The following is a 69,971-nucleotide window of genomic DNA, read 5'->3' as shown; positions in this document are numbered from 1 at the left end:
CTTCCCCTTTTCTTCCTACAGAACAAAAATGATGGGCTGTGTCAATCAGAATGTATTCATGTATTAACACCACTTAAGCAAAGCATAAGGGCCTGGTTTGACTTGGAAAGTGGGTGTGCTAATTATCTTAAATTTGCAAGAATTTGACTCAACAGGAACAACTTGACATTTAGTTTGAAAGGTCTAAATGTTTCTGCAGAGTTCAGATAACAATATTGCTGGTAAGATATTCCTTTTTTTTCTTTCCCAAATGACATTACAAATACAAAAAGTTCATTTGCAAATGTTTACCTAAAATAAAATGACTTACATGGAGGCCTATCAATGCTGCTGACAAGATCCCAATTAAGTCGAATGCCTGGCAATAGTCTGCCACAGAATTTGGGTTATTTGCTTTTCTTGAATCCTCCCTGGCTTTAGATGCTTTCAAATCTTTTCTAATCCTTGCTGAAGGGCACAGCTAATTAACCTGGGAATGGTGCTACGCTACTACTTTTGCAAACTACAATGACATACCTGCACAATATCAGATCACGTCTGTAGATATATCAAGTAGCTCAGGGAAAAATATGTTTGCAGCACGGCACAAAGCCGCCTTGCTCTCCCCTTTCTAAGACATACAAAGGCTCTGTCTCCGACGGCAAAGCATCAGACATGCTGTCTGCTGGGCTGTACCTACAACATCTGATTGATGACAACAATTATCAATTTATTTATTTCCACGCTTTATACTTCCAAAGCATGTTAGTTCTTCAAGACATTCATTGCCCTGTTTTCCTTTAGTGATCAAAGTGGTATTTGGCATCTCCTTTGCAGTGCAGTTTTCACATTTCTGTTAAAAAACTGTGCTTTGAAACACTCATTCCTCTGAAATTGTAGAATTATGATCTTGTGTTGACCACTGCTTCACTCTCAATATTTTTAATTCCCAGAATTAGAAATTGATTAGTTAATGGAGCTTAAGCTCCATGGCTTGCAGCACACCGCACCCTTTCATTAGCTGTGAATCCAAGATAAACACAGTGGTCTAGGTCCACTAAGCAAATCCATCAGCTATGTAGCACGACAGGTTGCTGCTGCTTTTGCTTTTGGATCTTCATTGAAACAGACTGCTAACAGCTACTATTTTTTTTTCCCATATTATATCAAAAAGCTTGTTTTACTCTTAATATGATGTGTTAGGGCACAGTGGAGGCGGCTGCTCCCTGGGGTCCAGGAGTAATGGGTGCTCCCCACGGGGCAGGGTCTCCCACCCAGGACCAAAGTGCCCTGGGGAGGGCTGGCAGGGGGTCCTGGGCTATGGGGTTGGGAGAAGAAAGACATCAGAAAGACAAGACAAAAGTATGTAAGTCCATCTGCTGTTTCCAGATGCCACTGCACCTTTTCTGATTTGAATTGTTAATTTAAATGATTTTTTGAAGCATTCCAGGTGACCTAAGACACTCTCATAAATCAGTGCTATCCATCTATCCATATATGTTCTCAAATAACCCAAGTTGTTGGGTGCTTAATTACAAATACACATTCATTTGAGTTTTCTATTGGTATTTTTAGAGGAAACCAAGTGACAAGCTGACTAACCAGCAGGAGATCATAAGTGTTGGCAGTGCAGACCTTACTCTGACTTGAAATTGTTGCATTTGAACATATGCTGGAAGGGCAATGTACTCCAAGCTACAGGTCTCAGTTGCATTTAGGGGTGGCCTGACCATCCGTGTCACTGTGTATGCCACAAGAGAGGAAGCAGTTTACACATAATTCTCCACATGCTACCATCTGTATATGTAGTTTTGGATTTATTTAGGAAAAGTCAGTTTTCAGAACAAAGTATGTGGTAAATAAGACTCCCTTTAATGCAATGCAGAGTTGCCCTCGTTTTATTCACTGCAGAATAAAAGAGCACAACTCATACCATTGCTGACACTGACATATCTGCTAATGTAATGCTGCTTGCTTTTACTTACAGCCATTTCAAATAATACAAAATATTCTCCTAAAATATATCTGATAATAAAAAGGACTTATTAATGAGATTACTGAAACATGAAGCCTTAAATAGGGATTTGTTTCAAAGTTTACCAGTGCTTTTCTGATCTTTAATTCTATTCACTATATGGAAAAAAATTAGGTGGAATGAGAATGAATGACGAAGAATTGTATTGCATGAAGCAATAGAATTACTAAGACAGAAGACTTTGGGGACAAAATGAATCAAAATGTCCATGTAAGTGTAAAATATATCATTATTTTATAATGAAATGTATGAAATGCGTAATGAAATACAGATTTTTCATTGGAAAATACAGAGATCAAAATTAGTTACTGATACTGATGAACACTGATGATTAACATTAATTAAGGTTTCATAGCTGGAAATTCCCTGGTCAGCAATGCATTGATACTGTCAGGAAACTCACGGCTCATCTTTGGTGCATAAAAACATGATAAACACAGTATTTCTATCATCTAAAATACCGATTGCTTGAATTACAAATGAGCGGATCACTCTATATGTGAGTTACTCCTTTAATGCAAAACATCTCTCGTCAGCCACTGCCGGGGACAGGATATTAGGCTAAAAAGGCTTTTGATATGATCCAACACTTTTTTCCTGTGTTCCTGTATTCTTATCTTGCGTTAAAAAGGAGACAACTCTATTTCTGCACCAAATGCTGCTTTCAAGTGCATCACCACAGCAGCATTGCCTTACGATAACAAGCATGGGTGACAGCGGCTGGGCCTGTATCGAAAAGAGATTTGGCATCCTGTCTTAATTCAAAGGAGATAAAAGGGCATTTTCTAGATATGTTTGTTCAAGAAGAAGCACCTATTAGGAACCCAACAGTAGAAACTATATTGCCAGTAGATAGATACAGCGATTGGGAAAAGTATATAACCTTGCCCTCCTCTTAAAAAAAAAAAATCTTCTCTTTAACGTTACATCATTCCATTTTATCTGGGCTGAGATTAAACAAGATTATATGTATGGAGGAAGTCAAACAGATTGGAAACAATAATGTAGTCCTACCACAAGCAGGATTTCATTTAAAGAAATTGTTTAAACAAATAGTGATTAATAGAAAAGCGCCTGCAAAGCTTTGAAATGACTGTCTTCTTTCATGAAACAAGTAATTTGCATTTAAACAAATTCCTCTGCATGTAGATAAAATAAAATGACAGGGTTAGTACAGAGGGAAAATTATTTGGCATCAAACCATCAATACTTCAATTTTATTGTTATCTCAAAGACAGAGATGGAAGATTACTTTGTAAACATATTTCTTAATAGGATAATTTTCTAATGAGCGATAGCAGTTTGTGACAAGATTTAATCTTACACAGTCTTTTTGCAAAATATATGTGATGCTCTGGGATCGAACAAAGTAGGGTGTTTTATCTACAAAAGACAACGGCTCTCTCCCAAGGAGGACACTTCACCTGATACACTTGCTCTCACCAAACCTCAGGAATCACGCTGTGCTTTTAGAAATATTCACAGGAAAATATTTTTTTGTGAAATAGTTAAGGATAAAAATATGTTTTAGTATAGATCAGAAAAAAAAAACACAACAAAAAAAACCCCTTGCAATTCTCACATTAAAAAAAAAAAGTAAACTGAGGAACTGACAGTTCAGGAACGCAGCTGATTTTCCACTTCCAAAAATGTCATGAAGCATATCAGTGTGACAAACAGGCAGCCTTTTGGAGATGGCAGACGGTGGAGTTAATTGTGATACTGAATGAAAGGTGAGGAAGAATTTAAACACTTTGATTTTGCAGCCTAAAAATTTTAAGACAGTGGTGCTGTCTTGTAGTGTGGAACGGGCGCGTCGTAGGACAGTTGTGGTGCAGCTGCGTTACGAATTACAGGAGAATGCAGTCAAGGCTGCAACTCTTTGCCTTCTCTTGGACTCCCACCTGCAAACTGATAGACGGATCAATGGAGCATGAATGGAAACTGTCTCACGGATTTCCTCAGCATCTTAGATTCAGTAGTGACAGAACTGGCATTTTTAGCTGATCTTGTACTTTTGGAAACACACAAAGGTCATGTGAAGGCTCTGGGTTTAGCAAGAGGTCCACAGGGCTCAGAGTGGGGTTTATATTGTTTTAGTAGTTCCTCGCTTTCCTTTCAGAAGTGCCCATGGCAAATAGGTTTACCTCTTGCTCTTCCACTTCAAAGAATTTCCTCTGAATCCCTCAGATTTTCACCCGTCTTCTTCAACATGAATGTGGAGTTAGTGAGGAACGTGAGATGCTTTGTTCTGCTATACTATTTGTATACTTGATCTCATGGCTTTTGCCTTCGCCTTTGTTTTTATGATACTGTATCTTTTAGAATCAAATTTATATTCTATCATTTCATTTCTTGCCCTTACTTTGGCTTGCTGTGACTGGGGAGAAAAGTCAGCTTGACTAAATCAACCAAGATAACAGAACCAGGGAGAAACACTTGAAGAAACTGGTGGATGATGGATATTTCCCTTATTCCCAAGGATTAAGAACAACCATTGCACTTATCCTATTTGTAGAGGAAAAAACCCCACTTTTCAGGCCCTTTCAGGTCAGCCAGGGGTACAGAATAAAGGTGAGGAGCCAGTGACAAGGGGGATAGGCATGAGCTTTAGTGCACGGACAACAAATGCGTGGACTCACAGCTAGAAAAGAAGGAGCAAAGGAATGTGCCCTTGTGGGAGACCTGAGCAAACGGGAAAACCTGCTGAATCTCTGGAATAATATAAATCAAACAAAAGGAAAGCACTGCCTAACCTAATAAATGCTTTGAAGATTCGAACTCAACATTTACTCAGTTGCTTTTCCAAAAAATCATGGGAAATAAGAATTGCTTGTGCATCACCTTTGGGTGAATCACCTTACCAATTGAACTGGGGCTTGTAATGGGATGTTAAATTACTGAAAGAGGGGTTGTATGGATCTGCCAAGCCAGTTATACTGATGCTTGCTATCACGAATAGACGTCTGCGTGAATGAGATGAGAGCTGTACCCATCTCATTTCGTTCCATGCATCTCTAGATGGGACTTTAAGTAGTAGAAAGAAAATTGTGAGAATGATGATGTAGGAAAACTGGAACGGAGCGAGTTTCTGTAATGTTCTGAAAAGCGGTAAAACTTGGAGGAATTCACTCAAACTGAAAACATACAGCTGCATCCTGGGCTGTACAGCCAAGAAATGGAGGCATCCAAAGGAAACCCAACGGCTTCAGAAAGATTTACTGGTTGTGGGCTATAAGTTTTTATTACTTTAGAAAATAAATACCCCTCCTTTCAGGAAGTCTGTAATAATGGAGTCTGAAACAGTAGACTGGTGGATACTGTGCAACAGGCATCACAATCCAGAAGAATATGGGATTAATTTGTAAAGGCTTCTAAGAACAGGTCAATTGCATAGGCAGGGAAAAAAATCACGGGTTCCCTTCCCGCTTCTTTACTTCCTTCTGTCTTTACTGGTTTTGTTTTCACTTGTATTTTTTAAAATATTTTAACTTTTTCTTTGTACTATAAAACTGTCTACGCTAGGAATATTAATGGGTGGAAGACAAACATTCAATAATCATCCCCCTCTTTTTTTTTAAATTTTTTGCTGTATAGCATTTTTATATATTCCTCAAGTTTATAATTTTCATGGCTCACTGTATGAAAAAATATCAAAGGTAACAAAAATAAAAGGAAACAGCATTCCTGATTTTCAAGAAAATATCCCAAGAAATAAAAAAGTGGAAAAAATCCCTGAAATACATACACAGACAGGCTCTTTGGCATTTTTTTTTCCCCAAGGACCAGCTGGTTTTTGCATACTAGCATGAGGGACATATTTGCAGATTCAGTTTATGGGAGCTTTGTTTATGCGCTGGGTGAGGATTAACAACTGATTTTAATTCATGTGGCAAAACCAAGTTCAAAGAAGATGAGAAATTTGTAAATCTCGTAAGCACTAATTCTGGCTGTGTTCTTAGATGCAGAAAAGGTGCTGCACAGAATTTTCCACAGCAACATTTTTACTAAGGTTTACACACTGTAATCCTTTCTGCATCACTATTTCACAAGGAACCTCCTGATTTAGCGGATCTTTAATTACACCCTGGTGCCTCCCAATCTTCAGCGTGTCTTTACAACCTTTCTGAAAAACAGACAAACACCATCGTTGTCATTTCAAGCGTTCATCAAGCAGGAAATCTGTGGAAGAGCAGGCAACTAAACCAAAGGGCTTGCTTTTTGGAGCAACTTACATCTATGCAACGCCAATGGCATCGATACGAAAAGAATGACATACACATTTTGATGGAAACAAGTAAATTAATAACAGGCAACTTGGATTTCACAAGAATAAATCACGTCAAACTGATCTAACTTTCCTCCGTGGCAGAATAATGAGCCTTGTGGAGACGTGAAGCAGTAAATGTTATATATCTTGACTTTAGCAAGGCTTTTGGCACGGTCAGATGTTCTTGTAGTGAAGTTGGGGAAAAAATGCCTCAGAGGTGACTGAGGAACTCTGCTCAGAAAACTGTTATTATAGTTTTCTGACAAAATGAAAGGAGTAAGTGGGGTTTTTGCTGTGGTCAGTCTTGAGCCTGAAGTTCAACAAATGTGTTCTGAGGGTTTCACTTATCAAAGATTCAGGAGGAACGTTAGCAGAAATTTCCTAACGGGAGGACGGTCAAGCACTAGAATAACTGCGGGGTTTTCAATATTGGATTCTCCCACACATTTTCCCAAGGACAAGTTCAACGCTGTTCTTTTTGGGGACAAAGGGAAAGACTGAATGACAAGGTGAGGTCCCTTTTTGGCTGATGCTGTATAACTACATGATCTAATGCCTTACAGCAATGTAACAGGCAAATTAACTCGTTTGAGATCAGGAAGCATCGCACCAACTTGCAACACAAATTGCTGGTGAAACGTTCTTGTGCTCCTTTCCACCCCGTTTTCACCGTTCCCTGAGACATCGCTGACTCTGTCAGGTCACCCTCAGGTCTGGCTTAGAGATTTTGTCCTTCAAGGCACTGCCAGAATAACGGCACAATGAATTGAGTGAAGCTGCCCCAAGAAAAGTTTCTGTTAAGTGGGTTGGTTTTGCCTCATTGGCTTTCTTAGTGTTTTCTAGATTCAACAGAAAGCCAAGAAATGGAAGTAGCAGCTGTTGATCTAAACCATATCGCCAAAATCATTCAGGTTCATCGCCCGGGGCTCACACAGCAGCTCCTCTCTCTGGGATGCTTCTGGGGCATCGTTACAGAGACCTCTTTTACTGGCACGATCTGTTAGAAATCTGAAATTGGTATGAACTGCTGGAAAAGGGGGAAGGTCTTGGGATGGGGGAGGAGACGAATTGTGGGATTTTACCGTTGGGTTCCTGACTGTCGAGTACGAAATAGGGCTCTTGACAGACTGCACACCCCATGTGGGGACAATGGGACAGCTGCACCCCGTGGCTGCCATTACGGCAGGGAATACCGACGCACAGCGCTTAGAAACCAGCACACGTACTTCCAAGAAATGCTTTCTCTGCCACGTAGAAGCAGTAACCCATACTGAGCTAAGTAACTAATAGTAAGCTGAGCTAATTAGTTTAATGAGCTAATACAAAGTAGCTACATCACAGAGTCTCGCTTTGATGCTAATTCCCTCATGTAAGGAGTCCTTTTATGTCCCGGGCTACTGTTTAAACCACTGGACCAATTTGCCAGCCCCTGTTAATTTAAATCTGTTATTAATGAACAAGAAAGCATGTGGATCTGGTTGCAGTAGAAGAATATTTGTTTTATTTCATCCTGCCATAGCGTTTCCCTCAAGGTTTGCCTCACTGAGAGGCAATACCAAGGAAGGAAGTTAATAGTACTCAGTTCTTTCTGGAGCTTGTCACTCCACTGCTGCAAACAGCAGCAGCTTTTTTAACTTATACGTTCAGTTTACTCTTCTACACTGTAAAGTACGTGCTGTTGAGTGCACCTCTTCTACCCCACTCCTACCACTACCATCAATATATTTTTTCACATTTCCTTTACCTCTTTTTTCTTTTCATATTCTGCTTGCTGGTTATAGACATTTCTGCTCAAGCTCTTAGTCTCACCTTTCATACTGAGACAAATCTCTGTTACTGTGATCTATAAATCTTTTATGTGGTCACAAGTCTGCATATTAGTTTCTTTGATAACTTAAATACATAGCTGATGTCTCCTTTAAGAACGATTCTATGACTTTTTGATATAAAATATAGAAAAAGCACCTGTGAGCCCATTGTTAGTTAGATGAGAGCCCTTGAAATATTACTTTATATTATTCAACATTTAAAAAGAGTTTAATAAGCTGTATTTTATCAAACACCACCGTATCTTTTTCAAAGGATTTTAGAAAGACTCTCTCACCATTTCTGTTTCCTAAGCCCCAGAAAATGTGAGAAGAAAACGTACCAAATTTCTCTGGACTCATTCCATCGCGAGTTCCAAAACAATATTTTCTATAAAAGCGGTGCAGGGTTTTTATGGTTGCTCTATTTAATTTTACAAGGTGAGTGTTGATGGCACACACAGAAAGGGAATGTATCTAGGGGAAGAAGCAGGATAATATAAGATTTAGGGTTTAAAATACGTGGACTACCTGTAAGAACCTGTCATTAAATTCAGGGTGTTTACTGCTATGTCTAATCCAATCCAATCGGGGGCTGCTACCCAAAGGGATTCCCCCTCCTCTTCCTCATCCTCACCTGCTTCCTCACGCTGGTTTTCTGTGGTGGATCGAGCAACTGTGCTGCAGCAGGCGAGATGTATCAATGAGCTGAGCCAGTGGGTAACCAACCCCACCCAGAAAATCACCACCTCTTCAGTTGGCCCACCTCATTGATCCAGTTCTCTCTGCACCACACGGTTACTGGGTGCGATACAAAGGAAATATCGTATCAATATGTCTGATGTAATACCCTGATGTGCTGGAGGTACGCAGAGCTCTCAACAGCAGCTACGCCAGGAGAGACAGGCGTCACCAGAGGAAGGCTGTCTTGGTCCGTCCTCTGCTTTATACAGCAGGAAAGCTAAAGTAGCGACTGGCACTTTGCTGAAACAATTCAAGTAATCGAAGATCTTTAGCTCACATTAAGCTTTATTTATTGATTTATTGACTTTTCCAGAAGGAAATGTAATTACAATGTGGACAGAACATGAACAACTGTTCAACTATTAAAGGATGCTCTAGAAGGAGGTACTTTATTTGTGGATGAGAGAACATTCAGCACCTCTTGCTGCTGCATGTAAAACCATAGACAAAACTTTAGGTGGCGAGAAACAGAGTTAAGTATGTCAGAAGTCAGTGTTGAAATTTTTAAACAATATAAACAACTTACTGTAATTCTAAAATAAACATACACATTGGCTGCTTTTCTCCTCCCTGCCTACAAATAACCAGTAGCAATTCTTTTATTTCAGTCCTGCAGAAACGTTTACCAGTAGTTCTGATGAAGGTCATTGCACAAAATTAATCGCCTGTTTTAATATTTTAGCATTGCGACTTACAGGACAAACCATTCAGGATAGGGACTTGGCAGATCTAGAGGCTTTCTAATTAACACAGCAAGGCCTCAAATCTGATTCAGACTTCTTAGTGCTTCTACAGCCGAGTCAACAAACAATGACTTTACACAATTTCTAGCACACCATCCGTCAGTACGGATGAGCAGTGCGGAACTTTCCGCTTGTTCATTGACTCGGTTTCCTTTCAGATGAGAAACCGACCCCGAGAGAGGCCTGGCATCGATGCACCTGGTTGTACTGCGGGCTCCCATAGTAACACAGCTTATGAGCGTGTAGTAGTTTGTGTTGTGGCGCTTGCACAACCACCAGCTCTGGCCAGGACACAGGCGAGGGGTCCAGCCTCCACGGGGGTACCCGCTCTGTGCTGCCCACCTGAAGAGACTGACTTTTCCTTTCTTCCCAGCCCAAACGCATTCACCCCAAGCAATAAAAAGTTTATTTCTTGACTGCCATAATGTTCACGTAATTGAAATGCTGATCCTTCGTGGAGCTTTTCAGATTTTACCAGATACACCTCGTCCGCCCAGAGCAGCACGATGAAAAGGCTGTAAAACACGGTACACTTTATTTAGCTGGCGATTCGCTATTTCTCTCTGAAAACGCCGGTATCGCTTTACACACGCACCGCCGGCATCCCCAAGGCGCCCGCCGCCACCCGCCCGCAGGCGGGGACGCCGGACGGCCCGAGGAGCTGGGGGTGCCTCAGGCCTCCAGGCAGGTGAGCGGGAGGGCGCCTCCGGAGGGGCCGCCCCGGGCTGAGGGCGGCGCGGCGGGGCCGCTCCCGGCGCCGGGGGAAGGGCCGGGTCCCGTCAGCGAGCACGGGGCTGTGCGCTGAGGGAGCGGCGGGGTGAGCCCCGCGGCTGAGGGGCTGCGGGGCAGCGCGGCGCCGCCTGCCCCCGCCCGGCGCCGTGGCGGCCCCGGCGCTGCGGCCGCCGCTCCCCGGCGCGGCCCCTCGGCCCGGCGCAGCCCGCACCGCGCCCCCCCGGGCGAGGGGCGGGGGCCGGCACTGTCCCGGCCGGCGCTGATCTCACGCTCCCATTGGCCGCTGTCTGCGCTGACGTCACGATCATGATGAGAATTAATGATCGGAGGCGCTGATTTCATTGTGTGACGCCGGGACCGACCCAGCCGAAACCGGCTGAATCCGGAGCCCCGAGCCCCCCGCGCCAGCCCCGCGCAGCACGGTAAGCCCGGCGCGCCGCGCAGGGGCGGTGGGCGGGCGCGAGTGAGTCCCGGGGGGGCGGCCGGGAGAGGCGCAGCGGGCGGGGAGGAGGAGGAGGAAGAGGGTGGTGGCGATGATGATGATGATGCCGGCGGTGGCCCTGGGCCGGCGGCCTGGCGGGGGGGGAGGGCGGCCGCGCGGGCTCGCGCTCGCAGACCCACCTCGGGCGCGCAGGCGCACTGCGCCTCCCCCGGCGGCCCCGCGCAGGCAGGCGCTGGGCGCCCGCCGCCGGGGCAGTACGCATGCGCGCGGCTGCTCAGCGGGTCGGCGGGGGGGCAGCGTGCGCCTGCGCTGCCTCGGCCGCACTGCGCCTGCGCACTGCTCTGCGGCCCTGGCGGCCTGCGGGGCGGCTGAGGCGCATGCGCTGGAGGGGCCCGCCCCGCCCGCCGGCCGGGTTGGGCCCCGGTGTCTCGTGTCCCTGTTTTCTCTTCCCCGAGCTCTGGACCCTGTTCTTACCTCTCGGGTCGGTGCCGGGGCAGCTCCCTGAGGCTGGGCTGGTACAGCTGAAGGCTTTGGGGGACAGTTGGGGAGGGGTAAGAGCAAATACTGCTCTTGCCTCGTGGTGTGAGGCCTGTGGGGCCCACACAGCAGCAGGTGGGGCAGGAGGACGCCAGCAGTAGGGGATTGTCACAGAACGACTCACACCTTGTTTCTCCTCAGGACTTCCGCCTCTCAAAGGCCGTATCGCCCCTGTTTTGGTACCAAACACAGCCAGTCGTGGTGGGAGTTGAACAGGGTGTCCTCTTGCTGTCAGATTTTAGCCCTGGAATATGCGGAAGGGAATGAGGAGGAAGAAGTGTGCTGGTTGTGCGGTCTGTGGTGTTCCAGAGGGATGATGGTGCCAGGGGAGGTCTTGCCTCTGGAGGTACTTGTGTGGCACATAGGCTTGCCCAGCTCCAGGGCATAACAAGCAATCCCCAACCCAGTCTCCCTGCATTCTCTTAGCCTGGGGCTTCTGGTATTATAGGTAAGACCGTATGTAACTAACCAAAAGTAGTTCTGTATCCTCCAAACTGGGGCCTTGAAGCAGCTCACATCTTCAGAGCAAAACTGCATTTTAGTATTCCTTTTTTTCTGACGTAGGTCGTGGACATGCTTAATTTAAAACATGTGGCTAATCCAATTGAAGTCAGAAGTCTCATTTGCATGAATAAAGTGGAATGGGATGCATAGACCTGCAGAATTGTGGTCATAGGCTATTATGTTATTAAGTTAGTGAGAGCTCTCTAATTTGTCCCTAATAAAGGGCTGAATTTTATAGGTAGAACTGCAATGCAATATTACAAATGCTGTACTTAGCAAAGAGGGAAGCAATTGTGCTGCGAGTCATGGATATTTAAAAGTAGTTTTATGAGCTGGTCTGTATATTACCCAACCATAAGCATAATCCACTGCACTTACAGTTGTGTAGTTGTAACTATTTTGGCCTGCGTAGGAAAGAGGTAGTAACCCAGAAATTCAGATTATTAAACACTGTTGCTTGATGTACATCCAGGATTTCCACACGTGGTGTGTAAGTTGGGGGGTTGGTCGGTTGATTGTTTTCTTTGCATTTGGGGTGTGCAAAAAATTGTGAGCTCTCGACAGAAATGGAAAGTGAATTAGGTGATTGCTGGTACAGTTCAGGTTTCTAAAGCTGTAATAATGTCCCTACTGCAGTCTTGCTTTATTTATGTGTATAGTAGCTTTTGTATTATAGTTGCAGTTTTGTCTCAGATTTATATTGGCGCCGAGTCTTATTATTTTGTACCACTAGAGCTCTGCAGAGGGAAAGAAAAAAAGGAATAAATTTAGGAGTGTGCTGATTTTCTTGTTGTACCTGGTATGGATGGACAGACTAAAACAGTAATAGGCTTACAGGCTTTTATAAGATAATTTTTTCCAAACAAATGCTTGTTTTGTGCTGAGGTTAAAAAAAAAAACCAACAACAAGTCTCAGAAACTTCTTGTTCTGTTTTATCACTACGTGTTAATCCCTGACAGTTTTATAGCGTTTTATACCATAAAGATTTTTACACTTAGTTACTTTGTGGTGGCTTGTACTCTGAGTGGATTTTTTTAATTAATTACAATTTCACATCCAACACTGGTTTCTGTTACTGTTTGAAATGAGAGGAGTATCGTGTTTATTTCCTATTTTTCAAATTAATTAGTATTAAGGTAGTATTCTATAAAGACTTACCTTGTAAGTAAGTTTATTTGGTTCAGCTATCTTACTGTTTAGAGACTTTTTGGCACTAAGACTATAATGCTATATGTTGTAGCATTATAGTTGTATGTAGCTATATGTTGTAGGCAGACTTTAGATCACAGAAATTTTTTTTCCTTCTTATGCTGCTGTTTTTTTTTCTTTTTTTTTGCCTCCAGATCTTTCAAGTACTCATTACAGAACAGCTGAGTAACTCGTGAATTTTTTTTTCTAACCAGGGGATCATTAATACAGGATTATTCCCATTTTCTTATTGTTGCTCTTCCTTTTGTGGTACTCCTTGGCACCAAGTTGTTTTCATTAGTTTCTAAAAATACATCTCTGGGCTTTTCCAGGTCTCCCTGAAGAGATTCTTAATTTTAGATGTTGAATAAAGTAACTAGAGTGGAAGGACTAGGCATTTGCAGCAAACCGTGTGGGATAATTGTTACATTAAGTCCCTGTTTCATGAAGCAAATGCACTACGACTTCAGAAGCAAACTCGGCTTAAGTTGTTGCTTGTTCTTCCCTCTCCACTTGTGCTCGCTCTTGCCACAGAAGGGGAAGGAAGGTGGATACTGTGGAAAAAGTTGCTCCAGCAGCTAAAGAAGTCGAAAGAAGTTCAGCTGTAAGAGTAGCCGTAATCTCATCTGACGAGGAGCCAGTGTGACAGGTCGCAGTGTGTTAGTAGGATTGTCCTTCGTGATGCTCATACTCAGCAGTCTTGGAGAAACTGAAGAGCATGGAGCTCCTGCCTTTGTTCTTATCACTTACCAGCCTTAAGATCTCTTGCATGTCCCCAGTGCCTGACTTAGCACTTGGACTACTTCTACCACCACATAGAAGAGGTTCTTCTGCTACTATGATAATTTTTTTTAATTAGTGTCAGTTTAGAAAGGAAATGAAGAACAACATCTTTATCTTGATGGGTTTACAGAAGGTTGAGGAGTGGGAGACCATCAAAGTGGAAAGCTGAATGTTAGTTGGCCTAGGACACATAGCAGGGGTGAAGGAGGTACTGCTTTTTCATTTGACGTAGATTATTCTCTGCTCTGTCGCATAGACAGCAACATACTTGGCCAAAGCTCCCTTATTTTATTAGCAGAACAGGCAGGTGTTGAATCCTTAAAAACACTGCTTTGCACCCCCTATCTTTTATTGAAGTGAAAAAGACATTCATGGAATTTCAGTTTGCTTATTGCTTTGCCTGAGTTTAATAAATTTCACAGAGTTCTTTTCTGGAACTAACTCTCTTTTCAGTGCCAATGTGTAGCCAAACAGCTGGACATCTGGCTTCCCAAAAGCTCAAATGCATATTTTCTGACCTTGGCAAGTCAAGATCAAAGTGAAACTGTGATAAAAATCCATGTGGATTTCTAATTTGGAGTCTGGGGTTCAAGACAAAGGTGAGAAATCCTGAAGAAACTGGAGTGCTTTGTAGGTGCACAAATTGGGAAAAGGAGTTTATTTCCTTTGAAGTTACTGTGATTGTTCTGAATAATACTGAGTCCATTATGAAGGGTATGACCTGCTGATTCCCTTGGTCCTAATGTGGCTGCCTTCATGCTTAGTCATGTCAGCACTTTGTAAGTTATTTCCCGTATTAAAGAAAACATAAGAATTAATATCTTGTTCTGTGTGACTATGAAAACTGATGCTAAACAGGTAATACTTCTCAAAAAAAAAAATCAGTGTAATCCCTTGGTGAATGTACCCTGTATTAATTTGTCTCAGAGACAGTAACATTATGTTCTTATAGATGTTTGAATACTCAGTGTACTTCGTGCAGATAAACTGCTAGGTCTGACAGGCATGGGAAGGGAGCAAAACTTGTTGCTTGTGAAGACCAGGTATGCAGAGGCAGCGCTTCATGGATTAACGTGGTGGCTTTGGACTTTGTGGCTTTCTAATGGAGCTTCCAAACATTCAGTAATTGGTTTATTCAACACAGGGTACTGGTTTAAATATTCTAAATAAGCACTTAAGAACTGCTGATAGCGAACCGATTTCCATCTGGACTTTACAGATGACATCCTATCAGTGGGCTTTTAACCTGCCAGAGAAGGAATATTGCCAGATGCCCTACACACAGTATGCCAGGTTTGTCCTATGGTATTCAGATTGACTGCTCAGAGATTGCTATTAGTAGTAGAAACAGTACTAATAATCTTGTGATCTTTTATACATGGTTACAAATTATTATGTAGGCAGTTAAAAAGAAAAAACCTTATGGTTCTTAATTTCCTTTCTCCTTTTCTGTGAAATCTAAGATCTTCATGCGAAGTCCTATTTCCTGCCCAGAGATGACCACAGCACGTGCCTTGTGAGCTTGCGCTGCATCTGCAACTCAAACAGCAAAACCCCCCTGCAGTTTCCTGGGGATGGGTTGGGCTCCTTGGGGCTTTAGTCCAGGCATTAGTGCTGTCTCTTGAGGTTGTCTGTCGCTGCTGCGCTGTCTGGAGCTTAACGTTAATAACCATGTTACACCAAACACCTGTAGCGAGGTTCAAAGTATTACTTGAACCAAGTTTTCTGTTGGGCAGGTGTAGCTGCCTGCACAGCCCTGCTGGACATCATGTGTGTGTTCTGGTTCATTCTGCAATTTTCTGTTGCCTCTGGTAAAGGCAGTTTTAAAAAAACATGGATGAATTAATTGGCAGAGCAGAATGAATAAGATTGATTTACAGAGCAGGACAGCTAATGAAGAATATTTTAATGTCCTTTCTGTAGTTTTGGTAAATATGTGTGTGGACAGGTAGGGCAGTGGGAAATGGTACAGAACTGTCTATTGGCTTAGGATTCGGTATATCCAAAGCGTGAATCAATTCTCAGCTGCTTATTTGAAAGTTTAGATGTTGGACTGTAAACTCAAGTTATGACTCAGCTTCCATAACTCTGTGTTTGTAGGGCTCTGCAATCTATTTATTTAAATCAATTTCTGATAGCCTCTGTGTGCTTACTCTGAGCTGTACGTGACTGGACTTCAAGGTAGAGGTTGCTAAGGAATCTCACCAGGGTTTTGATTGGCAGGTGTAGTTTACAAGTGATTAAAAGAAACTGCAAAAAAGAGTTGTTTATTAAACCAGACCATGATCTCTCTTGAGTTTAGCTAGGCAAAGTCTGTCATGCAATGCATAGAGGTTTATCTGAAGATGTCATCAAGATGCTCCACCCTGTCCTTATCTAAACTACAGCTGTCAAATACAAGGACAAAAGTATTTTAATGCAGAAGTTACTTTGGATACAGAAATCCACATAATTAAAAAATGTGTCAAGGACCTGATACAGGTCTTCGCTTGCAGGCCATCAGGTCTGATTCTAAAAATTTATCTTGCCATTGGAGGAGTCTTCATTGCAGTTGATGAACTATTTGGAAGGCACGCTTCTTTTGGAGGAGCCTATGTATAGAAATGCTGGAGCTATTGGATGACAGGCTTCGTCTGGATCTGGAAAGATAGAAGGTTCATAATTATTTCTGATGAGGTCATTTGTGGGAACTGATCTCAACTAAATAAAACAGGACCACTGGTACTGAGAGAGTAGTAGGCAGAAGTGTTAAGACAGATTGGGCCCTGCCAATCATGCAGGAGGAAAAAGAATCACAAAATTAACTCTGACATATTCTTTAAAAGTAACATAAATCAGTTGGTGGCTCCATCATCATGCATATCCACATGGGAGAGCTGAAGACAGTTCCTAACTTTATAAAGTAGATTTTTATGAACTTTATTGATTTGTTAATGGGCTACTAATTGTCTCCTCTGTTGCTTGCTATAAATTTCTTTAAACAGCGGAGTATTCAGAGCAAGAGTCTTCTTTGCCCAGCTCTGACTGTGACTGAATACACGTTCTGGGGGGGGCATAACTCAGGCAAAGCCTGACTTGGAATGCAGCTGGTAGTGCTGCCTTTAATAATGCTCTAGATTGAGAGGGTAGATAAGAATTGGGAACAGAGGTACAAATGTGATTGAAAAATCATCTTCCATTTTACGTATTATTGAAAGAAAACAGTAATTTTTACAAATTGTTAGTTAGTGATTTTTCTATTGTCTGTTGACGTATAGAGGAAAGTAAACTGAAGTCAAAGCTCTGGCCTACAGCATTTTACTCCAAATTCTAGATATTAATATTTTTCTTTATAGAGCCCTGTCGAACTCTAATATTCATTACCATTATATTGTATAATCATCTTGATTAATAGCGTGAAAGGAGTTGGGTGTCTGCTGATGCTTTTGAGCCCTTAGTAATTTTATTTGCTCTAAATTAGAAGCAGTTCTTGTGCAAAGATTCAGTATGTTGTTACTCTCCTCCTTTCCATGCAAAATTTCCAAAAACAGTAACTAAAAGCTTGGTAGCTAGAACGGGTTCCCTCTTCCCTTTTATTTTCCTACAAGATGATGGTACGGTTTCTTATTCTTTAGTTCTGCATTATTTTGATACATAATCAAAATGTACCTCAGGGTACAGTTTCACAGTAGCTTGAACCTTTCTAAAGGCAGGCAGTGATTTGGGTGGTCCCTCCTTCCTGTTAAATTAGGGCGTCAGCATTGCAGTGGGCTGGATCAGAACTGCCCAAAGCCCTTCACTTTGGGTTTTCTTTCCCCAAGTTGGTCTTCAGTTCTGGTCCTTGAGCTTTGTGCCTTTGCAGCTGGGAAGTGCCAGTGCTGACACGGGAGAAGGAGAAGCATGACCAGCCATAACGGAGTGTAGGATTTGCTGAAGTTGGAGATGGCTCAAACTTTACTCGTACCAAACTGTCACCTTTATTTTATCTCAGATTTTGTCTCTTTTTTTGGTAGGGTAGGGGAAACAGATCTGCCAATATTGGAGCTGCTGGTGTTGCCCTGTTTTGCCTAATGCTTTTTTTTTGTTTGTTTGTTTTTTTTTAAGGGAGAACCTTTTCCTTTGAAACTAGAGGCTCTTGGACCTAACAACACAATGTAATATTTATTTATTTATGAAAGGCTGTCAGTGTTGTTCCAAATATGTAGTTCACCTGTTCAACTTGAGTCCATCACGAAGGAATCTCTAATGCTGACTGTAACAGGTTTTTTTGGAAAGTAAGTAAAAGTGTTGGTAAAGGACTCTGTAAAGAAAACATGTCAACACTTAGAGTTATCACAACAAGCATAAATGAGAGCTTGTGCTTTCTGCAACTATTACAGTTTTTATTCCAACTTTCAGAGTATCTTCTTTTATTTTTAGATGAATCTGCGTTCTGTATTTACTGTAGAACAACAAAGGATATTACAGCGTTATTATGAAAATGGAATGACAAATCAAAGTAAAAATTGCTTTCAGCTCATATTACAGTGTGCACAAGAAACTAAACTGGACTTCAGTGTAGTCAGGGTAAGTACTGAGGCCTTCCAAATTTGTATGTTAAACTTATACACATTCATTTCTTTACATAGAGGACTGGAGTCTCTAACTTCATACTTGTCTTAAATCAGACTTCAGTACGTGTGTGACATGTTCATTTTTATCCAGTGAGCCTGTTTATAGTTTGTTTTCCCTGAAATGTCTTCACATGATTGCTGTATTTAGCAGGGGCCTGGATTGCACAGGGAGTGATTTTTGTTTGTTTTGTTTGTTTTGGTTTTTTTTAGTTGTTGTTTGTCTTTTGTTGATGGTGTTTTGGTTTGTGTTTTGTTTTTATTTGTTAAATTTCAAATTAGATTGCCCTATAGAAACATTGTGCAATGTATTGTATCAGAGAAAGGTCTTGTTATTAGGAAACTATTCTTAAACAAATTTCTATAACCTAATGTATTTGGGGGAATAATTCTGGAAATATTTATTTTGACGCACTCTTACGCACTTGTATTCCATGTCACAATCGTAAATATCATGGTTCCTCGTGGTTATTTACAGTGAGTACATTCTTCTCTTATAAAAGAAGAATGTCACTAGTGCTAACAGGAGCTCTTCCAGAGTCAATGAATTCCATAGGAAGGGAATTAATAATCCCTTTGTGTAACAGTAGACAACAAAATGGCTGTTGGCTCAGAGCAGAAATAGAAATCATGAAGCATGAGCTGAAAAGATAACAATGGTAGTGGAGCTACCAGGAGTTGCTGCAACACTGGACACTGAAGAGGAAGAAGTAAGACCAGTCTAGGTTTTTTTAAGTGGTGTACCAGTACTATATTGACAATAACAACCCCTCTGCTCCGTAATTCTTACCTGAATTCCCCTTCCTCAAAATACTCTGGAAATATTAAAACTTATTTTCTCAGCTCTAGGTGGTGGGAAGTTCTGAAAGTCAGCCAGAAATTCAGGCTCCCTGGAACAGACAAACAGTTGTAACAGGAATCTGGATGCTGATGATGCAGTCAGGGCTTGGTTTTCTATTTTTATTCTGATTGAAGGACCTAGAGAGCCAGTCTCTCCTCTGCTTGCAGTCCTCATTCACTCTCCATCTTCATGTTTTCCTTTCCCTCTCTGTTTCCCTTACTGCAATAATGTATCACAGCCTTTTTCCTTTAGTTTTCTTCCTTTACTGAGCCCTTATTTGCAATACTTAAACTTTCTTCCTACTTGTGAAGTGCAATGGAAACAGACCCAGCATTTGTCGTATTTTTTTATGATCTTAACCTTTCTCTTCTTTACACCCCTCCTTTCTGCTTCTCCTAATACCCTCCTTTTTTCTTTTTTTTTTTTCTCTAAAACTCTTGGACAGAGATTAGTACTTCTTTGCACAATGTCTAGCAAAACGATACTTGGGTTGCAGCTGGCACTTGCAGATGTGACTATAATAGGAACATGAATTCCCTAAATGTAACTGTTATAATTCAAATGTCATAACTCTATGAATATATTCTTTCTCCTAATCAGGATTTCTGTAGCCTTGTCCCATAGAACTACATCCAGTCTTTCTAATCTTGAGCTGGGTTGGAAAAAAGAAAAGTCCTATTTATGATTTGATGTAAACCTCTACGGATTTTATTACTGCAATACATAAAAATATGTTCTCCCTTTCAAAATTAGGAAATGTGCTAGAGTTACTCAAGGAAAAAACCCTAGCCCTCTTCAAATTTAACAGAGGTGTGTTTAGCTACGTCAGGCTTGAATGGCCTGGTTTTGTTCATTAATATTAGCATAATTCTGCTGGTTGCTTTTTATTTTACATGAAATGTGAGCAACGTGACTTGATAAAGTACAAAAGTTCTGAGTCTGTTTTTCACAGTATCAGTGAGTGCTGGGAGCACTGATCAGGGAGGTGGTGTGGGGTTTTGCCCATAGCACAACAGCAGATGTCAGACAGGTTACAGCTTCGTTATTCTTTCACACGTCTTGAAAGATTTCCTGAGGACACTTTATTTTCAGATTTAGGGTGGAACTTCTGGTCAAAACTAGTGGCCAAGCACCACTGACAGTCCCTCTTTGGTGTGTATCTGGATTGTGGGACAGTCTGAAGTTCCAGCTCTGCCTGATTCAAACTGGGAATGTAAAATCAGAGTCTCTTAAATCCCAGGTAAATTTCTTAGCATTGGATTTTTGATTTGTCATCTCTCTGTGAGCTTCTCATCCTGAATAAAAGTTAAGAATTTCAGTAATGCTTCCAGTGTTAGTGAAAGTGCTCCCCAAACTCACTAGCTGGGGAACTTGATTGAAACAAAGATTCATGTCCCTTTTCTTAGGATATTTTTTATGTAATGGCTGCTCTGTCACATCCCAGATTAATACCATAACCATGAAGCTAGTAACAATGTGGAGCTTCCCTTTCAGTTTAGGAGCATAGTTTCACATAATTCTTCTCAGTGCTTAGAATGGGAGGTTTTGTAGTCTTTCCCTTCTCCCAGCTGTGCAGTTCTTTCTCTCCCTGTGTCTTCTTGTGCTCATAATCTCTTGCATTCATTCCGTTTCAAAGTAATCCAGTTAAATTTACCAACTTTACCAAAGCTTTTGTTTGTTTGGTTGGTTGTTTTTTTCCAATTCAGTTTTATGCCTTTTGGGGGAGTTGCACTCACTGATCGTTCAGGTGTGTGCTTTTGGTTAAATAGTGGGAGCAAGATGCTGGTGGCGTGATCAGGAGAATGGGACTCTTTCAACAGTGGCAAATCTGACTTGGGCTCTCTCACAAAACTGTGCTTTAATCCCAAGTGAACAGCAGTGTTAGTAAGTTATTTGCATTACTTTGAATGCATTTCTTTTCAGGAAAACCATGAGGAAAAACTACAGATTTTAGTTTTGTACAGTTGGAAGAGTTGGAGGTGAAATCTCTTTTCCTGGTCCAAAATTTGCAGTGTCTCTAATTATAATTTCTGTCTTCAAAGTTTACTGACTGAGCAGAAATTACAAAAAAAAATAAATTTGATCTTCTAATTTTGTTTTATGGAATAAAGGAAAATAACTTGAGATCTGTGGCTATAATTTGTGTATTTAAACTTGCTTTTGAGAAGAAAAATTTTATCACTAGTAACTGAGATTTTATGGCATGCAACAAATCATGCCTCAAATGAGGCATTTTGTAAAATTTGACAACAAAAATGAGTAGAATGGAATGGAAACTTCAGCATGCTTCTGTATGGCAAGGATGTGTATTTTCCTGGAGAAAAATCTGTTTACTTCCTTAGCAGGTATCAGTATGTGAAGGAAGCTTTCCTTCTTTCACGTGATGAGATGGAATCCCAAGATAGGTACTCGGTGCAGTTTGCTTGCTATGGGGTGAGGGAGGTTATTGATTAAATCAACTGGTTTGGGTTGCTGAATGTTGAGGTGTTGCTTTGGTTTGGTTTGAAGTGTGCAGCAGCTGATATCCGGAGCGGTGCAGAAAACTGTCATCGTATCTGATCATTTTCATAATCAGCATAAACAGATGCAAAAGCTTCTTTTTCATTCTTTGGCACTTGTATCCTGCTTGCTTATGCCCTCACGTTCAGTACAGACATACTCTGGTGAAAGATTTGAGCAAGTCTTGTCTCTCTGATCATGAAAATTGTCAGGAATAGTTAGGTGGCACTTATTGTTAGAGCTGATACCTCCACCAGATTAACTCTCTTTATCTTGAAATGCTGAAGTTAATGTTTCCCCTTCAGTTCTTACAGCTAGATCTTAAAACCTGCAGGACGGGCTTTCCTGTGTGTTTAAAACAGCACCACTGCCATAGTACCTGCATTTTTCAAATATTTTTCTTCCTCTACTCTCTTTTACACAAAGCCATACACTGTCATTATCACTCTCAGAAATACCAGTAGCAAACTTCTGTTGGAAACTAATCCCAGTAGTCCTGATCTTGTCTATCAGTGTCTTTCAAAAGCAGGTTTTGACATCAGATCTTGACTTGCGCAGCTGGCAGAGGAGGAATTAGTCCATAGGTCTAAATACTTCACAAAATGGTTCTGTAATTGTCTAACAGAAAGAAAGAGTTGTTCTTTTTCTTCCTCTCATCGAAATTCAAGAATTGGCAGTTTCTGTTCAAGGCAGTTTTGAAGGTCGTATCTCTGTTACTTGGTTACAAAAGTTTAGCTACATACCTCAGTGATGGTTCTGCATCCCCAGGTGCTGAATACTACAAACTGAAATTTGGGGGAATTAGTCACAGCGGTGCCAATGAAATAAATCTTCAGGACAGGAGGCATAATACAGTCTCGGGATTTTTGAGAAACTGGGGCTTTGGAATTGCGACTGGGGTTCTCACATGAATTAGTGTATGAAGCCCAAGCACAAGAAACATGGATTTCTACTCTGTATTGTTCAGACTCTGCATAATCAGGAAACGATTTACATATTTGTAAACTTAGGTCTCAAGTTGAACACTTAGCATTTCATCAAATCCACTTAAAAATGGAATTGCCTGATTTTTCTGCTTATTTAATGGTTTGTTTTGTGTCTGTTGTCGTTGTTGTTTGTTGTTTGCAGACCTGGGTTGGCAATAAGCGAAGGAAGATGAGCAGCAAGAGTGCTGTAGAATCTGGAGGCACTCCCCCAGGGACTGTCCCTACTACTCCCTCAGTACCTCCAGAAGCAGCAGTTAGAAATGTGGTAAATATTGCTCGATCCCAAAGCCAGCAGTCTTCTTGGACCTCTTCTAATAACGATGTGATAGTTACTGGTATATACAGTCCTGCTAGTTCATCCGGTAGGCAAGGATCCACCAAACAAAATGCTTCAATGGCAGAAATACATAAAACCTCTATTCCACGACTGCCAGGAAAAAATGATACCGAGTTTCAGCAGCAGCACATCTCTATAGGACGACAAGTACCACATTGTAAAAATGCTTCCCTATTAGTAGGGGAAAAGACTATTATTTTATCTAGGCAAACAAGCGTACTGAATTCTGCAAACTCCATATATGGTCACACTAAAAAAAGCTATGGTGGTTCGTCGGTCCAGACTGCAGAGTTGGTGTTACCTCAGAAACCAATGATATGCCACAGACCCTGTAAAGCTGAACCCGTGGGATGTCACAGGTTACAAAAACCGGAGCATGCAGCTCTCGCGTCGCATGTGGCGCCTGGACAAAGGGCTAATGCCAGGGACCCTTCTTGTAGCACGCAAAACCTGGAAATCCGCGAAGTGTTTTCTCTGGCGGTTACAGATCAACCTCCAAGGACTGTGGGAGGAGGTGCAACGCAGAAGCATTGCTCAGTGGAAGGCAGCTGTCTGTCCATCGCGATGGAAACTGGAGACGTGGATGATGAATATGCTAGAGAAGAAGAACTCGCATCCATGGGAGCACAAATACAAAGCTATTCGAGATACTGTGAAAGCAGCAGTTCTGTTCGAGTAGAGAACCAAAGTGCAGCCTTGTCTGGGCCAGGAAGAAATGTGAGCTGTAGTTCACAGATGGTGAATGCCAGGGACGTGCCTGACAATATCCTGTATCATAACAGAGACTACCACTTGCCTGCACGGACCTCATTACATGCAACATCCAGTACATTATATAACAGTGCTAATCCATCAAGAAGTACCTTTTCTCCTCATTTTACATCTTCAAGTCAACTGAGGCTGTCACAAAACCAAAATAATTACCAGGTAATTTGTGAATTTATCTCTGTCTTCAAACCTTGAAGACAAGGTTGTAGATAAGTACTGTTTTCTTTGACAGCTGGTAGCTGGTAAGCGATAGGTTCACCTTTCAGCAGGCTGTGCTCCGTTTACATCTTTCAGTAGAGACAATTCCTTCTTAAACAAAAGTGCAGGTAGGACTATAGCATGGAAGCGCTCTTATCTGTGCAGCTGAGCCTGTGGCTGCAGGGAGTAGCTGTATATTGAAGATCCATGTGGGCTTGGTAGATTCAATAGATAACCTTTGGTTACGAGAGGATCATACCTCCAGCTGCTGATGCCTGCTCCAGGCTGTGTTGGCCTGACGTGGCTCACCAGCGCATGTCACAGCGATACCCTGGGGTGTTCCTCTGTAGACATACTTTGCACGTGGCACAGGGCAGAACATGGGATCACGCCGTCATTTGTGTGCGGTACAGTTGCTTGCCCTTGTTAATGTCAGCTTGGATTAGCTCTTCCATCAGCACTGCCTCTACCCCCTGTGCAGTTGCCAATCTCTTGGACCTGTTTTCTGTTAGGGATTAGGATCTCCTGCAAGCTAGTTAAGATGATAGGAGACACTAAGTAAGCAAATATTCTTCCTCTCCTGCAGCATCTAATTCAAGTATTGGTTTTACGTTCAATCCCATTATTTCCTTATCCTGTAATAAGAGTCCCTTCAGTGATACTGAGAGGGGAAAATTAAATGCAGCTAATTGAAGAACTAAAAGAAGTTCAGAAGAAACTACAACACTGACACACATTTTTTTGTTTTATGTTATAACTAGACGAGAGATAATTGTGCAGGAAACATCCAAATTGATTTTTTTTCATGGATTTTTATGCCATCTGGCATGACATAGTCTAGAGACAGAGATAAAAGTCTTAAGACTGACAGGATGTGATACTGTGTGTGTTACCTTTGTGCGTTTGCCTGTTAATACCTTTTTAATTTATCCTGAAAGTGAACCGTGTAAACAACACACCATCTTTTCCTGTGCATTGCTCACTGGTATTGGGAGCAATACTTTGTGAAGTGCTTTTGGGTTTTTTCTTTTTTTTTTCTGACTTGTTCCTATCTCATGGGAAGGATTTGAAAGAAAGCTTTTGAGTCTAAGTAAGTGCCACTTTTCACCAGAATTATTGCTTTTTGTGGTAAACTTGAGGTTCGAGGAGTGTATATGCTCTGGAGTGGGTTCTGTGTAGTAGATGGGACACCTGCAATTCTTATGGCCTTTTCTAAGCTGAGCACTTTAGACGAGCTGTTCTTTCCCTTTCTCCCATCTCTCAGTCTGTCAGTATTTGCTGTTACTGTTCTTACTTGAGTTATAAAATTAATTAAATGCTGCTTAGTTTTGACAGCCCATTTTCAAAGAAGAAAAGCTGTAAATGTGCACATCTATTCAATAAAGGGCTGGTGAAGCTGCAAAAGAGCATACAACAGAGTTAGAGAAATTTTTCTGAAGTTTCATGAAGTGAAATGCATTATTGATACCTCCAGCTGTGTGCTGTTGGTACTTCATTTCACTCTTGAAAAAGCATCAGAGAGATGTATTCCTTACTGCTTTTTTGAATTTTAAGATGAAACTTGAAATAACTTTGATTTATGATTTTTTTTTTTTTTTTGAGGTAGAGACAGAGTCTCTTTTAAACAGCTAGAACGGATTCATGGAAGGTGGCATTTTATCTGTCCGTGTGTGTGATATGGATCAGAACAAGATCTCTGTAACTTTGGGGTTTTTTTCCTTTTTTTTCCTCTGTTATAATAATGTACCTGTTTTTTTGGTAAGTGAGGAATTCATCTGCACCCCGTTTGACTTCCATGCCTGTCTCTCAGAGACCTTGTTCTGTGGATTTTGGAATGCATCTTGGATTGAGGGAGCTCCTGTTTCCCACTGACTCCCTTACCCTTCCACAGTTTTAAACCTTGGAAAAACTGGGCAGGTTGCTATGAATTCACTTACTGCTGTAAGCATTCATGCTGTGAACCTCTGAGATGACACTCTTCAGTATTAGAGAATGTATAAGGGAAGGCAAACGCTGTGTGGTTTGTAGTGTCATGGCTCTGTGGAAGCTGCAGAGAATAGTGTCCTACAGCCTGGCCGGGTGCTGGCCTTGAAGAAACGACGGTGCTGATTACTACAGGTCACTGCGTTCCTTGCTGAGAGTTTTTAGCACATTCCAGAACAATGCAAAAGTAAGTTCTGTTTCTTAAGAGGTGTTAGTGGATGACTGTGATGCTTCCAACACTCATTTGTCACGTTGACAAGAAAATTTCACCTACTGCTTTCAAAGTCATGTGCAACAAATAGTGTACCCCGCTAGGCTGATAACGTATTTTGTTGAAATCATCAGTTCTGCACTACTTTAACCCCGTCCTCCAAGTCCTCCCCTTAAAATTAAGTCCAGTGTGACTGCTATTTCATGTAGACACTCCTCGCTTAATAATTTTTATATATTAAACTTCCAGAGACATAGATTTTCTAACAGGTGCTGTCTGAATTCTTTTAGACTTATGCAGGATGACACTTCTTTTGTATGTAGTCAGTTTCTGTTAATTTTATTGCCTGTATTTAGCTAATTTATCCATCAGTGTAGAAATTAAAATCCTTAAACTTAGGGGAATCTTCCTAAATTTAAGAATAGATTAAACCCGAGCTACGTGATCATTGGAGTAGTGGAACATCCAAGCAGATGCTTCTTCAAAGTCAGGACTGTGTGATTTGTGTTTTGATGAAGTAATTACTGTTGTACATTGGTGGGGTATCTAATTAGCAATTAGTTATAGCTCTCTTACTAGTTCGTTTAATCAAATTCATGTTGATGTAAGTTAAGAGTAAATTTAATGAAGTTATCAATTTTAATGCCTGAGCAGTTTCAGTAAACAAATTGTTCAGCCTACTTACTTCTCTTAGTTTGGCTTTAAGCGTATTGACCTAGAGAGGCTCTTCTTGCTGGCCCTCAAGGCTGAATCATGAGTTAGTCTTGGTTTCCTCCCCCCAACCCTAAGGGACAAAAATACTGTTGAAAGTATGTGTATTTTTAATTACTTTGTTATACACACTGAGGCATAATTATCTAATTTAACCCTGTCTTCTTCAAGGGAAACTCCTAAGCCTGTAGCCAGTATGTCAGAATAGGATATAGATATAATATATATTTATTTATTTTTAAGATTCACTTTTAAGGATGTTCCTTTATATGAATGAGATGCACTTTTTCTTTATTTAAGGAAATGGGACTCCATTTGTATTTTGTGGGGTTTTTTTAATGTGTTGTAGTGATTTGTTTACTTCCCTAGAGACTTTTGAAGACAAGAGGAGGACTTTCTTGCCAACTTTGGGCAGCACAGCTTTTTCCTAGGGCAAGCAACATGGTCTTCTCTGAAGAGACTTGAACAAAGTGTTTCCTTTCTTGTAACAGAAGCGGAATTGTGTTTGTCACGGGAGATCCTCCACTTTATTTCTGGGATTAAATGCCTCCAGCTGCATGAGTGGGGAGAACCTGTGGGGCTCTGGGGAGGACAGCAGCAGCGAGCAGGCTGCAAAGACACTCTGTATGCCTTCAAGTAATGCTGGGACACACGGCAGCCAGGACGGGGTTGGGGCTTCTGGTTTGTTCAGTGCACTGAGTTTGACACAGTAAATCTACAGGTGAATTGGGAAAAGATTATGTAGGGACCTCATACAGTGTAACCAGTGTAATTGAGATGCAGCACTGGTGACACACAAGTGTTGCAGTGCCTTTGAACGTTCTCTAGCAAAGTTGCCATTTCTGAGACACATCTTTTCTGAGACAAGCATTTCAGGTTGTCATTTTTGCAGCTTATGGTAGCTGTCCCAGTTGGACTAGGACTGGAGTTAACCTGTGGGTGCAGGATAACTATGCATCTCACTCAAAAAATAAACCTCCCCAAAAACCCCCAACCCTTCTGCCTTTTTCCTAGAGCCATTTAGAGTGCTCCCATGCATGTTGTCCTTCAAGCAGGTATATTGAGATGAACTTGATTGTATTTGGCATCATACCTGTCAAAACTTGTGTGCAATTGTCTTCCAAGTAACCGTTAATGCTCTGCCAGACTGATTGCTTTATTCACATAGAAAAGCACTTTTTTTCTGTAGCCCCACTTCAAATTTGTGAAGAGAAGCCATCTGGGTGGCTACTGAGGACACATTTACAGTGGGTTCTGTGGTGTGAAGCTGTTGTGTGGGATATAGAATTGTAATAGATGTAACTTGTTTATACAGAATTTCTAAAATGTGCATGTGCAATTAAGAAATTAATATTTTAGACACACAAGCTGATGTAGCCTTGCCCTTAGGAGGGGAGGGTGTTCATTTCTAGCCCCCCTCAACCCTCCTTGTGCTGTAATGAGAAAGTGTCTGACCTTAGGTAACCTCCAAGCGCTTCCAACTAAAAGCTTTTAGAATAAAAGTATCTTATGTGCTTGTAGAGTAGACAAACCGTACCAGGTATTCTGTATTTGGTTATGCTCATGCTGCAAGACTCATTAGTAGAGCACTTCTCAAATACAAAAACTATTAGGGTAGTTTGATAGAGTCAGCAGAAGTGCGTAGATTTTTCTTTCTCACATATATAGTGTGTGTAATGACTTGAGATTGATTAATCTCTCAAGAGCTATGTTTAGTCTCTCAAGCATTGCTTGTCTGCAGCAGAAGATGAACATGGAATCCTAAATAAGCCTAAAATATTCCCGGCTATGACACATTTCAGATGGCCAGGAAAAACAGTCCAAGATCATTATTTATTAAAGTCTGACCTCTGGGAATGATGGAGAAGCAATGGGAATCAAGGCAGCTAACCTTTGCCTTCATACCCCTTCCTCTTCTTTCTCCAACCTGCTGCCCCTCGTTTTTCTGCTGATATGCAAATCCTCCACATCTGACTTTGCATAGCTCAGTTACTAATGTGATAGTAGTTTTTTCTGAGGGTTTAACTGATGTAATTGAAAAATACGTGACGGCAGTTCTGTCAGACATTAGCCCTTGTCTAACTCCTCCAGTCTGCTTAATCTTACCAGTTTTGTGAGAGATTGCAAGTGAAAACCTGTGTTCTGAAATATGAGTTTTGAGATAGAAAAAGTACAGAAACACCCAAGTTGCCATCGTGTTACCTTACCCTCACCCAAAGAAACACTGTTTGGTTTTTAGCCTTACAACAGTAAGGCAGAGTGTGACTTTCTTTTGCTTTTAAATCTTAACCTGCTCTAAAGACAGTCTTATCAGAATTGAATGTACAATATTGAAGTCTTGTGAAAGCTGCTCGGTATTAGCCATCGTAGCAACCTAAGCTGTTGTTGTTTTCTGTTCTGTTTCCTCCTTCCCCTCTGCAGATTTCAGGAAACCTTACTGTGCCTTGGATTACAGGTTGTTCCAGAAAAAGAGCAGTAAGTATATTTCCATTTCAGTAGCTAATGCATCAGGTGAAGGAATGGAGAGTTTATAAAAATGCACTTTTGAAAATTGTCAGTTCTGTTCACCTTGCATGGTTTTTTTTTTTCCCTTTATACTTTGTCTAATACAAACATTATCTGCAGGTAGAACGTTTCAGTTCACGTAAAGTTGGTGTATATCTTTAAAAGCAGGCCAAGGTCATAATCCTGTGTCAAGTAGTGTGACGAATTGTGCTCTTAGCTGAAATACAACATCTGAATTGATAAGGACTGAGAGTTTAGAGCTCAGAATACATTTTTTATATTGAAAGAGAAATGGTGGTTAATTGAGGCAACTCAACATTGAAGAGAGTAACTCCCTCTTCAGCTACACTGCACATGCACAGAATTACTCCGTGCTATCTGTAGTAACTTAAGTCTAATTTTATCCACATATATGTCATTTCACATTGGGCAGAATCAGCCAGGTTGGTGTCCCCAACTCACAAATGACTCCAAACCATAACACAAGGTATGAAACAGCTTTTGTCAGGAAGATACCTCTCTCCAACTCTTTTGTTTGGTCCCTGTTCAGCGTTTCTGTTCAAGAGTAGTCTGCTAGCTTCTCTTTGAAGAGCATGTCGGTTCTGCTTGCTTACCGTGAGAATACACCCTAAACCTGCAGGTTGGATGGTACAGCCAAGCTTTCAAGAGGACGTTACTTATTCACCCAGCTGTATCAGAAGCAATAACTAGCAAGATGGCTATCATGATAACCAAACTTATCCCATCAAACCCCCCAAACCACTGAGCTGTCAGTGCTTTGGCAATCATGGCTAGGTAATGGCAGAGCCTTTCCTTGCCTGCTCCTCCCAGCTGTACCCAGTACTTTTTTTATGATTTTCAGTTCTTCTGTTTAGTCTTCAAAAGGTGTGAGTTTGGTAGCGTTTCCTGTATAAGTCGGAATCTAAGGACCATCACATTAATTGTGTTTTCTCTCAGACTTTTGCTAGGTCTCAACTGTAGCACACTTACAGTTTCTGCAGACTTAGTAGTATCACTTACTTCTGTTTCTATAGAGAGCACTTTATAAGAGCATCTCCCAGAGGAACCAGTACTTTTATACAAATCCTGTTGTTGCTCATTCCATCTTTCCCCCCCCCCCCCCCAAGTCCTAGTTTTCTTGAGTAGGCTTTTTTAAATGTAGCCCTTTTCTGGAAGGCACCTTCCCTCTGTCACTTAATGACCTTTTAAAACCCCAAGCAGCTGGTGAGTGTCCTAGAGTACAGTTTCACTGTTTGGCTGAGCTGATTTCACAGCACATCACTGTCGAGAGGGAGAGGTTTTCCCCCCTCTCCCTACGGGTGTGCTGCCACCCCATCCGTAGCACTGGTGCTAGTATCTAATTGCAAGGTAATCCAGGTCAAGCATCTGACCTGTCAGATACAGACTTGTCTGCTGAGTTTGTCCTCAGTGAATTGAATGTATGTGCTGGGGATCAGAGGAGTGCCAGAGCCAGCTCAAAGTAGGCAGCAGGAGCATGTGGCTGGGAGCAGTGAAGAGAGTGGGGCATGATGCTGTACTTGGTAGGTTGTTGAGGCATGCTAGATATCCAACACAAGCTGTGGAAGAAATTCCTGCACTAAGTTTAAAACCTTCAAGGATGTGGAAGTGCCTGTTTATTAAGGATAGTTATTAGGGAGCTCTTTTTCCTTAGACCTTTACTCCTGTGTCTTTTTTAATCAATAAAATGCATAAAACCCGTTGGTTAATACAGTCCGGTTTGACAACGTCTGTTTCCAGATTTGTGGATGCACTTTCTCCAGTTTGAATGCACAATTAGCCTTCGTAAGGAGACAGGTTTAGGAGCTGGCACTCTGAAACTGCTGTATACACACAGGCGTAAGACAACAAAAAGCGAGAAAAAGCTCCTACTTCCTGGGAACCTTCAGTGTCAGATGTGAAGTTCTTTTGAAGAAGGAGCATGAGGGAACAGAAATAGAGTGGATAGAGTTGTAGAACTGCGATTATGGCAATTACTGCCATTCAAACAGGAAAAAGGCTAATCTGTGTTTTGTTTAAAATGGAGAAGATCATCTTTTAGATGCTCTGAATTTTTAATCTCTTGCCTTGATGTTTTGTTTTCTTTGCCCTGTCCTTCAACTGCATCAAGAGAGGAATAAAAACTGTGCAGTTCTGCAGAAACTCTTTGTAGTCTGCTCAGCTATGCTGTGAAATGACGTAATCCTGACTGATAATGAATATTAGTCTAGAAATATCACCCTCTCAGTTATTCATGAGAATGTCTTTGGAAATTACAGTGTTCTGTGTTCTGTCATGGTGCGCCTGCAATACATTGCTTTATGAATGTGTTGATCTGTGGTTTTTCACAGGATGGTGGAAGGATAACAGGGATTCAAAAATAGCAACGAAGATACGGGTTAAAGAGAATTAAAAGGGGAAAATATCTTCACTTTTGTCCTTGCGTTTATGTCTTGAGTGTGCTAACTGTGCTTAAGTCATGTGTCATCTGATGTCTTAGCAGAATGGCTGGTCTTTATAGTAGGTATAACTTAGCATGCTAACGATGAAAAACGTTTGTCACAGATGCTGACTCTAGGTAAGCTGTGCCTGGCTTGGTTGTGAAGTTTATTTTTTGAGGAGAGCAGGGATTTGGGTTTGCTTCTCTTTTTTCTTTTTTTTTTCTTTTACTTTCTAATTAAAAATAGTTTTAGTGGTCTTAATACCAAGTCTGAAACACAAAAGTCATTAAGATAACAGATTAAGGTCTTAAAATTATTTCTGCCCATCACCCTTCAGAAGCAGGCATAGTGATAGTATTTTGGATGGGATTTTAAATGAAACTTAAGTTGTCTTTCGTGTGGATGTCTGGGCTAGTTCATGCGAGGTTTCAAGGGAACGCTGCCCTCAGTGGAGACACGCTGGATTTTCCCCCACCTGGAGCAGCACTGCGTTGTAGTGATGGCCTTGTACCTTCCTCATAGTGTACTTCTGCGCTTTGGTGGAACCTCTGCCAGAGGTAGGTTAGCTGCATCTGCCTAGAGCTTCAGCTTGGGGTCTCTGGACTCTCAATCTGGCGTGTGTATTTTGGGAGAAAATATCTGAAATAAGTGGAGAGTTCCTGTACTACATTTTGTTTTTTAAATTGCTCTTTCAACATTGCCTATTTCAATACAATTCTGGAGATAGTGGCATTAAAGCGTTCCCCTCAGAGTCCTGCCTGTCACAGAAGGAGTACAGTAGATGCACTTTGAATCAGGTAAAGAAGCTGGTCTAACCCCAGGTCAGTGTGAGACCTGCCACCAGTTGTGCTGGCACCTCTTCACTACTCCCAACAGCAATCCTTCAGTTAATGCAAAGGGAAGGCAAGTCTTACCATAATTTCAGACAAAATACATCTTTTTATTATCTGCTATGCTGCACCTCAGTTCCACAGATCACCTGGGCTTATTGTATCCTGTGATCCTGCAGGCTGGAAGGAATGTCGTGGCTGGCCAGGAATAGGAGAAGCAGACTTTCTAGTCAAATATGAGGAAGACATCAATAGATTAAGTAAGACTCATGATAATTAGTGTCTAAAAATCAGTTTGCTTTGAGGCTAAACATTGATTATTTAACAGACTAGTTCAAAATCTCAAGAGGAAGGGTGAGTTGTCAGTTTGTGTGGATTGGAGGTTGGTTTTAGAAATTGCAGAGTGAGATGACTGGAGTTGAGAGTGTAATTTTTGGCTAGACTATTCTATTGCACTGATCTCTCTCTTTTTCTCTCTTCTTCTTAGCTGTGTGTGGTTTAGAAACATATTACCAGAATATATGTAATTTTGGCTGAGTGTTGACGCAGTTACAGCTCTTTTCAAGCTGTGGTACTATGAAATATTTATCAGTCCTGCTTCCATCGTAGCAAACTTCAAGCTTACCCAACCAATGGGAAAAGATGCAAAAAGTCTCTCTTCCAGAAATCTAACAGTTTGTGCATTAATAGTATGTTAGCAGTGATAGTTTAAGGGTGCCTTCAGATGCCGTTTGGCTTGCAGTCCATTTCCAAACACCTTTTTGCCTGAAGGCTGTGCAGCTTGCTGCCGTATCTTCTGCTCTGTGAGTGAAGTTGGCGGTAGCATCTCACTCCTAACCATTTGCTTTGCTAGGGCCCTTCAGGTACACTTCTTCATCCTAAGAAGATTGAAGGTATCTTGTGGTGGGTGCTTATCTGCTCATGGGATGAGAGAGGAGCTGTCAAGACTTGGGGAAATGCAGTGTCTAGAAACCAGCTCTCTGAATTGCTCTGGTAGTTACAGCTACCAGCTGCCTTTGATTTTTTTCCCCAGGGATAATCATCTGTGGCCTGGGGGTCGTTGGGGCTTTGCTGGGTGGGAGTGCATGCAGTGTGTCTGCCTGGAGAAAGCACAGTTCTTTCACAGATGCTTCTGATGGCAGTGTTCGTGCACGGGCAATTACCCTGTGTGTGCACATTAGTGTCTGGCCAAAGCAGTGGGATTGGTTCTGTAGCAGCAGACTGGGTGTCGCTGAAATGGGGCACAGCTTGTGACAGTTGTGAAACCTGAACCTAAAACCTCAAACTGAAGGAATGTGTAATCTGGCGTAGCTTTACTGAGGTTAAATATGCTGGTGGTGTTAAGGGAAAATACAGACCTTCAGAATTTGGGTATGGGAAATGAAATCAAGAAATAATAAACTGAAGAGTAAGAATAATATTAAATGGTGCATCTGGAAAAGGGGGAACGTATGTAGAATGATTGATTCAGAAATAACTATTATTACATACAAATACGATCTTGAGATATGAATTGATAATCCTCCAAAAAAAGCAGTTAGATGTTAAGTAATGTCAGTGTTCAGAGACCTGAATGCTGGCATCCTTAGGAATGGGGAACAAAGCAAAATGACATTATGCTCTTATAGAAGAATCTAAGATTTGTTCGTACTTTGAATGCTGCGTGCACTTCTGATCTTCCCATTCCTCCCAACAGAGAAGCAGTAACAGTGAGCAAAGGCATGGAACAGCCATATGGTGAACAACCAAATGGGCTATATCTCTTCAGACGTGAAAAGAGTTGACTGGGAGGGAGTGGAAGAGCATGATGGAGATCTTAAAAAATACTAAAAGTGTGGAGAAGCAGATCCAGACTCGTTTGTTCCAGTATAAGAGTGGGTGTCAAATGAAGCTAGCCTTGGATTGGCTCAAAAGGAGATTGGACCTGTTTATTTAGAGTAACTTAAAGTAAGAAGTGCCTCCAATTTATAAGATACTGAGGTTGCTAGAGAGTATTGGAGGGGGCTGTCACTGTTTGTCTATTCTACTTTTTACTAAACTTTAAAAAACCTTGAAAATGTGCAAAAGAAGTAGCACTCTGAGATTTCTTGCTGTTCCTCCATAGTAGAGTTTCTGAGCAGTAGTGACTAAAATTTATGAGAGGTTTGTTTGCTAGAAATAACCGTTACCTCTGAACATTTCATCACAGAGCATCCGAACTGTTGATTTAATGTAATTGCACTGCAATTTAAATAAACCTTTTTGTTAACAGCACACAGTGCTCAGCTGCAGCATAAATGCAGTAGTTATTGCATTTATATTAAAGCTCTAGTCCTTTCATTTTTTAACATATCTTTTATTAATAATCTGAAGATTGTGTATAGCTTTTGTGCATGTGGCCTGAAACATTTTCAACTGGTGCATAAAAACTGATGTACAAAAGCTGGCTCTAATAGAAGGCAGGATAAGGACACTCCACTGCAATGCAATTATTCATACCAATTATAGGCACTAGATTTGCACCACAAATATTGCATGCACAGTGGGAATTATGAAGGGCTCGGCAAACTGCCAGGAATGTCTATAATAAACTGGGTCATCTCTTATAAGAATGTTGTTATTACACTTGAGAGGTCAGGGGATAAGCAGGGTTTAACCCTCCGCTCAGCAGAACTGCTGATTCAATTTGCTCCCAAGGATTGCTTTTCATTGTGAGCTGATAGTCTATTTTCTGCTGGAGAAGCTTCTCTGCTTTTCAAACTATGGACAACAGGACTGGTAAATGTCAAGAATTCAGGAAACAGTTAATACTGCCGAGGATAAAGCTGAGCCTCAAATCAGCGAGCAAGGGATCTGAAGAGAGGAAATGAGAATTGTGTTCCTAATAGTTGTTGTTATGAAGTAAAAATTTGAACTGAATTACTGGCTTGTCTTCAGCTATGGAAAGTATTGTTCTAAATATGAAGCTTTTCAATATTATCTTTTGATATTTTTTTCTATGCTAACTGATGCATAACCATCAATGTTAATGATATTAACATGATGACTATGGGGTTTTTTCTCTTGTTTCCTTAGTTCCTCTGATGGTACTAAGCATGAGAAGGTTATTAACTAAATTGAGGGAAGTGTAGTTATATGTTCAATCTAGAAATTCTACCCTTTATTTTCTCTCAAAAGACATTGGCTTTTGTAAAAGCAGTGTGTAATTTTTGAGCAGCTTATAACGCAGGAGTCAAATTTACATATAATCTTTGTCAAGGGGATGATCCTGTAATTGAATTTATTTGTGATTTCCCTAAGAAATTGTTGAAAAGGCATATGGCACAGTCAGTTACACAAAGGTAGTTAGTCTGGATCTAAACTTTGTACAAGCTGATGTGTTATTTATGTCTAGAGAGTGTCGGGGTTGAGGCTGATCCTGTTACGGTGGTGCAGCAAGTGAGAGCAGTGGAAGTAACCAGAGTTCCCTTGCACTCCCTGAGGTACCATAAAGCAGCTCGTGTTCACTGTGCGCAGACAGCTCCTGCGGCTCACGTAGTACGCACTGACCTGCCAGCCTCTCAGCAACTTCTTTGTGAATCACAGAATCAACCAGGTTGGAAGAGACCTCTGGGATCATCGAGTCCAACCATTGCCCTGACACCACCATGGCAACTAGACCAGGGCACTAAGTGCCATGTCCAGTCTTTCCTTAAACCCCTCCAGAGATGGTGACTCCACCACCTCCCTGAGCAGCCCCTTCCAATGGCTAATGACCCTTGCTGAGAAGAAATGCTTCCTAATGTCCAACCTGAACCTCCCCTGGCGAAATCAGAGCCCATAAATGTCAAGAATCTTTCTTTTGGGGCACTGGTAAAATTTCAAGTCCAGTAACCTGATAGATTCTGCCTTTCACTGCTGCAAAGACCAACCAGCTGTATTACAGGCAACACTTACACCGCCAAAATGTACCTTTCTGAAGACCTTTCAGCTTTTCAGAGGCTCAGTTCCTACCTGCTTGGCTGTGTTCAGTAGGTTACTCCATGCTGATCTTGGAGGAGAAAATGGCAAAAATGAGATGCGGACTCCAAAGTGGAAAAGTTCAAGTAGGATGAGAAGTACTAGTTGGAGGATAGGCTGAGTTTGCTGGGGTGGATTGAGCCAGGCAGCTCAGTGAGTCTGCTCTCCTCAACCCAGAGGGGGACCTGACTTTTCATACCATCTTTTATTTACATGTGCTTTTTTCCCCCCTCAGTTTTGTTCCTGCTTTCTGGACTCTCATGGAGTGTGTGTTGTGGGATTTTTGTTTTTTCTTTCATATCATTTGACTGAAAAAGCTTCTTCTCCATTTCCTTCTCTGACCTGCGATTGGTATTGGCGTGATTCATGTGCTGCTGCACGAGCTCTTAATGAACGAGTGAAAGGATCAGGTACCTGGTGTCATGATAACTGCAACAGCAACAAAAAAAAAAAACAACAAACAAACAAAAAAACAACAAAAAACAAAAAACAAAAATACATATTGTCATCTGAAATGCTAGGAATTGTTTTTGATAAGGAGGAAAACAAAAAACTTTAAGTTCTTTCCCCCCCCCCCCTCCATTTCCACAGTAAGTGGCTGCAAAAGATTTCTTTGGGAACATAGCTACAGGAGAGTTCCCCTAACTTTAAAACATCTACTTTGATCTAAGATGTTGAGACTGACTCTACAACCCTGGTCTTGCAACAGTTGTGAGGTGAAAACCATTGAATAGTGATTTATCTAATAAGAATCGTATTAAAACATTCTCAGTAGATCATCAGAACTAATATACATCCAACTACAATGGAAAAGATATAACACTACTTTTTTTAAGTAAAATTTTTGAAGGCCAGGTGGTTTTGCTAAACATTGCTTTCTCCACTTAAAATCCTTGTATTTAGTCAGTAAAAGCTGAGCAGCCTCTGCACCCTTCCCGCAGTACCATCCCTTTGGTAACTCTCTAGTCAGTTATTGTGTGTCTTTTGCCTGAGGTGGGATCTTTTTGCATACTGCAAATATAAAGCTTTTGTATTAGCAGGTGTCCTTGCCCTGTATTCTTTCAGTAGAAGCAGCATTTTCTTAGATAACAGGAAAATCATGTGGCAAGCAGAAATCTGAACTTGCAACAGCATCAGCTCTATTTTCTTTGGGTTTTGTTCTAATTTGGCCGTTGCAACAAACTAGGTGAGTTTATTAGGTATATTTCCTTCGCTTCTCTCATTTCACCCCTCCACTGGGGAGGGGGTATTTTCACAGCATGTTCCAGGGGGTTTCTTTAAGCTGTGCATATTAAATATGAAGAAATTTTCTATTTTCTTTTCCCGATAAGTGCAGATCGCAGTAAGTTGTGTGAGTGGTGGCTTGTTCCAGCAGTGTTGTCAGTGTGAACTCTCCAGAACCAAGAGCAAACGTTACTTATTTATTTACGTTTTAAAAACACTCGATGTACTTTAGAGGGTGAAGCTGCCCTGCGCTACCGGCACGTTCAGGGAAGCAGGAGAGGCCAGAATGACATGGTTTCTCGTGTAGGTTGAGTTGCCATCGTGCTCCTTTCTGCCTTCTCCAGCACTTGGCTGCTGCTCCCCGACTGCAGAAAAAGAGCGAGCTCTTCCCATCATTTCAGAGGTTACAGTCTATTTTGCCAACAGCTATACAAGGAGATATTGCTGCAGCGATTCAGGAGATAACTACTTTTGTTCTTTGAAAATGGCTTGTCAGGTAGGAAGAGCTCAGGTCAGGCGTACAGGGAAGATGGGCGTCTGCTAAGGGTGAATGGGCGTCAGGGATATGGCGTTGTTCAGCAGGGTGCTCTGGAGGTGAAGCCACTTACTGCACTTTGCTACTCATCCTAGAGCCAAGAACGATAGCCAAGGAAAAATGAGTGTCTGGTAGCAGTGAAGAATGGACCATATTTGAATATAACTGGTACTTTTTTTTTTTACTGGACCACCTGGGATTATTTTAAGAAAACAAGGTTTTGATACCCCTATTTTATATTCATATGTTAAGGAGACTGAAGTGCTTCTAACATTTTGAGAAATAGTAATATTTAAGAGATGAAAATTGCAAGGATTGTCATATTCTGAAGATGAACAAAACTTAAAATTGATAACTGTGTAAGATTGTCAAATGACTTGAGTTCTGCTGAACTTCTTTTTATTCCATTTTCAAGTTATTTCATTCTGACTTTTAACAGTTTTTAAATGAGCAAACCCAGATTTCAGGTACTGAAATCATGACTGTCTTACAAATTCAGCTGTTGAAATAATGACAAATTTGGCACATGTGGCTACAACTTACTAGTGCAGACTTTATTGTTGCGTTTATGGGCTCCTAATAGCAGGAGAGATGACAAACATGGGTTGGTATAAAGAAACTGTAGATTTTTGTTAAAATTCTGGGCTAAAAGCTTTTGATAAAGCTTGTCAGGTCTCCTGGCAAATGATACTGTATGCCTACAACAGTTCAAGAAGTCGTAGGATGTCTAGGATTTGTTTCTCAGTGTTACTTCTTATATCAATAATCCACTATTACATATTTTGATAAATACACACAAAGAGTTAGGGAACTCGCAAAGAAACAGTGGGACCAATTTAAACTCTGAAGCTTACCAAATAAACATTAAAGTATTCCCTTTAGGAACTCAGAATCCTTTGAATTATACATGTATTGTAGTTTGCAGTGAGATAAAAGAACTTTAGGTGGGGGAGGGTGAGAAACTTGAAAAGCCTTAAGGAATAATTTGCATAAATTGAGTGGAGAGAGTAAACAGCACAAAGGGAAAAAAGTTATTTTCAGTAAGACCTTACAGAATGAGATAAAACAAATTCAAAAAATCAGGTGGAGTTGAAACAAAGCTGAAGTGCTTTAAATATGTGTTAGCACTACCATTGCCTTTAAAGCAAATCCCAGGGAACTCTGTACTGCCCTGGATAAAAAAAAAAACAAACAAACTTAAAAAAAATAAATTCTTAAGGAAGAGTTAAAAGAGAAGCAAAGCCATGGAGACAGTATAACATGTGTGTCTTACTGTATGCAAGACCCCTGGAAATTAAATGAACAGCATAAGCAGAATTTTAAAAAATCTAACAGTATTTTTTTTATCTTACAGTTACAGGACCGCACACAATTTAGTGACCGAGACTTAGCTACCCTAAAGAAATACTGGGACAATGGCATGACCAGCCTGGGCTCAGTCTGCAGAGAGAAAATTGAAGCTGTGGCTGCAGAATTAAATGTTGACTGTGAAATAGTGCGGGTAAGAAATCTAGAGTCTTCCCCTATCTTGTCACAGAAGCAAAAATAGGACAGATGAAAGCCTTTAAAAATTTCATGAGGAAGCTTGAAATAGATTTCACGTACTACATAATGAATGACCATGTTGGGAAGTGCTCTCTTGCTCTTTCTGCAGTCTATATATAGAAAAAAGCCCTCAGGTAAGAGTCTTATTGATCAGCAGCAGGAGTAGCACTACGAGCCGTTTGACATTCTCTTTAGACTTGAGTAAGATTTTAAGTAAAAGTGTTACGTTTTTTTAGGGATATCCTAGAAGACTGAAAAGTGCTATTTATATTGCTGTTAAGGTACGAAAAAGCCTTTCTACAGATACAGGGGAAATATCTCTCATTAATGCTTATAGGCCAGAATCACTGTAAACTTATGAAAGAAAATGCTCAGAAATAGGAAAAAAATATTTTACAGGACTGTCTCGATGCCAGGCTGAGATGTGATAGAGGGCAAAGGGTACTGCGAAGAATTCTGGGTCACTTCAAGTTGATAGTCCATATAGGTGTCATTGAGGAAGGATTGGTTTAGAAAGTACAGGTTTGGTGTAGGTAACCTGATTCCTGAGCACCACTCCCCACCATCTGTCCCAGAGACTGGGAAGTTTGGTACAGCACCAGTAGTCGCCACTGTATTCCCCATTATCAGACATACATCATCACTCTCAAACTGTGGGTGTCTCATTCGCTCAGTGTTTCCAGCCTTCAGAAAATGCTCCGACTCTTTGCAGTCAGTACAGAAACATGATTACAGTCTTCCTTTCCCTCATAACGGGCATGACATCTGTGACTAGTCCTTGCAGCCTTCATCCTCTTTTTCCACCTCTTTCTTAAAATTCTGACATTGCTACCAAAGCGGAACTAGGAGCCCTTCTTTGAAACTCTCCTTTTGTGGAGATCTCTCTTGGGTTAGTTTATCAAAATGGTGCCAAAGCTACTTTCAGTACTGAACACTAATCTGGGTATTTACTTGCTTGTTTTCCTGAGCACATGTGAATTATAAATTGTACTTTTAGAAGCTGAAAAGAGTTACTCTTTTCTCTGTATTTTCCCATATTTTCCAAGCTCTTCAGTTTGCTTTCTGAAAGGCGAAGCTCTTTCCACTGACAGCATCTCAAAATGGGTATGAAATACCTTATTCATGGGACAGCGAGACTGACACTCATGCTTCGCCTCCCTTACTTTGTTCCCTTAAGGACATCATTATTGTCACACACAGGATGACACTGAAGTTCTGTACGTGTCTTTCAATAGCATCTGCTTGAAATGGATTTGTTTTCAGGGCAGATGTACTAGGCTCTGATCAACTCCAGAAGACTCTGGCCTAACCTGTATTAGAACATACACGCACGAATGAACAAAAAGATTTATTTTCTTCATAGTAACTGGTGTTGTTACCAGTATCTGTCCTACCTCTGCCTCTGGTTTCTCTATATGGCAGACTTGAGAATTGTAGCAAGAATTAGGTGGAGGTTGGTCCTACACCACACTGCACGATTTTTTTTTTGTGGTTTGTAAGGGCTGAATTAATGCTACAGGACATGTGTGATCTTCAGTGCTTCCTCTTGTCCTTTCTCTAAGGCACATTGTGTGTCTCAGCTGTAGGACAGGTATTTTCCATCGTGTGCTCTAGAGAATCTGTCCTAAATTTATTTTGGGATCTATATAGGCACATTGTACTGTGCCTCTCTCCTGACCTGCCAACCTGCATTTTCTGCAGCAGGAAACCCGGGTGTCTCGAGGTTAGCGTGCAGCACGGTCTCTTTCTCACAAGGAGCCAGGACACAGCAATGATGCTGTCAGCTGTAAGGCATGAGGGAACCACAGCATCTCTGCCCTTTACTGCGTGCTCAGCCAAGAAGAGTTGGGCTGAGGGGCACTTCTGGAAAGAGCTCTCCACGTTCAATACTTTGTTGCCTTTGCGTTTCACTGTACCTTGAATTCTAGGTAGTGTCCAACTAGCAAATGTTTCTCCATTTGTGATGTAAAAAAAAATCGATGTAGCATATGTAATAACTATATATATATAAAACCAAGTAAATATATATCTCAAATAATACAACAAATATATGTAATATATTTTATAAATAATATATAATTTTATATAAATATATAAAAATATATTTCTGTAAAATATTTATATATACATGTCATATCACTTGTTTCAATCCAATTAAATACATGTCCCTACTTTTCCCTTTTAATAGCTTTTTAAATGGGAAGTCATGATCTGTCCAGATAAATGTTGCCATTCCAGAAGTACAAATGATTGATCCTTATGACCCATACTGGCTTGAAAGATCTCCAGTACAAAGAAAGTATCAAATCTGTTTTCCAGCACAAGGAAGGATAATGTTTGCCACTATGCATAGTTCCACTGGGTTTGATCTTTTAAGGTTGAGCAAGGCATTTTATTCCATAGTTTTGCACTTCTAGTAGGAGAGTGGACTTGCAAAGTGACTGCTGGTTGGACCTTCACATCATACACATTTGCACCCTCAAATGTCTTTCGTATGTTCCCAAGACACCAAAAATATCCTGTTATGCCATCTTTAATTATGTGAACTCTGGCCAATACTTCATTAAACTTACAATATTTCTTTTGCTTACATTATAATTGTTGCTGATTACATTTGTTTGGGGGGTTTTGTAGTTACCCGTTTTTGTTTGTATTTCTCTTGACTAATTTTATTCATTCATACCAAAATACCATCTGAAAGCAGAATAGCTTTGTTGGCAGTGAGGGACTAGATATTTGAGAAAGATGGATGACAGCTATCAAACTCCTCAGCAATATATGAGGAATATAAGAAAAATGCGTGACAGGTTGTTTTTTTTTTTTTAATAGAATGTAGAGCTTTCATTCATAAAAGGTCAGAAGCTGCTCCTGAGCACTTACCACAGGCTAAAGACCCCTCCTATTTCCCAGCAGCTCATCAGATTAAAGCTGGATTACTGAAGGTGGTGCTTCAGTCTGAGTTTAGCAATGAAATCAAGCAGTGGCAGCAGAAAGGCCGCTCATTCTTCACAGCTGACTAACAGCTCTTCTTGTCTGGGGGCTCTAAGCCTAGCCTAGACCCGGTTTATGATCAAGAGAGACATTGGAAAAACAACTCAGAATATTCCATCTTTATTTTTTCAGTTAAGTGGGATTCCTGAAGGTTCCAACCTAGAGTCTTTCTAGCATGTTGACACCCTAACCTCGATATCTGGAGAGCTGTAATCATGTTTTTAAGTGGCTCCCTGCCAGCCTGCTTACATATAAGCTGCCCGAGGGCAGACGGAGGCTGGCTCCTGCTGCCCGGACTCTGGCCTTTCTTCCCTAACTCTTGCTGGTCATCTGCGCAGTGGAAGCTGGGGAAGTTGCTGCCCAGTTCATTCCTGGCTGCAGTAGTAGGCTTAATGAGTCTGATCACATGCACTTTACGGGTGGTGTTTGATGGTTTTAAGGAGGTAATATTTTAGGGATATAATTTGAATTATTAAGCTGGTTTCCTACATAGAAATACTAGTCTGCTTTTCCACTCATCATTTCACTGCTCAGAATATTCACTGTTAAATGTAGCATGCAGGACATGGAAGCTTATTACTTTGCTTTCCCATTTTAATTTGAGTCACTATAAAAATATGTTCATCTTCTATGACATTCAGTGTGTTGAATGAGAGTTTCTGCTTTGAAGGGTATGTTAAAAGACAAGATCTACCTTTACCAAGTGCCTCAATTTTTTTGCTGAATTCTTTAGAAAAAAGCAGCAGATTTGCTTTTAAATTTTGTAGTCGTTAGCACTATTTATTACCATCATAAGATTATGAGAAAATGTAAAGAATGGCAATAGTGTGTTTGGAAAACAGAGAAATAGGTCTGGAAGGGGCTACTTGTATGGGGGGGGTTCTTCCCCCCCCCCAAACTGTATATAATGTACAAAAATATCTAGGTAGGTCTATGTGTGTCTGTTTTGTGTTCTTCAAAGAGGAAAATTGGTGATCTGGGAAAGCAAATATCACCCAACAAAAATGATTTGCCAAAAATAGTGTTAAGCATGTCATCTTTTAGCTAGTTAAAGAGATTCAGCTTTAAAAACATATTTTTTTGTTCAAAGCTGTCACAGCATGAAGCTATCTTTAATAGCTGGGACTGCTGTTAATATTTCTTAATTTTTCTATTTGATAATCAAGGTATTATAAGCAAAAACTTTTTTACTAAACTTTTTCATGCTATTTATCAGAACTGTAGTTAAAGTGTGGTGGGGAAGAGGAATATAGTGCAGGTATGTCTGAAATAAGGCCAGAGTAATGTTGTTTAGTATATCTTTGAAGAAAAAAATCCTATAATATTTGAATGTGTTTGGTGAGCTCTGTTGGGACATAGACCATGATCCTTCCTGGGCCAGCGTGTGGTCAGGTCCTGGAACAATGAGGATGGTCCCACTAGTGCTGTCAGTGCTGCTGCTACTGTGGTTTAGGTGGTGTGGAAGGGGGAGGAGAGCCAGGTCAAGACGACTGGAAGTTAGCAGTTGGCAGAGGAATTGATTCCTGGCTCTGAGAAGGAATTTTGGATGCTAGTGGACTTGGATGGAACAAAGTGTCTGGGTACAAGAGCTGCTCAGTAGAATTGAAATTGGATGAGAAGTCAAAAGCCTGATTAATGCAAAGGAAGGGAGAGAGTAAAGAGGTGAAGAATTGCAGACAATTCTTAGTACATCATGTTAAACTCTATTTTGAGTTTTTAATAATTTTTAGTGTAGGCTTTTCTTTATCAGAGAAGGCAAGTTAATTAACAGTTATACAGAGCCACTTGGAGAATTTTGAATGTGGGGGTTTTTTTTCTTTTTTGAGACTGTCAGTTTTCTGGATGTAAAATGAACTTAAAGCATCCACACCCATCTGATCATGAACGGGTTTACAAGTTCCTTGGTCCTGGACCTGTTTCATCTCCCACCACTGTTTACAGTATGCTCCTATATACCTTACTGCAAGCAATGTTTCTTAAAGACTTGTCTTCCAACCAAAGAGGACTGAAGGATAATACTGCTGTGAACTTAATTGTGCCAAGTTATGTTCTGTCATCAAAGTGGAGTGATGTAGAGCTTCCACCTTGGACAATTTCTTCTGTGCTGTAGGAAATCCTAGAACGGGTGGGCCGTTTGGGTCACTGGATGCTTTAGTCCCCTTGTGGAAGTTGCAGAGTGGGAGAACCTGGATCAAAGATCTTCTGTTAAATTCACTGAATAATTTAGGTGGGGAGAGACCTTACAAGGTCACCTAGTCCTGCTCTTTATTTAGAGTGGGATGGACTTCAGGGTTAGGTCAGGTTTCTCAGGATGTTGTCTAGTAAAATGCTGAGTACCTCCAAGGTTGGAGATGCCAAGACTCCTGTGGACAAACTTCCAGTGCCTCACTGTAAAGCATTTTTTTTTCTTTTTTCTTAATTTTTTCTTAATTCAGAGCTTTTCTTAAGTCAGAGCTTCCCTTGATGCAACTTGTGACTGTTGCTTCTCTTCCTTTTGCTGTGCACCTTCCCCTTTCCCTTGTATTGGAGGACTGAGCCTTGACACAGTGTTCCAGGAAACAGCCTCATGAGGGTCAAACACGGGGGAAGAGTCACCTCCCTTGAATTGCTGGCTACAGTCTTGTTCCTGTCATACAGATGTGCTAATTTCACTTGGTTGTGGGCCTGTTGCTTTTGTTATAGTTTCTGATATCATTCATGTTTATTTCTCTTACAAGACTTGGATTGGGAATCGAAGACGGAAATATCGTTTAATGGGGATTGAGGTCCCACCCCCTAGAGGAGGTCCTGCTGATTTCTCTGATCAATCTGAATTTGTTTCTAAATCAGCACTTAATCCAGGAGAGGAAACTGCTACTGAAGTGGGGGATGATAATGATAGGAATGATGAAGTATCAATCTGCTTATCTGAAGGAAGCTCACAAGGTATTTGAAAATGCAGTTACTACTGTGCCTATATTTTTGATTTTGTGCAGTGTGCATGCTTTGGATTCTCTGTCGTACACATTCAAAAACGTCTGAAAGAGTGTCGAAGTCACAAGTTACCTACCCTGGCCATACTGAAGGTGCTGTTTCTTCTACTTCTATATGAATTTTGTTGGTTCTGTTGTAGCAAAGCTTGCAGAAACCTTTTCTCGTAAGACCTCTGTTTCTGCCAGATTCATCCAAAGTTAAATGTCAAGTTCACAATTTGCTGGTGCAACTGAGAGGTGGACAGACAGTACAAATGTGTAGGTCTCACTTCCCCAGGAAGCCAGGTTTTAAAACATGCTCTCTGTTAGCTGGCCAGCTCTGCATAGCCAGCATGAATATCCGTTCCTATCAGCCTGAATCACACCAACAATTCTCATCCAAACAAGCACTGATGCCTGTGAACCTGTCTGCTTTGAGCTGACCAGAGCTACGTAGGTACAGTTTTCCTGATATTAAACTCACACTGATGAGATACATTCAGAAGATATTTTAGCTCAGACTTGGTCTTGAACTGAAAGGGCTTCGCAGTATGTCGGTCGGAGTACAGCAGAACTTGGGCCGTTAAGCTGTCTGCAGTGTGTGTATGGTCTCTGACAAGCAAATACAAACCAACAGAAAAGATCAAAGTCGGTAGCAGGGGACTACTCAAAGCCTTAGAGCTGCACCTACAGGGTGCCCATGTGTTCGCAGTAAATTGCATGATCTTGAGGGATAAGTGTCTCGAACTTAATTCCCTTTTACTCCACCTCCCAGAACCGCATGACCACAGTAAATTGATCTCTCCCTTTCCCTCTTGTACGTTAGCACTGGGGGCCTAGGGCAGATGAACTGCTGCTTGGCACATTCACTAGCTTCACAAGCTCAACTAATTGCTCCCAGTGCTTCTGATTAGAAGAGATCAATAGAGCCTTTGCTCTCTAAACTAAAAGAAAGTCTGATCTGGTGCATGCTATTGCAGCTTAATATGCCAGACTTGATCTTGTCATTTTGTGTGAACGATTTAAAGGGAAGAACTAGAAAAATGGTGAACTGCTGGGAATGAATTTGTGATAGCTTTGTCATATTCTACTGTAAAGAGAATAAGATGATAAAGAAATGGGTCAAGTGATTGAAAGCCAAGTGAGACGCAGAATCTAAGAGTCCTTGATTTGCCTGAGGTGTGGAAGGAACGGATTTAGTCAGATCTGCTTGAAAGAAAAAGGTGACAGGGGAAGAGTCTGAATTCTCTGTAGCTTAAAATGAGGAATAACACCACATTCATTGAATGAGGCTTTCGTAAAACAAGATAAGGCTGTAAGACTATGAGTAGATTATTAGAGTCAAAGCTTAAGGAAATGCAAGAAAACTACAGGATTTCCACAGCACTCAGGAATCCCGCTTTCATTCCTTTATTCCACCAGAAGAATTATTTCTATTCATTTCTCCAGTACAAAGGAGTAGGTTTCACTGCTGCAGCTCAGCTTATTGTGAACTTCCTGGAAAATACTTTCACCAATAATCGTGTACTATTCAGTCACAGATATGTGATTGTTTTAATGTTTGAGAACTATAACTTTTGGTCCAAATTTATAAAAAAAACCCAAAAACACAACAACGACAAACCACCCTCAAAGACAGGAAGAAGATATTTTTAGTCACCTAATTAGAGTGAAAGTGTTACAGTGTTGATGGCACTTGCTTTTAAAATGTAGTGTGTAAATATTTTTTAAAAAAAAAGCTGTACTCTGATGCAAAATCAAGTATTAAAGTTCTCATAATGCCTTATTTTTAAACGGATGTTAATTGAATCCATACTTTGTGTAAATGAACACAGCTCTGTGGAGGCCACTATAGCTGTGCCAGTTTATATTAGTTGAGGATGAATATTTAAAGAGTTGAAAGTGCTGTAGGGAGTTGCTTCGTTCGACTGTTGAGTCCAAGTGGTGACTGTCAGGGTTACCGAGTGACTGGGGCTTTAGACTGTTCCAGAGTCCCTGAGGTGCATCTTCAATGACCTTCGTTCCTCTGAGTCTTAACGATGGGGTCGTATATTGCTCCCTGCTTTACGGTTCTCCCATGTGGACCCATTTGCTTTTGCTACTAGCAGAAATTTTCCTCTGAAGTTGTGGCCGGTGGCAGATTAAATTTATTTGAAACAACTTCAAATAAAATTTGCTCAGTTGAGAGATATTTTTCTGTAGAAAAGTTATTTAAAACAATAACTGTCTCTGTGTGGCCTGGCATAAATATTATCCTGTCTTTGCAAGTGTTGGTAATTTCCAGTTAAATCCTGTTACTCCTGTGTTTGTGTGGAAGTGATACACCCCTGCATCGTTATCTGCCCTCTCTTTGTCTGCCACACGAACATCTGCTGCCCCTTCACTCCCCCCCCGTGCCCCCTCTCCTCTTTAGGGCGATAGCTGGACTGTTTGACCCTTTCAATGCAAGCTCTGCCCTCTGCAGAGCTCTGTAATTTTACTGGCACTTGGAAGCAGTGTATGTCCAATTAATAGCCTAGCTGTTAATGACAATCTTTTATCATAGCCGTCTTGCCTCTGTGTTTTATTTCCCCATTTGCTGTTTCTATCAACCATTTTCTTAACACTATATTAGTGTGGAAAATTAAAGTAAATCTGAGAAACATACTTAATCGTAGGGATGAATAAGCTTATCTTTCTTGTGTTTTCATGGTGGCTGTAGTCAGGGCTGATAGAATCATCTAGTGCTTGTGGTTGAAATTTAAGGATAAGATTTGCTCTGTTTTCTAGTGTGTACTTTGCATATACATAAGAGGTTCACTAGATTCACTAGGAATAAGCATTTGCCATACAAGAATGAAATAATCTGCTTAATCAGGTTTTGGTTCTCTACAAGGAGGAGGTGGGATTCTGATATGTACCCTATAATTTCAGGGCATGCAGGATTTTCTATAGTAGTTTATTTCAATTTAAAAAAAAGTTCTGTGCACCTCTGATGTGAAGCTCTTCATTACTTTTGAATACTCCAACCTGAACCGAAAAATAGGAAGGTTTTGATATGTTGCAAGAGAGTAACTGGTAGTTTTACTGTCGTTTCAGGTAGCAATTGGCGTGACTTTGCCCTGAAATACTTGTGATATGATGTCTTTTAATAAGACATACAGTATTTTTTATGAATAGACGTGGATAATATGACTTTGCTTTTGTATCTAGCAGATGTGACATATTTAGTGGTAAAGACTATTAATGTTTCTTCAGCATAAAATCTGAATGAAATCTGAAAAACTAATTTATTTCTGCAGAAGAGACAAATGAAGCTCTTCCAAATGAAGAAATTGGTCACAAAGATGATGACCAGAACCCAGTATCTACTGATAATGTGGTATGTATACCTTTTCTTTTCCACTAAAATGACCTCCTTAATTGCTACTGGTGAGGTTATTGTCCAACACTGGTGTTTTTCCCTAGGTGAAAACTTCAGTTGAGAGTGCTAGAAGTCCTTCCTAATTGGTTGAGCACTAAAAGAAACTGTACTAAAAATACTAAAACAATAGTGTTATGTACATTAAGTAGAAATCAAGCTATACACCTTTTTCTGTATTACGACAATCCAGTGAAGAGTGCAAAGCGCAGTGCTTGGATACTGCTCTCCAAGTACCTAGTGTAGTAAAACAGTAAGAATAAAAAATCCCATAATAATAATGGAAAATGGTTTTCTGTAGCTTTAAGAAAGTCAGGTCTCTCTGGTGCCTCCTCTCTATAGCTAACCTTGAATACGTGAGATCAGAGCGGGCTGGGTATGTACTCTTCATCCCCATACCCTTGACAGGGCGTTATTTAGATGGTTCTTGTTTTCTCACTTACAGTCCCAGTGAGTCAAACACAGTTGTTGTTGCTGGTTTTAATTGACTGCAGTGAGACAAGGAAGGAAAGACAGAGGGAGGAGCCATGGCAAATAATGCAATATATCCCCTTTGTTTAGCCTGCCTTCTCTCAAATTAGAAGAAAGGAGAGGAGGAAGAGGAGAGAAGACCCCAAGTGGTAGGGTAATTTTTATCTTAAAAGTTATCTGCAGAATGAGCAGGTGATGATTCCAGTTCCCAGTTGCACTCTTATTGCAGTCAGAGATGAAGCGACAGTAGCTCAGAACGTGATGAGAACATTTGTGTTGCATTAATCACACACAACCTGAAGCTGGAAAGCGAACAAGAGATTCCCTTCCCTCTCCGTATCTATAGAGGAGAGAACGTTTTCTGTCTTCTGTTGATACACAGTCATGTTTTGCATAAACTGAAATCCCACGGCTGTATTTTCTGGGGTTGCCTGAATAGAAACAGCTGCCATTTTCCTTTCTGTTTACCTTAACGGCCTGCTGTGACCTTAGATATAATCACTCTGAGTCTCAGGCTGATGTGTTTACCCTGGAGATGCAGAATACAAAATGACAAAGGTAAATGGTTTGCAAAGATGATGTCTGAGAGACTTGGTTCTCCAGTCTCCCTGAGCTCCAGCAGTATATAATTTGATATAATGGAGGGGTGGGGAAGAGGAGCGTTTTTTTCATACTCTGTTCTGAAAACACTGTAACATAATTTTTTAAAATGTATGAAGTTAAAATTGGACTAACATACATTGGACTTGCCAAAGATATGGTTTTCTTATTTGAAATTCTAATCTGTTCTTTCCCCCACTATCTTAAAATGTATAATTATAAGAAAGAACATGTGAATGTTTGGCATTTATTTAGAGACTCTTTGCTCAGGCTGAGTCTAAAAACAAAAATATTTGAATCACAGTGTTACTCAGGGTATGATACAGCAGCAGATCTTTGTGACATTAAGCCTTTGAAATGTTATCACTTCAGCTGGGTTGTCAGACACTGAAGCACAGAAAATGTGGGTCACCCTCCCTGCCTTCAACACATCCTTGTGAGCTTGGTGGGTACTGCTAGTCAGGGACTGTAACCTCTCTTGAGGGATTCTCCATGGTGATTAGAAGGAAATTTCTGATGACTGGTCTGCAGGCAGAGAGAAGACACACACATGCTGCAGAGAAGAAACCTCCTATAAAATAATACCTCAAGAACTAACCATTAAAGTGTATTGTGTCAGTGTGGGCCCTTGCCTGCATTGTATTAAACAGTATATTAAAAAACATAGTAAAATTGCTTTAACTTATTATATACAGTCTCATAAATGTGTACAACTGTCAAAACAATGAAAAATAGTAAAAAAAACCCAAACAAACAAACCCCAAACCCCTCTTCTTATACTACTACTGGTTCCCTCTCAAAAATACAGTGACATCTATGGTTTCATCTGGTGGGCAGTCATCCTTCAGGGTTCTTGGTAAAAAAAGCCATTCTTACCATATCTAATTCAAATTCTTTCCATCTGTTTGAGATTGAGCTTAGATATGAATCATAATTAAAAACTCACAGGTGCACTAAAAATGTGTAAACTTTGTGTTTTCTCCTATTGAAATAACCTTTTAACATCATTTGCTTACATAAGAAGGTTTTCTGCTGGGAAGGAAAACAACATGCAAGTGGTAAATAATGTAAAAGTGAATGTTTTAAAACTTGAGATAAGGTTGTAATGTATTTCTGGGTTCTACACAGCATTAAGGTTGGCCTTTAACGTTGTACTTTAGATACCTTTAGAAACCCCGTATAAAAAGGTCCCAGGGATTTTTGTGGATTAAGTGGAAATGTCCATGTGTGTGCCTTTGGAACTGTCCTTTGTATCAACATCCTCTGCTGCTCAGGGCGTGGGACTTGCACTATGGCCAAAGGAGGCCAAAGGAGACCTCGTCATTTGTTTTAGGCAAGAAGCAGGTCAGTGAGGACTTGCCTGTCACTTACCATAACGTCTGTTTTGCTCCAGAGGAATAAACTTCCATAACCTCCTTCGCCCTGCAGGAGGTTTCAACAAAAGGCTTACAGAATAAAACACAGACTTCTGCAGGCTGCGATGAGATCTAGTGTGCAAGTGATTGCCACAGGCGTGGGGCCATAGAGCTCCTCCTCCGTACGCAGCCTGAGTCTCCGTGGCAGCAGCTCTGAGTACGGACAGTTTCAATTTGGTTTCTCCCTGGATCCTGTGGCTGAGGTGCATGATTGCCATCTAACGGGGGCTCCACGGTTCAGAATTGCTCATGAGCAGGCAAAAGGTCCTGTTACCTTCATCCTCTGGTGGCAGTTTGAGATGTGGATTGTTGTTTGTTTGTCTAATCTGTACATTCAAATATTTGGAATGAACCGTTTTACTTCTCTTTCAGAAAATAGAAATTATAGATGATGAAGAAAGTGATATGATAAGTAATTCTGAAGTGGACCAAATGAGTTCTCTTTTGGATTATAAGGTGAGTAATTAGCGTGTGAGATGTTAAACTGGATAGTCCTCCACGGACAGCTCAGACGGGCATTTGCTCTTTGGAGTGCTGCGGCACGCTTTGACGTGATATCCCTGCAAAGGGATGTAACAGCTGGAATTCTCTAATAAAACGGGGGGATCTGAGAAGTCGTTCTCGCAGCGTAGTGCAGAACATGTCTGGGAGCAGTAGTGGGAGGGAGGAAAAGCAGTTGGATACCTGGTGGCTGCTCTCTTCTGCCAAATGGTGAAGGTTATGCATGTGTTACCGCTCTCCTGAGAGTTGCCACAGTTCTGTGTTGTATATTGAGCATGTTTTTATGTATGCAGCTGATTTTTTTTTTACTTAGAAAAGAGATACGTTCTACTAATGATAATCAATTACCAAAATAATAAATTGTTCATCTTTTCGGAACAAAAATCACTCCCTCAAGCAGTGTTTTCCTGGTAAGGGCAGTGGAGACTGAGTATGGAGAGGGAATGACCTTTTCTTAATGTCACCTGTCACCACAGTGAAAGGCTTGTTGTGACAGCATGCCCTACAGAACCGGGGGTGTTGCTTGACATCAGTGATTGGTCTTTGTGCCTATGTGTTTTCGGTGTAAATCTGAGTTCCTTCTTTGTCTGGGCAAAATCTGTTGCTAAATAGGCAACTTCTAAGCTTCCATCTTAGAAAGAAATGCGTTCGGCTAATTTCCTTATGAAAGCCCAAATATTTCCCCCTCATTCTCAGAGCTGGTATAATCTCAGACAGTATGGTGAGCAATGTTTTGACTTTGATCTTGAGAAGTGAACTATTTAGGTTACGTAATCCTTGCAAAGGTAAAAAAACAGAGAAAATTAATTTTAGCTCTACACTGATCAACAGATTTAGCATTTTGATCTTGCATACCAATCTGTCGGTAAGTTTGAAGGAGAAGAGGTATTTGGAATAAACTGAAGTACTTATCAAATCTGAATTTTTAATTAAGAAGTTTGTTATTTTTATATTAAGTGATTTGCAAGTACATTAACACATTTATGTAAAGGTTGGAAAAATTTCTTTTTAGCCACAGCATGCTCATTATGGATATTTCTCCATTTTGTAAATCTATTCCTATTTAATCTGTAAGCTGGGAGATCTTGGGGAGCTTGGTGAGCTGACACTTCATGATACCTGTCAAACTCAGCTGCACCAGAGGATGCTGTATTTTAACTTGTGGTAGCTTTGGGGAGTTTTCAAGTTGTTCTCCCTGGTCTTTGTGTCAAATCTGCTGTAATAACAGAATTTAGTTGCTCTCCCTTCTCACAGCCTGCCTTTGCAAGATCACCTGGGCTTTGGTTTTCTTTTAGAGGTCATCCTATAAAATAAAAAGCGGTGCTTTTTTAAAAGGTTCATGTAAACTGTGGCCCAAGTTGTTAATGCTTTAACGATAGTCAGTAATTCTGAAATGCCTTGTCTGCATGTAACATGATTTGCTGTTACGTGTCTCTTGTGGAGGGTAATGAGAAATTAAAGGGCGTACACTTTTGCAGGTTTAGTGTGACACTGCTGGTCATTCATCAAAAACCTCTGTTCGTAGTCAAAGTCTCTCTGCATTGTTTGGTAATTCTACAATTGTAGAATTTTTTGGCTTTACTTAATTCTGGTTTCGGCAGGAATCATAATAAACACATTTTTACCCCTTTTCACTAAAAACATTTAGTTTTAACACAAGTATGTTTAGGTGTAATTAAAGTGAGGCAGTGCTGTTTGTTATTCCAGAACTTTATGTCATTTTCCCCCACAGAATGAAGAAGTCAGATTCATTGAGAACGAGCTGGAGAATCACAAACAGAAGTACTTTGAACTACAGACATTTACTCGGAGTTTGATACTTGCTATTAAATCAGATGATAAAGAACAGCAGCAGGTAAGTCTTGCAGTAGGGTTTAAGAATAGGTGGTATTTGTCATTTTGGGGTCTGTCACTCCCTTGGTTTTATTCCATAGTGCCCAGAGGCTCAAATTATTCGGGCAGTGTTGTGCTGAACATCTTATAGACAAAGGAAAGCTGAACTTTAAACAAAAGGAAGATCTTGCAATCTCCAGGAGCAATGACACAAAGAAGTGTGACTGTTACAAAGGGACAGCCAGAGCCCCAGTGGACACTGGGGGACTGGGACTGGGCTGTTGCAAGATCTAAAATGTGAGATCTAGGAAAAAAAAGCCAGCCTTCTTCAGTCCCTCTGCACTGCGTTTAACACCTGGCACTTCTTTTAGTGTTCACTGGATCATGTCTTGTAGGAGTAACATTCTGTGCTTTATTTAGGAGATTGTGTTACTTATATTTTTTTCCTTTTGCCTTTACAATCTGCAGGTTTTTGGGTGTAAAAATAGAAACTGTAACTTGCAAGAAAGAAACGTAGAATGCTTTTAGATCCAAAATAAATTTGGCTTATGGTTGTTTTTCGTATTTTTTTTCCTAAACCCATGTGAACTGAATATAAAGAGAAGTAAACTGGAAATCTTTGAGATAAATCAATAAATCACTGAAACGGTAATGATCTTGTATGCAGCATCTAGTTCTACTACCTATGTGATCACAGTATAAGCATGGTTATATATGTGTTAAAGCTTTTGCATGTTAAAAATATATGAATAAAATAAATATTTTGGAAAAATAAATTGTTTTGAGCTGTTTCCACAATAACTTAAGTCACTTCTGGGATTGTTGTTACAAGGTATATCATCTTACAACAATATTTTTTCTTTCAATATCTAGCAATATGGACTTTTCTTTTTACCTATCCAATACCAACACTGACCAGAAAGCTCAACAAAGTTTTTTCGCTACATGTTTAACAGACATTTAATGTTGACATAAACCACGTGCCTAATATTGTATTGTAATATCTTTTACTTACAGGCACTGCTCTCAGACTTACCTCCTGAACTAGAAGAAATGGATTTCAATCATGCATCCCCAGAGCCCGATGATACCTCATTCAGCTTGTCGTCTTTATCAGAGAAAAATGCCTCAGACAGTTTGTGATTTATTTTATTTTGAATTGACAAAAAAGAAACCCCGCGTAACGTGTAGGTTTCGAGAGAACAGCTTTTTGCTGTCCAGTGTTCTTCAGTCCAAAAAAGAAAGCCCAAGGTGAAGCAGACCTTCCCGAAGGATGGCTGTAGTATGTCATGGCTACAGTTTGCGGTGTGAAGAAATTTTGAATTTGGTTTTTGATAAATGAAAGAACTGTGTGAGGAAAGGTTTCACTTTTAGCAGTTTGGCCTTGATTAGGATAACTTCGGACTTCCCAGAATAACTCTTGCTCTGTAGCAAAGTCTTTTTGAGCAGGGATCCAAGAATGGGAAACAAATGTCCTGTTATACAGACAGGTAATTCTTCAGAGTTGCTTGCTCACCAGTCCTGTTTATTATTTTTTTCCCCATTTTTGCTCAGGTAGGTAGACTAAAAATTGGGGATCCAAATAGAATAACAGGCTTTTTATGAGTTGTGCTGGAACCCTTTTGAAAATCTGAAATTAAACTGAAATGTTGTTCATTACGTGACTTCAGATTGTTGAATCTTCCATTTTCTGACCAAAATAGCTGAAAATACTTTGAAAGGCTAACTGAAAAATTTGAATTATCGTCAATAATGTAAAGGAGCATAACAAATTAGATGGATATGGGAAACCTGATAGCTGCAGAACACGACTTTCTGCCAGGCTCACGGTAGCAATGGGACTAGATGTTTACACCACTATTTAGGGTTTTATGAACGTCGTTACAGTTTTGATTTGTCAAAGTCTGAATGCTAAAGTTTCCTTTCTTGTTTTAAGTATCGGTTATATATTTCTCCACAAACTGTGCTCCATTTTATCAAGACACTGTCATAAGTCCACAGCTGTCATTGTGTCCTGAAAGGTATTCGAGTTTTGAAGTTGAGTTTTGCAGATCTTCTAAATGTGACCTGGTTTGGAAGTAGCCCTGTCTGATGAATTATTTGGCAACTGTCAGGTGCCGTTTCTAAACTGTGAGCTTGGTTGCAGGCAGTGAAATGAATTTCTTCCTTCCCAGTTGCTGTTGACATTGAATCCCTTTATTCATCTGATTAAATGGACGTGCAGTCACATTCAGATAAATTTAGTAGGGCATGGAGGTGCATGCCCGTGTCAGTGATGCTCTATAACTTCTAATCTGAATATTCCTCAGCAAGCATTTTTGAAACAGATCCCTTTGCAGTCTGGTAAAAAGCCTGATCTTTCAACTTTATGCCAAATAATGATTTACTCTGGTGAATCCTTATTCATGCAGTAGAGTAAGTAATGCCTTTATTTTCAGTGTGAGGTCCAAGGTGTAGCTCAGAAAATCCAGTGTGTTGGGGAAATAACACCTTTTTTTTTTTTCCTTTTCCTTTAATACTGGGATTAACTCATGATTTTAGGTTTTTCTCAGTCTGGGCATGGGGAACTTTGAACAATATTGTTAAATGCCAGCTGCATAAAGGATAGTAGCAGTTTTAAAAGCTGTTTTAAAAAAAACAAACCAGATTCACAGTTCTGGCTGCTATATAGTTCATTTAGTTCCCAAATGACCTCTTACCATCTATTCTACAGAGTAGCCCTGTGAAAGCGAGCTGTTGGGCCTGTGTTTGAGTTTAGGCATTAAAACTCGGAGTAGAATCCCAGGAGAGAGGGAAGGCACTCTGTGTAACCAGGAGGTAAGAGGCAGGTTACTCATCCTTTCACTGCCTGAGCTGAAATGTCACGTCCTGGCTGGCAGACGCGTCCTTATCACCTTCCTCAAAGGAGGAGCAGTATTTTACATGCCTGTTGATATGACCAGCAATCTAAAATTAATTAAGGTTTGTGTGCAAAGATCACAGTAGGGTCCTTCAAATGTACAATAGGGCTCAACTGTAATTCTGCTCACTCTGACAAAACCATTTATAAAGGGTTTTCTATACTGGGTTAACAATGCTTTCTATTACTGTTCTTTCTGGATAGGAAATTTGTGCCACTGACAAAGAAACCTCTTGTTTTCTCTGAGCTTTGCTGAAATAAAAAAAAAATAGTACTGTGATTTGCCACTATTTGGACCCTATTTTCCTGCTGCTTCCACTTAAATTCCCATGACAAAAGGCAGGCTACTCTTAATGAGAGTTCTTGATTTCATGGTCGTTAAGTCATCCACCTAATTTTCATTGATGATTCATATTTTGCTCTGTCTTGCTTTTATTTCATGTGCCAAACAAATCGAAGGAATTAAATGAATGAAGTACTACCAGATTCAAGCAATTATAGGTCCTTTTTCTCAAGGAGGCTGGAATCCTCTTTAGGCTGTGCGTGTGAAACCAGCTGCAGGGAGTGCCCACGTCATCCCTGCGGGCACGCTTCGCTTTGGCCCTTTTCTGCTGTAGGGTGACAAGACAAACCATCGCGCAGTAGTCATGTTCTCCTACCCTGAAACACGTGGCAATATTACAGGATGTTCAGGAAGAAAGACTATAAATTATATTCCTGTCTAAGAAAATGCTATGTCAGATAATACTGTACAGCTGTTCTGCATTTTTTTTCAATATCGATGTTTATTTCCTGTCATCTGTAAAAACAAAAATCTTCCTACTATATTACCAGTATTGGTATTTTAAATCGTTGCTGCAACAGCAGTTCTGCAGCCCAGTGGCTGAAGAGCAGCTTATGAGGTCGTGTAACATAACACTTCACCATCCTTGAGGGTGAAGATAATACAGATCCAGGTATGGCACTTCAGACTAGCACTGCACACGTGCTTCATAATTTAGGGTTTTTTTTATTTGCTTGTGTCTGTACCAGGCAACATAACATGCTGAGTTAGGAGATTGCATCGCGGTCCGTGGAACTTGTTCAGCTGGACCTTAGAACAGAGTGAGAGAGTTGGGGTTATTCCTTTCCAGCTTCATCTTAGTAATTGTCTGACAAGCATCTTACTGACAGGCATGGCCCCCTGATACCCAGCCACTGGGGTACTCATTTCCAGATGAAATTCTGGAAGTTCTTCAGATGAAGGAAGACGACAGGGATGGCTCTGTGGGCCCAGGGCACGTTAGGGTTTGGTGTGTGCGTATTTCCTCTGTTCACAACGAAAGACCCCATTAAGTGCTAGTTCCTCAGTTGCGTAGCCCTCCCACGACAGACAGAGCTAATGTGGTGGTATGTTACGATGACAGGAATAAGCCCCCCGGCTGTTGCCCGGGGTTGGCTCTGTAATTCGAATAATGGCCACAGCAGAAGTGCCACGTATCGACATTTTTATCATCTTTCTGCAAAGGCTCTCATTTGCTTTGTCCATGAAAGATGACTTCCCTGGCGTTGTTTATTCCTAATGCCTCTGTCTGAACACGAGTGATGAAGTCTGGTGTTCTGAAGAAACCAGAGTGGGGAAAGTAGTTCAGAACAGACACTGTAAAACAGAGAGAGGCCGCTCGCTCCTCAGGGAGCAATCAAAGCTTTGATGCTAGCAAGCTTGCTTATACTTAAGAAAGCTGTTTCCTGAAGCTATGCCTCTTCTCATTTCCCTGCAGATGATGCTTCTGTCAAGTCTGTAGGTCTAACAGGAGTGAGTAATAGTAAATATTCTAATAGGTGACTTTGTGGCAGATTTAAAAGTACACGAACAGATGTACCATACAAGTGTCAATTTTCTTGAGTGCTTGGTTCTTGAAGCAGCACTGCACTTTAATCTTTCCAAGTATTTCTTTTTCGCTAAGGCAATAAAAAGTCTGAAAATGACAAGCAGATTGTGGGCTTTGCAGTCCTCTGAGTGCAAAAAGGAACGTACCCATTATATCTTCATCTTCTTAAACCTGGAAGCAGCTTATCAAGTCCATTCACCAAACAGCTATGTGTACTGTTGTGGTTATATCGTTGAAATGATAGGAGAAATCAACAGTATTGTGAACATCCTTATTGTGGAAATGGAAATTACTGCTTAAAGTCCATCAGCTGTCCGCTTTGGGGTTGCTATTGCACTACTGTATTCAGAATGTTCAAAGGAAACTAATGCCCAGCACTACCTTTTCCCCAGGTACTCTAGTCGTAGCTGACTGTTGGTCTCAGGATACTGATAGCGTAAGGAAAGACAATAATATGCATAAATGGAATAGCACAGAATCTCTGAAACATGAAGAATTCGTAACGTGTTACAACCAAAAGCTTGATTTACTACCTCCAGTCCCGCTGCCCAGCTCCTTCAGGTCAGCCAGTGAGCTACGAGGCTGCTGGACGTGTTGGAAGGACTGGCAGCTGCCCAACCTTCACGTGGCATTTCCAGGTTCTGCCTTTTCTGCCCCGAACCATCATACGGTTGAGTAAGTTGCTCAGTTGGGAGATGCCTGATCAAAGTTAGAGGATGGTTAGTGAGAAGACTCCAACTAGCTATTAGAAAAAACAGGAGCTGGTTTGTGGTGTTCCATTTCTCTACTCAATATTTTAGCAGCTTGGCCAAATCTGAAATCTTCAAAGAGATGAGCAAACAAAGAATAAGCGGTGCTATAAAACAGGTTTTCTCCATGGCAGAATGGGGTTTTATTCTGACTAAGGAGTATTCATTTGTCTCTGAAAGGCAGCAGCTGATGTTTTGGTCAGAAGACAGCAGACAGAAATGGGGCAGAACCTTGGGCTTGTGGTGGTTGTTCTTGTGTTTAAACAAAGGAGCAACCCTCTGCGATAACAAGAGACGCTTAAGAATGTTCCTGTAAGGAGAATGGTTTCAGGTCAGTGCTTTGGTTCTGGTGAACATTTTACTGTATTGCTGAACTCAGTCAATAATTCTTTTCAAATTCTGTATGACATTTTACACACGCTACCTCTGAAACGTGACACCACCTTTAAAACCACACAGAAAATGTGAACTTAAACATTTTTTTAATGTTTTATAGGCAATAAATTATTTCCAACATGCATCCTTCAATTTTGTGCTTGTTTTTCAGTTGAGTGCGAGACATCATTAATTTTTTTTTATTATTTTAGTACTATTTTTATGTATTTGTCTTAAACACATTCTATGGACAAGGAAATAATAAAGATGTGTTATTAGGGAGAAAAGATTAGCATATGTTAATGGTAGTAAATATTTCTATGGCAGCTGAAGGATGATGTAGTAAATGGGCTAGCTGTGCTAGTTTTGGTACAGCTACTGTCAGGAATGGGTATTATCCTTTATTCTGGTACTAAATGACTGTTGTAACAGTTCTCAATACATCATAGATTAATTTATCAGAGAAAACAGTCACATAATGAGTCTCAGCGATGTAATGAAAAGGATTTTACATTTTCTGAGACATAATGGATCATAAATATGTCCTCATGTTTTCGTTTCAGCTACTGATTTGGTTTTTTTGCATAACTATGTATAAAGACCTTGTAGAAACAATTTTGATTTGCTTGTAGGCAAGTGTTAAATGAAAATGAATCGGTAGTAAGCTAAGGTTCAAATGTACACGTGGGCCATGTTTTGTGGTCAAGTTTCATCTTAAAAGAGTCCTTATAGCTTCCCCCATCGCATCTGTCTCCCTGAAACCCACGGGGGATGGCTGACAACGTACGAGCCTCATCAGGCTGGGGAGGGAGGGAACGAGGCACATGGAGGTATCGCAGCCAGGGGGCAAACACAGAGCCTGGGGTTCTAGTCAAGAAAATGGTAATAAACTAAAAAATTGCTACGCCTTGGAAGACAAGAGCTTCTACTTTATCTTCCTATTTTGTGAAATACAGCTCAAAAAGTCATTGGCAAATCCACTGAATTGTGTTGGGGAAAAATTGGTCTCTCCAATGGCAATTATATCACTTCTATGATTATTTCTAGAATTACTGAGTGTATAGAATACACACATGCCTATTTATAATGTGCACAGATACACTGAACATCATATTAGCATCTACAAAGGTATTTTCACCTAAAATATTAATGTAATTCTAAAATATATTTTATTTGCTCTTTATGTCTTACTATATATTGATTACATAGTTTTGAAATTTAGTCAAATACATCCATACAAATATTGTTTACAGTTTAACTCCTTGCAAAACTGATAACTTGTGGGCTTGGGAATTTATTAAAATGCCCATAATAGTGGTATTTCTAAGTGATCTTGGCAAACAAACAAACTGCTGTATTTATGAAGAGATAATGAATCTTCTGCCATGATGATTTCTGCTTTAGTTTCACTAAAGATACCAGTTTGATTTAAAAAAAAAATATTCTGAAAGTTTAAACGTTATTGTCTGACTCGGATGTTTTCTTCAGCCTACAAAACCTAGGGTAACTGATGGTCTTAAACCTTGTATCATTTCTTTCTGGTCCCAGTTGTTAAGCTTTGTAACCTGAGTGTATTACAGAGTTTCTCTGTGAAAATCAATATTTAGATTGCATTTTTATTTGCATCAGTACGTGTAGCAAAGAAACTACTACAGATCTTAAACTGAAGTACCTCCACTATGGTCCAGGACGCAGGGTCTTGGCATATTTGAACGATGGATGCTTGGGGAAATATTCCGTACCTTTGTACTGAGGGGTGTTTTCTGTGTATATATAAGGGTATTTATAATCTTGTATCAACTGAGTCATCATGAGAAATGCTTATTTCCTTCTTTAGAAGCCTGCTCAGCTATTTTTATATCAAATGTTGGTCTTCGCCTTAATTTTTTTTTGTGAAAAGTTGTGCCATAGATATTTTAACTTATCCACAGATAGTTTACAGATTTGCTTTGACTTGTCTTTAGTTAATTATTTTTTCCTCAAACTGTTCTAAATTGTTTTCTCCTCCCAGTACGTCTCAAGGTTGTTTTGCTTTCTTAAGTTTTTATTTTAACTTTTGGCAGATACCTTCATATGCATGCTTTGGTAGGTCAAGTTTTTCCTCTGTAGTTTATTGTTTCTAGATTAGCAAAACCTTTCATTGAAAAAAAAATCGAAGTAATGCTTGTACAAATGTATCTCGAACGGCCCAAACGGTCAGAGCAAAGGGCTATTTAGCGTTGGTAAATTTGTCTACCAGACTCAAGGATATTTTTCTACGTCTGTCAAGTTTGGGGCTATGGAGCAATGAAATAAAGGTTAACGAACTCCTTTTCCTATATGAAGTTCTCAGTTTCTGTATTTCTTATTGTCTTGTAGAAATTCAGGCCTGGTCGAAGGAGCGAGAGGTAAGGTCAGGGCTCAGCGCAGGCGCCTCCCCCCTCTGCTTCCCCAGATCTTCAGTGGCTTAGTGGCATTTCTGACCCAAACCCCTGTCCGGTGACCGGGGCAGGATTCAGGGGCAGTAACAAGCGTTTATGGCAGCGGCGTGTGAGCTGGCCCCGGGGGCTGGCGGCCAGCGGTACCCTCCTCGTGCTGACTGCGGCGGCGTTTGCCATCAGCGCGGGGGTTTCACCAAACGAACACGCTCCATTTTCACTGACACAGATCTCGGCAGCTTCCACGGGTTCCTGTGTTTATAAAAACAAGATGGGGAAAACAACATAACCCCGCTGGAGTTCTGTAGGAACCCGGGAGACCCTGTATTTACTGCAGCAGTTCCTCATACCGAGTTGTTGTTCGTTTGGAATAGAGCGGGGCCGTGCGGGGAGGGGGGTCAGCGCTGCAGTGCCCGTCCGTGGGGGTCTGGGGGGGATGGATGCTGTAAGAGATCGACTGATTAGTGGGAGGAGTTAAGAATATCTTTAATTCATTATTTTCTTCTCAGCAAGGGTCATTAGCCATTGGAAGGGGCTGCCCAGGGAGGTGGTGGAGTCACCATCTCTGGAGGGGTTTAAGAAAAGACTGGACATGGCACTTAGTGCCCTGGTCTGGTTGCCATGGTGGTGTCAGGGCAATGGTTGGACTCGATGATCCCTGAGGGCTCTTCCAACCTCAGTGATTCTGTGATTCTATTACTTTATGGAAAGGTTTTTCAGAATTATATACAGAACTTGCAACCTTCTGTCCCGGAAACACTTCTGATCTGTCCTTCTTTTCCATAACATGAATTTATGTCTAATGAAAGCAATTAACATGCACCACTAACAGCAGCTCAGACTAATTCAGCTGAACCATTAATGCGCAAGCGTTTTGCATTGGGTTTTTTTAATTGTTTTAAAGATCAATGTGAGCTCTCTATGTTGCTGTTAATCATGATACCGTTTCGTAGCACTTACTGCCTTGCAAATCTCCAGAGGTAAATACTGTGCCCTCTGCCTCCAGCTGCCAGTCCAGGCGAGGGGCCGGACGTGCTGATGGAAGTCTGGCAGAAGTTGTTAGTGCCGATGCCCGGCTGCTGTTTGAGCACACGTAGGTGGTGAATACAGGCCGTACCACAGCTCTCCTGAGGAGCTCACAGTGCGGTACCACGACTCTGGGAAAGAATTTAAAATGACTTCAAGACCAGGAGTAGAGGGAAAAACAGCTGCACAAACTCCCACGTCTGGCTGCGTTGGTGCTGTGGGTGCTGCCCTTCGGGCTCAGCACCACGTCCAGGGCGGGTTCCTGTCCAGGCTGCTTGAGATGAGGATGTGTAAGCCAGGTTTAGCCTAATCGCCGTGTTACTTAAGCCTGCTTTTGTTCACAGCCACTGCTGGCTGGCAGCCCAGCTACACCCACGTGTATCAGCTGGGCACACGGGCACTCACCTGCGCTCCCCTGGCTCTTAACTGCAGATACTTATAAACCTGATTACTAACAGGATTCTCAGTGCTTTTAATTCAACCGAACTCACACAAAACCTGGAGCTAAAACCACGTCCAGCTTCTGCAAGGGTGGCTGCAGAGCAGGAGGTTAAAAAGGAAGCGGACGAATGAAGAGGAAGTCAATCTGTGTGACACGAAAGATTTAGTAACAGATTTAGAGGTGACACTGAACTTGGGTGTTTCGGGGAAGGACCAGCGCGGGGTGGTGGCTGCAGCTGTATTGCCACCTGGTGGCAAAAACCCCAGTAACTGGGGGAAAAACGTGTACGCTGGGCCCACGCTTCCCATTTCAGAATGAGCAGCTGTTTTTATCTAAATGAAAAATAAAGGAATCTGGCACTTGGTAATGAGGAGATTGCGACCAGGCTGAATGTACAGCCTTAAATCTGCCTTTTTAGTTATGAAAATCACACTGAAGTGTGTGTGTAAAGGAATAAAGGCAGAAGGGTTTGATAGGGAGTTCTCTGGTCTTAATGACACTTTCCAATTTGACTTTGGTTTTAAGTTTTGATAAGATCATCTGCAGAAGTTCAACCAGTGTGTTAAAGTAATCAGATCAGGTGTAAACTTGTTTGGTTTTTTGTTAATTCAGTGCTGTGCAGGAGTAATGACCAAACAGGATTTTCGGGACAGTATCTAAAGAGACTCGACACTGGGATTTCTGCTAAGCCAGTGAAGAACAGGCAAGTACGTACCAGGCACACAGAATTTCCTGGATCTGCTCGATCCTGAAGGAAACTATTCCCAGAAATTCAAGTGCAGCACCCAGGGACGTGCAGCCCGCCACAGAGCCTTCCAGCCGCTTTGTATTCTCTCCTCTCTGAACATTGTGTTTCTCCAAGAAACACCTGGTAAAGAAGTGCTGTCAAAAAGAAGATATGATATTGTCTGCAGGCATCTGAGGGGTCCAGCTGAGGTGGGGGAAGGTCTGAAAAACTTCTGTTGTTTATTTCAGTGGGGAAGAAAGGAAGTGGAAAGGAGATCCTTCCTGCCAAGGAGATCTGAAAATTTTCATACTTCATCTAATATTTTATCTGATTTCTTTGTTATTTTTCTCTTTCACTAGAAAGCTGTAATAATGGACTGTGTAAAGTTTTTCACTAAAAAGAAAGCTCATTTGACCTTTTTTATGACAGAAAATTCCTCACTAGCCCCAATCTTTCTGCAACAGTCCCTCCCTCTTTTCTGTTTAACGTGAATTTTCAATTAATGGTCTGTTTCCTCTTTCTTCAGAAGGGTTTTGGGTCCAGCTGCCCTCACGCTGCGGTGCTGGGGGAGAGGAACGGATCACGTACTGACACTGGCGCGAACCAGCCCTGCCTTTTGCTCTGGAAGCCTTACAAACAGGGCTGCAGTGTCCCCCTCGGGCCCGGGGCCAGTCGTGCCCCCCAGCTCCCGGGGACCAACCTCGTGGGTGAAGGGAGGAGCTGTGCGTAACGCCCCGAATCGGACAACGGCATCGCCCGTGGTCTGGAGGGATGCGCCGGAGTTCATCTGTCGTGTCTGCGTGAATCAAACATGAGGTGATCTTTCCCCCTGCTCTGCTGGCTCCTTGTTTCCCATATATCATTTAATTAAATAATTACCCAGCAAAACCCTCCGACACACCCTCTGCCAGGGCTGAGCCTGGAGCCTCTGCCAGGGCTGAGCTTCTCGGCAGGTCGGGGCCGGGGGATTAACACGGAGGGTGTGCAGACCCCGAGAGGGGACATGGGGAAGGGGAGCTTGGGGGGAGCCCCCTCCCCAAACAGCTGCTTAGTTTCAAAGCAGAGGACGTTTTCTTTTCTCCTTTAAGCTAAGTTTGCTCCCGAATACCTGAAGCCCTATTTAAAAACTTTCTCGCTGGTTTGAGGCTTACGAACCGGAGCAGTCTAGAAGGGAGCAGGTAGTGGTGGCTCTGACACCCATGGCCTTGTCTCATCTCCCCAGGTGACTTCTCGGTTCAGAAAACCAAGGCTGTGGCTGTGTTTCCCTCGTTATTTAATGAGTGGTGCTGGTGTGAGGCTGACTCACAGGTTCTTCCCCAGGAGCATCTCTTCTCTCCCTGACTGGTGCTGGGTTTCCAGGTAGCCCCGGGCACCTGAAGCCACCAACCCCATGCCTGGAGCAGTGGCTGCTCCCAGGGCTCCCTCCTGGGGAGGACAGAGCGGGTGAGAGGAAGGGCAGTGGGGACAAAGGGAGTGAGACCTGAAAGGAAAGGGGATATGGACTGAATGAGGGAAAGAAAGGAGAAATGGAACAAAGTGTGAAAGATGAGAAGAGGTGAGAGGAGGTGGAGAGCAAGGGGGGGGGGGAAGAACAAAAACCCCACGGAAGCACTTGGAACAGAGGAGAATTGAAAGTGAATTAAAGACAGACAAGTAGCAAGTACACCCTCATCGAGGGGAATGGTGCCTGTAGCAGGGGAGTGGCAACTGCATCAGGAGGCCACGTCCCGGGACAGCCAGGTCACAGAAACGGCCCCTGAGAGCAGATCCTCGCCGCCCGCCGCTGGGCACCGAGGGCAGCTCGGCCCCGCGCCTCGCAGGGACGCCTGACCGAGGCTGCAGGTGGATTTGCTCGTGTTTAATATTTGTTAAAACTCTCGCTCAGTAACAGTTGCGAACCCCTTGCAACCAAAATCCCTCAGACCTTATTTCCCATAATAGTAAGTAAATGGCTCACTGTGATCCGAACTATAAACAGATTTTTACGAATTCTGCCAGCCATTTAATATTGAATTATTTCTTTATGCCCACATGTCTTTCCTGGGTTTCTTAATTCTGCCAAATATTTAGCTCAGCGATCTCTTCTCTCAGCAACCCACACTCTCCTAGCTACATAATCCCATTTTTGGACCTTTATTTAAAATTTCAGCGTTTTCACAGAGCTGGCCAAAGAAGCAAAACTGATCAGAGAGGAATAAAACAAAGGAATGTGTTCAGCTCCTGGTTGTTAGATCAGGTTATTTGCTCCTCACATGAAAGCTGGACGGCCGAGCAGCGGGTTTGACCCTAACCACGTAACCAGTGTGAGCCCCAGGCTCCTTTCCCTGCCTGGCACAGACCCCTGGCCCAGGGTCCTCCTGGGACCCTTTGGGGGGTGAATCCCCTCTGAAGGTGCCTTTGGCCTCCCCGTTGAGCTCAGGGCCCCGAGAAGAGGATGGACACATTGTTGCATGCTCTATGATCACACATCAGAAATAACATGGTTTTCTGAGCTTCACTTCTTTCAAACATTGATTTATCTAAAATTTCTTCCTATAAAACCCTGAGTGCTTGGCTGAGAATGTCGTTTCTTGCTGCTGTCAGTGGGCTATGAGCTCACTCGATGCCTGCTATGATCTGTTTCCTCGTCAAAAGACAGGATGAACATGTCTTAATTTTCAGAGTGTGTTGCTTATTTGCCTGAATGACATGTAGAAAAAAAGTGATTCTTGAGCAAGGCTTATTTTCTCAGCTAATAAAAACCCCAGTTTTGTGCAAACACTCATAATGAAGAGTCATATCACCTTTGTATAATACGTTTCAATTATTTTTCCCCCCTTTAAATCAACTTTCAGCTGAAGAAGCCGTCTAAGCGAACAGGTATTCAATTATTCCCCGTTACCCTGACATGCTCCCAGCCCTGGGACGGGGACAGGGACAGGGATGGGGATGGGCACCATCGCCGACTGCTTGCTGCTCCCACGCTGAAGCGATGTGTTGATTCACTCTGTAATTGATTTGGGCAACTCGAGGCAATCCGTTTCCAAGACACCACATCCTTCAGATATTTAAAAAATCACAACTCTGGCAGCACATTATATTTAAATGTCGATGTATAATGTGTGTGTGTATATATACGCGCTCGTAGGTCTCGGTGTGAACTGAAAATGTCCAGGTGGGCAGGGGAGCGTGCGTGGCTGTTGCATCTCACCCGAAGAGGCTGGTTCAGTGGGTGGCCCCTCTCTGAGTCACTGCGCAATCGATATCAGCGCGGCCTCAGAGGTTCCCTTTGGCCCTGCTGTGGGGGGCTTTCAGTATAGCTCCGATTAACGTCCTCACCACGTGCAGTTATTAAAGAGCGATTTCAGATTTTTCTTTAACATAAGGGGCAGTGACCAGTTCCAGCTCAACAAGGGATGTTCTGTTGGTGGTTTCTGCCGTTCCTCACCATCACCTCCCCACCTCCGTGCTGCTGAGGGATGTGGGGATCGCTGCCTTTCAGCCATGAACGCTTGGCTTCCTATGTGAAGGAAATTTCTGAAGAAGAGAGAGGAAACTCTGCCGTGATCTCCCTCTAGCTTTGCACCTATGGAAGTAAAACGGAAGGAAGATCTTTTTACACAGAGAGTGGGATGAGGGTAAAACCAAAGAAGGGCTTGGGGCTGCATTAGGGCTGATCAACCTGCTTGTCATCTGCGGGGTTAAGGACCCCCATAAAAGCTCAAACCATGATTTCCTGCTCAAAACCATTTTGAGGGAGGAGGGACTGAGGCCCTTGGGGTGTGTGCCGATAGAAAACAACGCAGTATGAGTGACTATTTCAATAATGTCGAAATGAAATGCATCAGCAGTTGTTTGGGCAGGGGCTTTTCCCAACGAGCCCCCAACCTGCGCAGGTTGATCCCCCGCTTTCGGGCCGTGCTTTGGTGAGGGGCTGTTCGGTTGTGCTCAGAGCCAAGGCGTTCTGTAGGTGAGCTCTGTCCCTTTTTCCAGCTCTATAGAGTACAATGAAATGTAGGTGTCTCTTCGACGTGCCAATAGCTTTAAAAAAGCACTCCCAGAGTCTCAAAACAACTTTGGGAGAAGCCAGAACTGCTGGGTTGAAGTCAAACAAAGAAGCAGAGAAACAAGGAATGACGATTTTCATTTCCCCTGAGCTTTCTGCAGCTATCGGTGGGTTAAGCAGATCTATCAGTGTGACACAGGAGGAAATGCTGAGTACTCAATGTGATGTTTTGTGGAAGAAAAATCTTGTATGAAGCAAATATTTACGGCAAAATATTCTCCTGTATAGAAAAAACGATACAACCCAGTTACCCCACTGAAATCCAGGCTAACTTTGTAACGGGGCTTGGGCACGGCGGGAGTGTTGTGCTGGTCCTGTGCTCAGATAAGCATCATCCTTGCTCAAAAAAAAGCCATCTCTCAACATTAAATGGGTACATGGGGTTTTTTTGCAGCTGTTAATACAGATAGAATTGTCTCTGAGTGAAAACATCTTCCATCTAGTAAGCTAAATAAGCAATATGAATAGCTGGATGCAACATGTCTGTAAAAACATAAAATACTTTATAACTGTCTAATAAAAACGCATTAAGCAATGAGGACTTTGTCAGAACAGAAGAAATATGTTACCTCTGTTGCTGCAAGCTTAATAATTGTGCTTAATCACCCATTGTTTGGTGATTCAAAATTTAGAAGGGTGTTTTGATTTAAATTTTTCAGAGTTCTCAGAGTTCATGTGCTTTAGAAAAGCATCACTGGAAGGCAGTTGTAGTTCTCTAAAACACAGGATTTAGCACTAAATCTGAAGTCGCAGAGCTGCTCACCCAGCCCCATGCTGCCCAGGGCCCTCGCTGCTGAGCTCAGTGGCACTTTTAGCCTTCATTTCCCATGGCTGACTTCTTCCTTGGAGTCAGTTTGAACTTCAGCCCTCTATCAGCTGCCTCTGTGTGCATTTATACACACTTTAAAATTTTCAATTTAATATTTCAATGTGAATATTTAAAGTATTTTAATTCTGACTATCTCTTTCAATGGTTCCTGTAATTACAAGGTACGTCATTCATTTTAGATTTAAATATGCTTCCTTCCCACACAAACCTACATTCTTTCTTTTTCTCTTTATATTACCGTTAGCATATTTTTAAAGCAAATCTTACTATTTTTTTATATTAAGAAATCAGATCCTCCTCTTTTTTAGAGTCCTGCCCTGGTGCTTTTTGCTGTCCTTCCAAAGATGGAACTAGATTGTGTTGGCTGCAGGAAAAAACATCAAAGGCTCCTCCTCCTCCTTTTATTAGATAAAGGTTGATGCTCAGAATTACAAGTTAAAAAAAAACCAACCTAGCATTTAAAGAAAGCAGCACTTTGCTTCCCCAGC

At 41.3% G+C, this 69,971-nt stretch overlaps 1 protein-coding gene across 9 annotated transcripts; it reads left to right on the top strand.

Moving 5' to 3' along the window:
• Nucleotides 1-10,525: 10,525 nt before the first annotated feature.
• On the top strand, nucleotides 10,526-62,288 carry HDX (highly divergent homeobox). Of its 9 annotated transcripts, none has more exons than XM_068411972.1 (12): nucleotides 10,527-10,730; nucleotides 14,217-14,362; nucleotides 17,847-18,016; nucleotides 18,162-18,308; nucleotides 22,821-23,942; nucleotides 29,308-29,361; nucleotides 39,751-39,897; nucleotides 45,650-45,857; nucleotides 49,165-49,244; nucleotides 52,142-52,225; nucleotides 54,003-54,125; nucleotides 55,121-62,288. In XM_068411972.1, the coding sequence occupies exons 4-12, from the start codon at nucleotides 18,162-18,164 to the stop codon at nucleotides 55,244-55,246; spliced, it is 2,091 nt and encodes a 696-aa protein (XP_068268073.1). In that variant the 5' UTR covers nucleotides 10,527-10,730; nucleotides 14,217-14,362; nucleotides 17,847-18,016; the 3' UTR covers nucleotides 55,247-62,288. The 9 variants fall into 9 exon arrangements, with proteins under 9 accessions (XP_068268081.1, XP_068268073.1, XP_068268076.1 ...); XM_068411974.1 differs by lacking the exon at nucleotides 10,527-10,730 and adding an exon at nucleotides 11,615-11,735; XM_068411980.1 differs by lacking the exon at nucleotides 39,751-39,897 and having other exon boundaries at nucleotides 10,526-10,730.
• The last annotated feature ends 7,683 nt before the right edge of the window (nucleotides 62,289-69,971 follow it).

Source organism: Nyctibius grandis, chromosome 13, assembly GCF_013368605.1.
Source record: "Nyctibius grandis isolate bNycGra1 chromosome 13, bNycGra1.pri, whole genome shotgun sequence".
Taxonomy (NCBI): domain Eukaryota; kingdom Metazoa; phylum Chordata; class Aves; order Nyctibiiformes; family Nyctibiidae; genus Nyctibius; species Nyctibius grandis.
This window is presented reverse-complemented; position numbering and strand designations above follow the sequence as displayed.

Excerpts from the sequence above, each read along its gene's own strand:
- HDX (XM_068411978.1), top strand. The coding sequence starts at position 18,162 with ATGAATCTGCGTTCTGTATTTACTGTAGAACAACAAAGGATATTACAG. Across the intron at positions 29,362-39,750 it reads GTTGTTCCAGAAAAAGAGCA|TTACAGGACCGCACACAATT; the intron begins GTAAGTATATTT and ends TTTATCTTACAG. Across the intron at positions 45,858-49,164 it reads ATCTGAAGGAAGCTCACAAG|AAGAGACAAATGAAGCTCTT; the intron begins GTATTTGAAAAT and ends TTATTTCTGCAG.